The sequence below is a fragment of the Bufo bufo genome, chromosome 2, assembly GCF_905171765.1.
Source record: "Bufo bufo chromosome 2, aBufBuf1.1, whole genome shotgun sequence".
Lineage (NCBI taxonomy): Eukaryota > Metazoa > Chordata > Amphibia > Anura > Bufonidae > Bufo > Bufo bufo.
This window is the reverse complement of record NC_053390.1, coordinates 400,550,749-400,622,837: the sequence shown is the minus strand read 5'-3', so window position 1 is coordinate 400,622,837 and position 72,089 is coordinate 400,550,749. Positions and strand designations below refer to the sequence as shown.

At 44.9% G+C, this 72,089-nt stretch overlaps 2 protein-coding genes across 2 annotated transcripts in view; both read left to right on the top strand.

The window, feature by feature from the left end:
- Nucleotides 1-34,640: 34,640 nt before the first annotated feature.
- NDUFB6 (NADH:ubiquinone oxidoreductase subunit B6) lies at nucleotides 34,641-45,755 on the top strand. Its single transcript, XM_040417254.1, has 4 exons — nucleotides 34,641-34,924; nucleotides 36,951-37,043; nucleotides 42,342-42,386; nucleotides 45,620-45,755. The coding sequence occupies exons 1-4, from the start codon at nucleotides 34,745-34,747 to the stop codon at nucleotides 45,689-45,691; spliced, it is 390 nt and encodes a 129-aa protein (XP_040273188.1). The 5' UTR covers nucleotides 34,641-34,744; the 3' UTR covers nucleotides 45,692-45,755.
- A 22,683-nt stretch (nucleotides 45,756-68,438) lies between these two features.
- TOPORS (TOP1 binding arginine/serine rich protein, E3 ubiquitin ligase) overlaps nucleotides 68,439-72,089 on the top strand; it is a 9,647-nt gene continuing 5,996 nt past the window's right edge. Inside the window, exon 1 of the mRNA XM_040417253.1 lies at nucleotides 68,439-68,632. Coding sequence (XP_040273187.1) covers nucleotides 68,573-68,632 — 60 coding nt within the window. The 5' untranslated portion in view covers nucleotides 68,439-68,572. The remainder of the gene's footprint in view (nucleotides 68,633-72,089) is intronic.

Genomic DNA, 72,089 nt, shown 5'->3' with positions numbered 1-72,089 from the left:
GCTTAGTCTTTTCAACATGAAACATCTTTCAAGTGCAACTCTTTAAGTGCACACACTGAATTATACCAGAATGTAATATTATGGATATGGAATTCACTTTTTCCCCACTGCCTACTGACCATCACCAAATTCTCTCCTCTCCAGGTATGTCTGCATTGAATCTCCTTGGGCCTGTCCTCTGCCTTTGACACTGTCGACCACTCCCTTCTGTTACAAACTCTCTCATTTCTTGGCATCACTGATCTGGCCCTCTCCTGGATCACATCACAACTCACAGAATGGACATTTAGCGTCTCCCACTCTCACAACACCTCCTCGTCTCATTCCCTCTCTGTTGGTGTCACGCAAGGCTCTGTCCTAGTGTAAGACCGTGAACCGGGGAGGGACCCCCAGGATACAGCGAAGCCACAGACGAGAAAAGAAACACCCACACCAGCATTTGTGCAAAAACAGAAACTTTACTGAACAGTAGGATTAAACACAATCTCAAATGTAATAAAAATGTCCTTACATACGCTCGGCTTGGAAGCCGAGACCCCTGTGCTGCACAGCACGAAACCCCAAGATGGGCACAACTATCACTGCCTGGCTTTACCTATTATTACCCTGGAGGACGGGAATAATTGTGTGGGATGCAAGATACAGGTGAACAGCGGTGCAGCACAAGAGCTCACAATTTTAAAGGTATATCTCTAAGATTGTGATCTTAATACTCCCAGCCTAGACGCTGGAGTAGCTGAAGCTGTTCCTAAACTACACTGTTGCACGTGTCCTTAATACTCCCAGCCTCTGTCCAAACATGTCTGCTCAGTTCACCATTTCCTGCTTCTTCACAGCAGCAGCATGAGTCATTAGCTCCACCTCTTATGCATATTCAATCACTTAGCAAAACTTAACTGTGTGGAGGAACAGCGGCCTCTAGTGGTTAAAACTGCACAATGACAACTCTAACAAGTAAAAAATCCACATCAACAGAATTAGAAGCTGTATTTAAGCAATGGTGGACGTTTCACCCTCTTACACTAGGACACCTGCTCTTCTCTATCTACACTTTTGGCCCGGGACAGCTCATAGAGTCCCATGGCTTTCAGTATTACTTTTATGCTGACGACAAACCAATCTACCTCTCTGGCCCTGACGTCACCCTCCTACTATCCAGAATCCCACAATGCCTATCTTCCATATCCTTTTTCTTCTCCTCTAGCTTTCTAAAACTTAATATGGACAAAACAGAATTCATCATCTTTCCCCCATCCTGCTCAACCCCTCCAACAGACCTATTTATTACGATCAATGGCTGCACACTCTCCCCAGTCAACCAAGTCCGCTGCCTTGGAGTAAATGGTGGTGAATAGGATAGAGAAAGGCGCTCATAGGGTAAGTATGTTCGGTAAAATTATAAGAGATGGTTTGCTCACCTATTGCGGTTGCACCAATTGGGCGCAACCACAATGAAGGCCAAAAGAAGAGAATTGCAACAGTTGGTGCAGCCTAGATTCGTCCGATCGCCTTGGGCAGGAGCCACCCTGTTGCTCAGGTAACTGTAGAAGAGAAGAAACGCAGAATTTTACGTCGAGCGCGTGGACCTTAGAGGGCGCACTAACACAACCGGTCATAAGCAATATTTAGGTTTCAGCAACTTTCCATTTTATTCATAGACAACGCGTTTTGGGGTACTGGAAACCTCTTTATCAAGTCTTTCCTGTCTAATCACTGTAGAAGCTTCAGGTGATTAGACCGGAAAGACTTGATAAAGGGGTTTCCAGTACCCCGAAACGCGTTGTCTATGAATAAAATGGAAAATTGCTGAAACCTAAATATTGCTTATGACCGGTTGTGTTAGTGCGCACTCTAAGGTCCACACGCTCGACGTAAAGTTCAACGTTTCTTCTCTGCTGCCTTGGAGTGACCTTGGATTCTGCCCTCTCCTTCAGACCACACATCCAAGCCCTTTCCACCACCTGCCGTCTCCAAATCAAAAACATCTCCCGCATCCGCGCCTTCCTCAACTTTGAGTCTGCAAAACTAATTGTACATGCCCATCATCTCCTGTCTAGACTACTGCAACATTCTGCTCTGTGGCCTTTCATCTAGCACTCTCATACCCCTCCAATCTATCCTCAACTCTGCTGCACGACTGATCCACCTCTCACCCTGTTACTCCTCTGCCTGGGACCCCCAGACGAAGGTACACCGAAACGCGCGTTGGGGTTGGCGCCATCCTGGAGGAGACGCAGCATGGGTAATTGTCCGATGTCCTTTTGATTACAGATGATTTGTTTGCACTTGCACTTTATCTTCCTATGTATTGCATTGATGGACTGATGTATGGACATGTATCCGCTGTATGTTTCCTCCAGTGATGTCGTCTCTCCTTTTATCTCCTGCACCATATTTTCTTTTAATCATGTTTGTAAATTTATGTGATTTTACAATAAAGTATTAATACATTATAAGCGGCCTGGCATTTTTTGTAGGTTTTGTATTGTGGTAGTTTGCCATAGGCTTATGCCAGTTAATTACTTCTTTAAGTAATCATTCCCTGGTTGGGGTATATATTGGTTTCCGTGACAAATAAAACTATCCTACAAATTGCTACTATCTTTATCTCTGATTTCATTTTTAACACTTTTTATTTATTTTTTTATTTTATTTTTTCATTGTTATTTATATGTATTTTTTATAATAAAGATATTTATTTGAATTAAAATACGTATCTGCAGGGCTTTTTTTCTCAGAGAAAAGGTGGTGGAACTCACCCCCCTCCCCTGGCCACGCCCTACCCAACCCTAGGACCGCCCCCCCTACCCACCCCTAAGACCGCCCCCTACCCACCCCTAGGACCGCCCCCTCTACCCAACCCTAGGACCGCAAGTAAAATTTGGGGGGGGGGGGGTATAAGAGTCCAGCCCAGCAAAGAAACCCCCCAGATGGGGATGGCACTGTTAATGGGGGATCTGGGGATGGCACTGTTAATCTGTTAATGGGGGGATCTGAGGATGGCACTGTTATGGGGTGGAGGATCTGGGGATGGCATCCACAGATCCCCCATCCTATAACAGTGCCATCCACAGACCCCCCCCATCCTATAACAGTGCCATCCACAGACCCCCCCTCCTTAACAGTGCCATCCACAGACCCCCCCCCCTCACCCCATAACAGTGCCATCCACAGACCCCCCACCCCATAACAGTGCCATCCACAGACCCCCCACCCCATAACAGTGCCATCCACAGACCCCCCTTAACAGTGCCATCCACAGACCCCCCCACCCCATAACAGTGCCATCCACAGACCCCCCCCACCCCATAACAGTGCCATCCACAGACCCCCCCACCCCATAACAGTGCCATCCACAGACCCCCCCACCCCATAACAGTGTCATCCACAGACCCCCCATTGCCGCTCCAGTAGAGACTTATAAAATGTGTAATTAAATGAATAATGATTCCTGCTGCCCCTCAGTAAGATAACTTTCAATATATTGTACTCACAGCCGGCTACTGTTATCGTAATGCAGGCGGCCGGGCAGACGAGCGGCAGCGTCACTGACTGACGTCACGTGCGTGCGCCGCCTACTTTATGAATGAAGCAGGCGGCCCAGGCAGGTGAACGCTCCGGCCCCCAGCTCCTCCTCCCAGTCCCTCCCCGCTGATACATCGCAGGCTGCGATGTCAAAAGGTGGCGGAACGCCGTTCCGGTGCGTTCCGCCAGAAAAAAAGCCCTGCGTATCTGAATATTCTGTGCAACACCAGATAGCAGAGTGCCCTCCAATATATATATATTCTATAATACCTAGAGTCCTATCAAGCCCTATAGGACCCTGGTACTAATGGCAGGGACGAGACTACCTGTTGCTCCAAAAGGAAGGACGAATAGGAGTCTCCTTCAGGCCTAATAAAAACAATAGGGAAATGCAACACACAGAAACCAAACAAAATACAAAAGGGATAGGAAAGACTTAACTTCAAAGAAGCAATGGAAGCACCAGATACACAGCCGAGATACAACCACAATCTATCCAAAGGTCCAAACAGAAGCTATAAAACGCACAGCATTGTGGGAGAAGCAACTATAAATATAGAAGGTTAAATTACCCTAATAGCCACACCTGGGGAAAGAAGCTGTGGCAAGCACCAGAAACATAACAGACGTCATTTGATCCAAACAGAAAACATGTGTTGCCAGTCTCACCAATCTCCTTCCCTTCCGCGGGAATGTCCGTGACAGAATCTTTTCCCATTGACTATATATAATGCATTTGAACAGTGTTCAGACCTTCTTACTTTTTTCACATTTTGTTATGTTGCAGCCTTTGTGCTAAAATAAAAAAAAATCTAATTTCCTGCCAACAATCTGAACTCAAAACCCTATAACGACAAAGTGAAAACAGAATTTTATCAATTTTTGCTAATTTATAATAAAAAAAGGAAAAACTTAAATTTTGCAGGGACATAAGTATTCAGACCCTATGACACTTGAAATTTAGCTCTGGAGGTCTTCCTTTTTTCTTGATCATCTTTGAAATGTTTCTACACCTTGACTGAAGTCCACCTGTGGTAAATTAAATTAATTGGACACAATTTGGAAAGTTACACCCCTGTCTATATAACGTCTTACAGCTAAAAACCAAGCCATAAGGTGGAAAGAATTGCTTGTTGAGCCCGCAGACATGATTTTGTGGAGGCACATATCTGTAGAAAAGTACCCAAAAATTTCTGCTGCACTGAAAGTTCCCAAGACCACAGTGGTCTCCATAATTCTTAAATAGAAGAAGTCTGGAACCACCAGGACTCTTTCTAGAGCTGGCTGCCTCACCAAACTAAGTAATCGGAGGAGAAGGGCCTTGGTAAGAAAGGTGACCAAGAATCTAGTGGTCACTCTCCAAAGATTCTTTGTGCAGATGGGAGAAACTTCCAGCAGGTCAATCATTACTGCAGCTTTCCATGAATCTGGGCTTTATAGCAGAGTGGCCAGTAACAAACCTTTCCTCAGTAAAAGACCCATGAAAGCCCATCTGAAGTACCTAGAAGACTCTCAGACTGTGAGACACAATCAATATTCTATGGTCTGATGAAACGAAGATTGTACTTTGTGGCAACAATTCTAAGCATCATGTCTGGTGCACAAAGTACAAAGATATTCTTAATGAAAACCTGATCCACAGTGCTATGGGGTATTAAGTGCAGAATAATGGGGAACTTGTTTTTTTCTTTTTCTTTTTTAGAACAAGGCCGCAGTATAACAGAAAGTGAAAAAACTGCAATGGTCTGAAGACTTTACAAATGCAATGTGTTAATCTGCTCAGCTTCAGCTGCTCTACAACATGAAGCTGGCAGATTACATTGCACACTCATGGTGACATGTTACCGTTAAGAAATAATACTATTATCGCCAGTTGATGCCATGGTCAGCCAAACATTTTACTTAAAGCAACTGCTCCAGGGGATATATTGTATTAAAGGTCAGAATGTAAAGGGGTCGAACTGGGACGAAAAGTGAAAATATCTCTTTGTCAGCAACTTTACCACTTCTATGACATCCATAAATCTATATACAGGGAGTGCAGAATTATTAGGCAAATGAGTATTTTGACCACATCATCCTCTTTATGCATGTTGTCTTACTCCAAGCTGTATAGGCTCGAAAGCCTACTACCAATTAAGCATATTAGGTGATGTGCATCTCTGTAATGAGAAGGGGTGTGGTCTAATGACATCAACACCCTATATTAGGTGTGCATAATTATTAGGCAACTTCCTTTCCTTTGGCAAAATGGGTCAAAAGAAGGACTTGACAGGCTCAGAAAAGTCAAAAATAGTGAGATATCTTGCAGAGGGATGCAGCACTCTTAAAATTGCAAAGCTTCTGAAGCGTGATCATCGAACAATCAAGCGTTTCATTCAAAATAGTCAACAGGGTCGCAAGAAGCGTGTGGAAAAACCAAGGCGCAAAATAACTGCCCATGAACTGAGAAAAGTCAAGCGTGCAGCTGCCAAGATGCCACTTGCCACCAGTTTGGCCATATTTCAGAGCTGCAACATCACTGGAGTGCCCAAAAGCACAAGGTGTGCAATACTCAGAGACATGGCCAAGGTAAGAAAGGCTGAAAGACGACCACCACTGAACAAGACACACAAGCTGAAACGTCAAGACTGGGCCAAGAAATATCTCAAGACCGATTTTTCTAAGGTTTTATGGACTGATGAAATGAGAGTGAGTCTTGATGGGCCAGATGGATGGGCCCGTGGCTGGATTGGTAAAGGGCAGAGAGCTCCAGTCCGACTCAGACGCCAGCAAGGTGGAGGTGGAGTACTGGTTTGGGCTGGTATCATCAAAGATGAGCTTGTAGGGCCTTTTCAGGGTTGAGGATGGAGTCAAGCTCAACTCCCAGTCCTACTGCCAGTTTCTGGAAGACACCTTCTTCAAGCAGTGGTACAGGAAGAAGTCTGCATCCTTCAAGAAAAACATGATTTTCATGCAGGACAATGCTCCATCACATGCGTCCAAGTACTCCACACCGTGGCTGGCAAGAAAGGGTATAAAAGAAGAAAATCTAATGACATGGCCTCCTTGTTCACCTGATCTGAACCCCATTGAGAACCTGTGGTCCATCATCAAATGTGAGATTTACAAGGAGGGGAAACAGTACACTTTCTGAACAGTGTCTGGGAGGCTGTGGTTGCTGCTGCACGCAATGTTGATGGTGAACAGATCAAAACACTGACAGAATCCATGGATGGCAGGCTTTTTAGTGTCCTTGCAAAGAAAGGTGGCTATATTGGTCACTGATTTGTTTTTCTTTTGTTTTTGAATGTCAGAAATGTATATTTGTGAATGTTGAGATGTTATATTGGTTTCACTGGTAAAAATAAATAATTGAAATGGGTATATATTAGTTTTTTGTTAAGTTGCCTAATAATTATGCACAGTAATAGTCCCCTGCACACACAGATATCCCCCTAAAATAGCTAAAACTAAAAACAAACTAAAAACTACTTCCAAAAATATTCAGCTTTGATATTAATGAGTTTTTTGGGTTCATTGAGAACATGGTTGTTGTTCAATAATAAAATTAATCCTCAAAAATACAACTTGCCTAATAATTCTGCACTCCCTGTAAAGAGAGGTGTTATCTTGGTAACAAATTCAGGCTACAGTACTTTATGGCTACATTCACACGACCATAAGTGTTTTGTGGTCCGCAAGTTGTGGATCCACAAAACACAGATGCCGGCCGTGTGCGTTCCGCATTTTGCGGACTGCACATAGCCGGCGCTATATAGAAAATGCCTATTCTTGTCTGTGATTGCGGACAAGAATAGGACATGCTCTATATTTTTACAGGGCCGCGTTGAAATGAATGAGTCGCACCTGTTTTGCAAAATTGCGGTACAGATGCGGACCCAGAATTGCGGTTGTGTGAATGCACCTTTAACATGAATCATGCAAAGAAAATTTGGCACACCTAACTTCTTGTGACTTCAACACGTTCCAGTGAAGCACCATAACAGTATGGAGCTGGCAGTAATATGCTCCTGCTCAGTGCTGTACTATTACAGTACTGTCTTCAGGTGTCTACAGCTGTGCCTACAGGAGCAGAAGTGAGCTGTCAGTCATGGCCACACTCCTCCTGTTATGGTACAGATTGTAGAAATCTTATTAAAATATATTTTCTGCTGTGAGATACACTTTAGGGTACAAATACACGTTTTATATTATGAGAAATCATTGATCCCATAGTTAATATTTCACAGATCAACCTGTGATGGCCAGTGATAGACCGCAATAGAAGGCCACCCGTGAGGTAAGTTTTGATAAGCTAATTCAGATCCCATCTCCATATCCACAAATGAACTTTCAGGAGAAATGTATAAGTGCATCATACCGCTTGCCTCAGATGCTCAGCCAACCCTCAGAGGATCGCTTAGCTAGTATCCAGTAATGTATAATTACTTTACAGCAGTGATTACAGAGCCACTAGAGAAAAGGAGAAATCTGCTTAGTTCCAAATTTGTGCTGAATGGCACATGGCCACTATATACACTGCTCAAAAAAATTAAGGGAACACTTAAACAACACAATGTAACTCCAAGTCAATCACACTTCTGTGAAATCAAACTGTCCACTTAGGAAGCAACACTGAGTGACAATCAATTTCACATGCTGTTGTGCAAATGGGATAGACAACAGGTGGAAATTATAGGCAATTAGCAAGACACCCCCAATAAAGGAGTGGTTCTGCAGGTGGTGACCACAGACCACTTCTCAGTTCCTATGCTTCCTGGCTGATGTTTTGGTCACTTTTGAATGCTGGCGGTGCTTTCACTCTAGTGGTAGCATGAGACGGAGTCTACAACCCACACAAGTGGCTCAGGTAGTGCAGCTTATCCAGGATGGCACATCAATGCGAGCTGTGGCAAGAAGGTTTGCTGTGTCTGTCAGCATAGTGTCCAGAGCATGGAGGCGCTACCAGGAGACAGGCCAGTACATCAGGAGACGTGGAGGAGGCCATAGGATGGCAACAACCCAGCAGCAGGACCGCTACCTCCGCCTTTGTGCAAGGAGGAATAGGAGGAGCACTGCCAGAGCCCTGCAAAATGAACTCTAGCAGGCCACAAATGTGCATGTGTCTGCTCAAATGGTCAGAAACAGACTCCATGAGGTTGATATGAGGTCCCGACGTCCACAGGTGGGGGTTGGGCTTACAGCCCAACACCGTGCAGGACGTTTGGCATTTGCCAGAGAACACCAAGATTGGCAAATTCGCCACTGGCGCCCTGTGCTCTTCACAGATGAAAGCAGGTTCACACTGAGCATATGTGACAGACGTGACAGAGTCTTGAGATGCCGTGGAGAACGTTCTGCTGCCTGCAACATCCCCCAGCATGACCGGTTTGGCATTGGTTCAGTAATGGTGTGGGGTGGCATTTCTTTGGAGGGCCGCACAGCCCTCCATGTGCTCGCCAGAGGTAGCCTGACTGCCATTAGGTACCGAGATGAGATCCTCAGACCCCTTGTGAGACCATATGCTGGTGCGGTTGGCTCTGGGTTCCTCCTAATGCAAGACAATGCTAGACCTCATGTGGCTGGAGTGTGTCACCAGTTCCTGCAAGACGAAGGCATTGATGCTATGGACTGGCCCGCCCGTTCCCCAGACCTGAATCCAATTGAGCACATCTGGGACATCATGTCTCGCTCTATCCACCAACGTCACGTTGCACCACAGACTGTCCAGGAGTTGGCAGATGCTTTAGTCCAGGTCTGGGAGGAGATCCCTCAGGAGACCGTCCGCCACCTCATCAGGAGCATGCACAGGCGTTGTAGGGAGGTCATACAGGCACGTGGAGGCCACACACACTACTGAGCCTCATTTTGACTTGTTTTAAGGACATTACATCAAAGTTGGATCAGCCTGTAGTGTGTTTTTCCACTTTAATTTTGAGTGTGCCTCCAAATCCAGACCTCCATGGGTTTAAAAATTTGATTTCCATTTTTTATTTTTTGTGTGATTTTGTTGTCAGCACATTCAACTATGTAAAGAACAAAGTATTTCAGAAGAATATTTAATTAATTCAGATCTAGGATGTGTTATTTTTGTGTTCCCTTTGTTTTTTTGAGCAGTGTATATATATATATATATATATATATATAAATATTTCTTCTTCTTTTTTCATTTATTTACTACAGACCTGTGGACTGACAAGACAAAAGTGGAACTTTTTGGATGGTGTGCGCCCCATTACATCTGGCATAAAAATAAGGCTACTTTCACACTGGCATTTTGGCTTTCCGTTTGTGAGATCCGTTCAGGGCTCTCATAAGCGGTCCAAAACGGATCAGTTTGGCCCTAATGGATTCTGAATGGAAAAGGATCCGCTCAGGATGCCTCAGTTTGCCTCCGTTCCGTCTCCATTCCGCTTTGGAGACGGACACCAAAACACTGCCTGCAGCGTTTTGGTGTCTATCTGACGAAACTGAGCCAAATGGATCCGTTCTGACACACAATGCAAGGGTACTTTCACACTTGCGTTGTTGGATTCCGGCAGGCAGTTCCATCGCCATAATTGCCTGCCGGATCCAGAAATCCGTATGCAAACGGATAGCATTTGTAGACGGATCCGGATGCGGATCCGTCTCACAAATGCATTGCAATACCGGATCCGTCTCTCTGGTGTCATCCGGAAAAACGGATCCAGTATTTATTTTTTTCACATTTTTAAAGGTCTGCACATGAGCAGACCAGGAAACCGGATCTGTTTTTCCAGAACACTTGGTGCTGGATTTTGGTGCCGGCATTAATTCATTTTAATGGAAAATAATGCCAGATCCAGCAAGTGTTCCGGAATTTTGAACGGAGAAAATACTGCAGCAGGCTGTGGTATTTTCTCCGGCCAAATACCGTCAGAGTGACTGAACTGAAGACATCCTGATGCAAACTGAACGGATTTCTCTCTATTCAGAACGCATTATGATAAAACTGATCAGTTTTTTTCTGGTATTGAGCTTCTAGGACGGAACTCAATGCCGGAAAAGAATAACGCTAGTGTGAAAGTATCCTAAGTCAATGGGGACGGATCTGTTTTCTATGACACAATCTATCACAATAGAAAATGGATCTGTCCTCCATTGACTTTCAATGGTGTTCAAGACGGATCCGTCTTGGATATGTTAAGTGTTAAGGCCGATTAATTGGCCTGTATTTGTGGGAGGGGCGCCCTGCCCTATATCTGGCACGCACCTTTCTCCAGAGGGGACGGACGGCAGCAGTGTTCCTGTTACAGCCGGCGGCGTCAGCATCTCCTAGGCGACAGAGCGTCACTTCCGGTTTCGCGCTTCCTCCTGCACTCCGGCGTCCTGTTCCTCCTCGTGCGGCGCGTGAGTAGCTGCTGCCTCAGCGCAGTGTCGGCTCCTTAGTCCGGTCGGTGGGTCGGTCCCTCTAAGGTATGAGAGGGACATCCCCACACCGGAACGGCAGTCTGGCAGCACGCCCCGCTCCCACGTGACTTGCACGCAGGTAGCAGGAGTCAGCGGGACTCCGTTCGTATATTTGCTGGGGCTACTCGCATTAGGCTCTATCTTTCTGCATTGGGGGAGGCTTGTAAGGGAGTAAGGACGGGGGGACGGGGGGAATGTCAATGAGAAGGCTAGTCTTTGAGGGCGGAGTTTCAATCTGCCTGATTAATCACAGCCTAGCTGTTTTTAACTTTTCTGTCAAGACGAATTTTGTATAATCACCATGACTGTTATATGGGGGGCAAAGTCTGGCACGGGCCGCCGTGCTGTCAGTTAGGTAAGGGGTTAATGCCATACAGCGTGATGGTGATGAGTTGTTGGGGGTAGTACCCCCAGTAACAGGCGCCCCTAGACGTAGGCCAGCAGGGGCACACCAGACCTTTCACATTGTATGGCATTTTATTTCATTGTTCTGTTTCAGATGGGCAGGTTTCTCATTTGCCTGTCTTCATACACTTGTCGCAATTTGCTTGCTACATAGATAGCTGTGTTTTTATTTTTGGCATATGCACGTCAGCCGTTCAGCTAACTCCGTGAGAACCCCAGCAATCTGACAATCGTGTCTCGTCACCCAGCTTCGGGCCACCTGAACGCAAGGCGCAAGCGTTGTTAAAAAAATAAATAAAAATACTTATTCTGCTTAATTCATGCGGATAGGTCTATTTCCACGGTTGGTTCCTTGTGTTCTTCTCATATCAGCATCGTGTCCTGTTTCCGGTAAGGTCCTCCTTCTTTGTCTCCAATTTATTTTCCACTGTCACACGTCTCCTCTTTCTCCGTACCTCAGCTGTCAGGTGGTCACCAGGGTCAGTTACCTTTGCATGATGGTTTCTGCAGTGGCGGTGGTGGTGTCTAGGCACGGGTGGTAGTCAAATTGTTGCTAAACAGTGGTAGTGACGGTCCGTCTTTTTGCTTGCTTTACAGTCACAGAGAGCATGTCAGCTAGGTTGCCGGAAGACAAGTTGGTTAGGGTCCGCGCAGTCATTCACAGTTTCGTCACTGATAGGGTCACCACCAAGGTGGAGCTGCAGTCGTTGTTAGGCATGTAAATTTTGCGATGCGCGTCATTCCTCAGGGTAGGTTTTCGTAGCCAGATTGTTACCACTCCCACTGTCATAGCTATCATCCAGCCGTGTCTCAGTTATTCCCACTGCCATATCTATCATCCAGCCATGTCTCAGTTATTCCCACTGTCATAGCTATCATCCAGCCATGTCTCAGTTATTCCCACTATCATAGCTATCATCCAGCCGTGTCTCAGTTATCCCCACTGTCATAGCCATCATCCAGCTGTGTCTCAGTTATTCCCACTGTCATAGCTATCATCCAGCCGTGTCTCAGTTATTCCCACTATATCATAGCTATCATCCAGCCGTGTCTCAGTTATTCCCACTATGTCATAGCTATCATACAGCCGTGTCTCAGTTATTCCCACTGCCATAGCTATCATCCAGCCGTGTCTCAGTTATTCCCACAGTCATAGTTATCACCCAGCCATGTCTCAGTTATTCCCACTGCCATAGCTATCATCCAGCCATGTCTCAGTTATTCCCACTGTCATAGCTATCATCCAGCCGTGTCTCAGTTATTCCCACTGTCATAGCTATCATCCAGCCGTGTCTCAGTTATCCCCACTGTCATAGCTATCATCCAGCCATGTCTCAGTTATTCCCACTATGTCATAGCTATCATCCAGCCGTGTCTCAGTTATCCCCACTGTCATAGCTATCATCCAGCCGTGTCTCAGTTATTCCCACTGTCATAGCTATCATCCAGCCGTGTCTCAGTTATTCCCACTGTCATAGCTATCATCCAGCCATGTCTCAGTTATTCCCACTATGTCATAGTTATCACCCAGCCATGTCTCAGTTATCCCCACTGTCATAGCTATCATCCAGCCATGTCTCAGTTATTCCCACTGTCATAGCTATCATCCAGCCGTGTCTCAGTTATTCCCACTGTCATAGCTATCATCCAGCCGTGTCTCAGTTATCCCCACTGTCATAGCTATCATCCAGCCGTGTCTCAGTTATTCCCACTATGTCATAGCTATCATACAGCCGTGTCTCAGTTATTCCCACTGTCATAGCTATCATCCAGCCGTGTCTCAGTTATTCCCACTGTCATAGCTATCATCCAGCCGTGTCTCAGTTATTCCCATTGTCATAGCTATCATCCAGCCGTGTCTCAGTTATTCCCACTGTCATAGCTATCATCCAGCCGTGTCTCAGTTATTCCCACTGTCATAGCTATCATCCAGCCGTGTCTTAGTTATCCCCACTGTCATAGCTATCATCCAGCCGTGTCTCAGTTATCCCCACTGTCATAGCTATCATCCAGCCGTGTCTCAGTTATTCCCACTGTCATAGCTATCATCCAGCCGTGTCTCAGTTATTCCCACTATCATAGCTATCATCCAGCCGTGTCTCAGTTATCCCCACTGTCATAGCCATCATCCAGCTGTGTCTCAGTTATTCCCACTGTCATAGCTATCATCCAGCCGTGTCTCAGTTATTCCCACTATATCATAGCTATCATCCAGCCGTGTCTCAGTTATTCCCACTATGTCATAGCTATCATACAGCCGTGTCTCAGTTATTCCCACTGTCATAGCTATCATACAGCCGTGTCTCAGTTATTCCCACTGTCATAGCTATCATCCAGCCGTGTCTCAGTTATTCCTACTGTCATAGCTATCATCCAGCCATGTTTCCGTTATTCCCACTGTCATAGCTATCATCCAGCCATGTCTCAGTTATTCCCCCTGTCATAGCTATCATCCAGCCATGTCTCAGTTATTCCCTGTCAGGATAGTCCAGTGTTCCTGGACAGTCAAGCGCAAGCGGATTTGAGCATGTGGGACCACTTCTTGAGTCATTGGAATGGCGTGTCCATGTTTGTCCCGGCGGTCTCCCACAACTCCCCCGTCATATTCTCCAACAGCGGGGTCAGCACTGGTTTCGCTGCTATTTTTGGCCCCCATTGGCTGAATGGGGCGTGGCCGGAGGAGTTTTGCGAGGCCACGGGAATTTCCAGTCAACGGAGGCTAGGGACCTGTATCCCGTGGTGGCAGCAGCGCATGTTTAGGGTAACCATTGGACAGGCCGTACTGTGGTCTAAATGACCAAGACCTCCCAGTCAGGTCCCCCTACCCAGGTCAAATTCTTCCCCCACGTCTCACAAATGGGGTCCGGTCCACGTCATGCAGGGATTGTCAAGGGCACTGGCCGGTCGCGGCACTAACACCCCACTGTTACCCTTCGGGACAGCAGCGTTGTCCACCTCCCAATTCATAGCGCATGCGCGTATACTGGCGGTCAATCTAGGTTTTGACCCCCTCACGGTGTCAGGGCATTCGTTCAGGATTGGGGCAGCCTCGGCCGCTTCAGGAATCAGGTGCCAGCACACATTATCCGTAAGTTGGGCCGGTGGCGCTCGTCTTGTTACAGCCGTTATGTTCCGAACCCCGTTAGTGAGATTTCTTGTGCCTTTCAGAATTTGGCGTTGTAATACGTCAATGAACATGCTTTGTATTTTCATGCTGGGTTTTTGGCCTCTTTCAGGTGTACTCTCAACGGAAGCGGTTATGGCACAACTCAAGCCGCTAGTTCTGTTGGGGCGTACATTAGGGGGTAGGTTCTTTCACACATAGCCCCGACCACAAGTGTTAAGGCCGATTAATTGGCCTGTATTTGTGGGAGGGGCGCTCTGCCCTATATCTGGCACGCACCTTTCTCCAGAGGGGACGGACGGCAGCAGTGTTCCCCTCCCAGCCCGCCCTTTTCCTTTCACTCTCCTACAGGGTATGCCCTCTTTCAGGTGTACTCTCGACGGAAGCGGTTATGGCACAACTCAAGCCGCTAGTTCTGTTGGGGCGTACATTAGGGGGTAGGTTCTTTCACACATAGCCCCGACCACAAAGATAATACAAACGTATCCGTTCTGAACGGATCCGTCTGTGCAGATCCATGACGGATCTGCACCAAACGCGAGTGTGAAAGTAGCCTAACTCAGCATTTCAGAAAAAGGACACCATACTGACAGTCAAACATGGTGGTGGTAGTGTGATAGTCGGGGGCTGCTTTGCTGCTTCAGCACCTGGACGACTTGCTGTAATTGATGGAATCGTGAATTGTGCTCTCTACCAAAAAATCCTGAAGGAGAATGTCCAGCCATCAGTTTGTGAACTTAAGTTGAAGTGTACTTGGGTTCTGCAGCAGGAGAATGATCTGAAGTGCACCACCAAGTCCACTTCTGAATGGCTGGAAAAAAATATATATTTAGGTTTTGAAGTGGACTAGTCAAAGTCTAGATTTAAATCCGATTGAAATGCTGTGGCATGACCTTAAACGGGCCGTTCATGCGCAAAAACCTTCCAATGTGGCTGAATTAAAACAATTCTGCAAAGAAGAGTAGGCCAAAATTCCTCCACAGAGATGTGAAAGACTCATTGGCAGTTATCGCAAACATTTGACTACAGCTATTGCCCCCAAGTGGGGAACAAACAGCGATTACGTTTAGGGGCAGTTGCTTTTCAACATAGGGCCAGGTTGTTTAGGATATCTTTTTTCCCTTAATAAATGAAATCATATATCAAATAATATAATTTATTAATAAAATATATGCCTAAATTAGGACTACTTCAGAAGCAGATTGCGGCGCAATGGTTAATTGCGCCACAATCTGCGACTTCTTCCCGCTCACACCAGGTCTAAAATGGTGTGCGTGGCCTGGGCGGGGAAGGAGACGGGCCGGCAGGCTTAGAAAAAGATCTAACTGTAAGACAGCTTGGAAACTGTCTTACATTTAGAACTGGTGGAGGACCCGCTGAAGTTACAGTATGAAGGGGCCTGTGCCTCTTCAGAACTCCGGTGGATCCACCACCAGTTTAGGGGTTTATTAAGACCTGCATCTAAAACGCCGGTCTTAACCACTTGCCATCTGGGCCCTTTGCCCCCTTCCTGACCAGGCCTAATTTTGTAAAACTGACATATCTCACTTTATGTGGTAATAACTTTGGAACGCCTTTACTTATCCAAGTCATTCAGAGATTGTTTTCTCATGACACATTGTACTTCATGATAGTCATAAATTTGAGTCAAAATATTTCACCTTTATTTATGAAAAAATCCCAAATTTACCAAAAATTTTGAAAAATTTGCAGTTTTCTAAATTTCAATTTCTCTGCTTTTAAATCAGAAAGTGATACCTCATAAAATATTTATTACTTAACATTCCCCATATGTCTACTTTATGTTGGCATCATTTTGGAAATGTCATTTTATTTTTTTAGGACGTTAGAAGGCTTATAATTTTAGAAGCAATTCTTAAAATTTTTAAGAAAATTGCCAAAACCCACTTTTTAAGGACCAGTTCAGGTCTGAAGTCACTTTGTGGGGCCTACATAGTGGATACCCCCATAAATGACCCCATTGTAGAAACTACACCCCTCAAGGTATTCAAAACCGCAAGAATTAAAGGAAAATGGAGATCAAATTTAAAAATTTCACTTTTTGGGCAGATTTTCCATTTTAATCAATTTTTTTCTTTAACACATCGATGGTTAACAGCCAAACCAAACTCAATATTTATTACCCGGATTCTTCGGTTTACAGAAACACCCCACATGTGGTCATAAACTGCTGTATGGGCACACGGCAGGGCACAGAAGAAAAGGAACTCCACATGGTTTTTAGATGCCATGTCCCATTTGAAGCCCCCTGATGCACCCTTACAGTAGAAACTCCCAAGAAGTGATCCCATTTTGGAAACTAGGGGATAAGGTGCCAGTTTAATTGCTACTATTTTTGGGTACATATGATTTTTTGATCATTCATTATAACACTTTATGGGGCAAGGTGACCAAAAAATTGGTTGTTTTAGCACAGTTTCTATTTATTTATTTTTACAGTGTTCACCTGAGGGGTTCAGTCAAGTGACATTTTTATAGAGCAGATTGTTACGGACGTGGCGATACCTAATATGTATACTTCTTCTTATTTATTAAAGTTTTACAGAATAATAGCATTTTTGAAACAAAAAAATTATGTTTTAATGTGTCCATGTTCTGAGAGCTATAGTTTTTTTATTTTTTGAGAGATTTTCTTATGTAGGGGCTCATTTTTTGCGGGATGAGGTGACTGTTTTATTGGTACAATTTTGTGTGACATACGCGTTTTTGATCACTTGGTGTTGCACCTTTTGTGATGTAAGGTGACAAAAATTGCTTGTTTTGACACCGTTTTTTTTTTTTTTTTTACGGTGTTCACCCGAGGGGTTAGGTCATGTGATATTTTTATAAAGCTGGTTTTTCCGAACGCGGCAATACCAAATATGTCTATTTTATTTAATTTTTTCTATTTTAAAAAAATATATATATATTTCTTACTTGGGGAATTTTCTTTTTTACATGTGAAACCTTTTTTCTATTTTATTTTTTCCACCCTTTATTTTTATTTTTTTTATTTTACACTTTTCGTCCCCATAAGGTCATACAAGACCTCTGGGGGACATTTACTTCACTTTTTCTTTTTTTTTTCACTGTTGATTTCTCCTGTAACTGGGGCTGACATAGTAGCCCCAGTTACAGAAGAAATGCACACCCCAGAGAGGCTGTACAGCAGCAATCCAGCGCTGTACAGCCTCAGAGCAGGGCTGATCGAGGTCTGTGAAAGACCTCACACAGCCCCTGCACACTCCGGTCACGGCGGTCACATGACCGCCGGGCCGGAACAGGAGGCGCATAGCGCTTCCTGATCTGTATACACAGCGCTCGGTGAGCGCAGTGTACGCAGCGATCCAGAAGGCAGGGACACCTGGGCACTGTCCCTGCCTTCTCTCTGGGTTGCCCTGCTATCACTGACAGCGGGCAACCCGATCAGCAGCTGCACGATTAGTGTGCAGCTGCTATTTCTGAACGGACATTTTAAAACGTCCGTTCAGAAATAGAGATCCACCCATAGGACGTTAATAGTCTATGGGCGGACGGGAGGTGGTTAATAAATCTTTGTCTGATTTGTCTGATATTGAAATTTGTTTAATGATCTGAAACATATGAGTGTACAAAAGCAAAAGAAATTTGTAAGGGGGCAAATACTTTTTCACAGCACTGTATATGTATATCCAATACATTACACATTCAGGAGCTTTTATGACTTTTCATTCTAAATCCATAGTCATAACATGGAGTTGGTCGTCCTTGCAGCTAAAGTAGCTTCCACTCTTCCGAGAAGGCTTTATTAAAGGTTTTGGAGTGTATGTTTGGGAATCTTTGCCCATTCAGCATTTATTAGATCAGAGATTGATGCTGGACTAGAGGGCTAGCTCTCAATCTCCATTAAGCTCCATCCCAAAGATGTTCGATGAGGATGAGTTCAGGGCTGTGAGGGCCAGTCATGTTCTTCCACACCAAAGTCTCCCACCCATGTTTTAACTGCCCTTACTTTGTGTACTGGGGTACAGTCATGCTGGAACAAAAAAATGACTTCCCCAAACTGTTCCCACGCATGACTAGGTGCTAGATTTTATACACCTGTAGCAAAGGGACTAAAGTTAACACCTGAATTCAATGATTAAGAGGTGTATCCCAATACTTTCTCCATATACTGTATCTTGTACCTTGCTGGGTGTAGCCCTTGCTGCTGACCCAGGGGGTTTTGCCATCTGCCCTTCTGTTTGGTGTCGCCTGGTAAAGTGTTGTTGTTGTTGCATCATTGTCCATGTCTTGCCCGATCTTCTGTATCTGTTCTGTGTTTTGATCCTGTCTGTTCTATGTATACCCTGGCAGTGCTCAACTGCTTCTGATCCAGTCTTTTGCATGTATAGCCTGGCAGTGCTCAACTGCTTCTGATCCTGTCTTTTGCATGTATACCCTGGCAGTGCTCAACTGCTTCTGATCCTGTCTGTTCTATGTATAGCCTGGCAGTGCTCAACTGCTTCTGATCCTGTCTGTTCTATGTATACCCTGGCAGTGCTCAACTGCTTCTGATTCTGTCTATTCCATGTATAGCCTGGCAGTGCTCAACTGCTTCTGATTCTGTCTATTCCATGTATAGCCTGGCAGTGCTCAACTGCTTCTGATCCAGTCTGTTCTATGTATAGCCTGGCAGTGCTCAACTGCTTCTGATCCAGTCTGTTCCATGTATAGCCTGGCAGTGCTCAACTGCTTCTGATCCAGTCTGTTCTATGTATAGCCTGGCAGTGCTCAACTGCTTCTGATCCAGTCTGTTCTATGTATAGCCTGGCAGTGCTCAACTGCTTCTGATCCTGTCTGTTCCATGTATAGCCTGGCAGTGCTCAACTGCTTCTGATCCTGTCTGTTCTATGTATACCCTGGCAGTGCTCAACTGCTTCTGATCCAGTCTTTTGCATGTATAGCCTGGCAGTGCTCAACTGCTTCTGATCCTGTCTTTTGCATGTATACCCTGGCAGTGCTCAACTGCTTCTGATCCTGTCTGTTCTATGTATACCCTGGCAGTGCTCAACTGCTTCTGATTCTGTCTATTCCATGTATAGCCTGGCAGTGCTCAACTGCTTCTGATTCTGTCTATTCCATGTATAGCCTGGCAGTGCTCAACTGCTTCTGATCCAGTCTGTTCTATGTATAGCCTGGCAGTGCTCAACTGCTTCTGATCCAGTCTGTTCTATGTATAGCCTGGCAGTGCTCAACTGCTTCTGATCCTGTCTGTTCCATGTATAGCCTGGCAGTGCTCAACTGCTTCTGATCCAGTCTGTTCTATGTATAGCCTGGCAGTGCTCAACTGCTTCTGATCCAGTCTGTTCCATGTATAGCCTGGCAGTGCTCAACTGCTTCTGATCCAGTCTGTTCTATGTATAGCCTGGCAGTGCTCAACTGCTTCTGATCCTGTCTGTTCCATGTATAGCCTGGCAGTGCTCAACTGCTTCTGATCCAGTCTGTTCTATGTATAGCCTGGCAGTGCTCCACTGATTCTGTTCCTGTCCTGTGTTTGTCCTGCCTTCGTGAGAGGGGTCCTGGGTTCTCCGGAGGGGGGATATCTAGTCTGTGTGCCGCTCTATCTGTGACCATCATGCTTCGGTTCCGCATGGGGTCTAGGCATCTGCTTGTGTGCTGGTTCCCATTTGTCTTGTCTGATCCATGTCCTGAGCTTGTTTGGGTTCCAGTCCTTCTGTCGTTGTCTTTTCCGCTGGTGCTTGCATCAGCGTGGTTCTCTGCAGGTAGCGGGCAAGTGTACTGGGACCTTCCTGGAGGTGCGACCAGGTTGTTTTTCAGCCCCTCTTTACAGTACAGCGCGGTATTACATGCTCTGTACTACCCATTATCAGTGCCTGGATGAACTGCCTTTTGCAAATCAAGTGAGGAAAGCTCCATTTTATTTTTCTTGTACACTGTGTGCTATACAGGACCCTCATCACAGACCTGTTATATTTATATTCCTGATTGTTATATTTAAGGACTCTTAGTTATCTGTTTATTTTTTTTAAAACCTTCATTTTTTTTTCTCTTATTTTGGGATGATATTTCTGGTAAACCAATTACCAGTTTTCCATAGAGTTATGGACTCAAGTTACAATGGTTTCAACTTACAATGGTCATCCCAGAACAAATTAATATTGTACTGTAACTTGAGGGACCACTGTATTCTGAAGTACAGAGAATACCGTTTGCCGCCTTTGCTTTAGAGATAAATAAACAATTTATGCTTTTATCTCTTTGTAATGTGGCTCCTTTTACATGTCATTAGCATATTACAGAAGGTTTCATTTAATGATATGATTATTTAATGCAGCTGTGCAAACAAGAACAAACAGCTACCTCCTTTGAATACCCTCATGAAGATAGCTGGAAACCCTTGATCTCAGACATGTTTCCATAGATACACGGATTTAATAGCAGTCATTAAAATATGAAAGGTTATTACACTGATACCAGGTGTTTAGATGATGACGGTATTTAGATTACTCTATACCAGTGATGGCGAACTTATGGCACGGGTGCCAGAGGCGGCACTCAGAGCCCTCTCTGTGGGCAACCGTGCCTTGGAAAAAGTCTGTGGTGTACCAATATGCTTCCTGCCATTCATCAGCACAGGACGCACTATGAACAGCACAGGCAGCGCACTGAATGTAGGCTATTAAGCTATTATAGCTATATGATAAAGTACATGGAAGATATACTATATTGGTATTTAGGTTAAATTGCCGTGTTGGCACTTTGCGATAAATAAGTGGGTATTTGGTTGCAGTTTGGGCACTCGGTCTCTAAAAGGTTCACCATCACTGCTCTATACCAACAACATATAGGTTAAACCTAAGATGTAAGGAGAAAGTTTCCTGTGAACTAAAAGTTTAGGTCACAAAAACCATGGTGTGGCCTATGTTTGCATTGTCAGCCCAGTACGATTACCTGGTTACTTGGATTTTAAGAAAGGAAGCCATTAATGCCAAAAGACAAAAAGAGGGCAACAGAGAAATGATTTGCCAAATGGAAGACTTTTCTCACTTCCTACTACTCCAAAGGGGAAATTGAGAAAGTTCTCAAAGCCCTCCAACATTCCTCTTAGTATATCACAGCCTAAATGCCTGCCTAGGAGTGTTAAAAATACTCTACCTGAAAATGAGTCATCTAGACGTAGATCTTGATCCTCAGGATGTGGGGCTCAGTTCTAGACATCACTGGCATACACTGTATGTATATTATCATGTTCTGTATACCCTAACTAGAAGAACTGCCTTCGCTTTTCCAGTCCTTTTCTATTATTCCTCTTGCTCATCGCCATATGCCCATCCTCTCCGGCCTTTTACAGTTTTTGTATGTTGCTCTACATTGTACAGAGGAAGTTGCACCCTTTTGAGATTAAAAAAAAAGAGTAAAAATATATTTAAAAAAAAGGTGTAGCAATAGAGGGTGCAGAAGTAACACTGGCACTGGAACCTGAAGCCTGAGGGGGCCCAAAGTCCATTGTACACAAAAACGACAAAAGGAGGCATTAGTATTTTAAATGGCACATGGTAAGGGGTGGCTCTAGTTTGCATTTGGGGTCCAGAGTACATGTTATTTCTCTGGTGAACAGAGCCTCACACTATATTTTTGAACTTTTTGCAATCCATTACCCATATTTCACCTTATGTCATAAATTTAATCACATTTTTATCCATGCTTTAGTGACAACAGAGACCTTCATTAGCAAAAAGTATAGTGTAATTATAATGAAAGGATAAAAGGTTTCTGTCTACAACTGAGAAGACATTAGATTACATTGGCAATGTCAAAAAGAAATGCAACACTGTTGTTTTTGGTGATGTTGTTGCATTAGGATCCTAATAAAGGTTATGATAATGCATCATGGTAGTCAATCAATCATAAATTAAGACAGGTCATAGAGTTCTTCTAGCTTAGAAAGGGGTCTATAATTACAGATGAAGCATTTTGTCTTCCTGATCTTACTAGTCTATAAAGAATGTAGCCTCATCTGAAAGCATGATTTATAATGGAGGACAGTTATAAGAACTCAAAAATGCACTTAAGCAGTTATTCTTTGCGGAAACATAACTCACCCAGGTACATCACATCCGAATGAGCATCTTTTCCTGCACCACAAATTTATTTCCCATCACTGTCTATTGTTTTTGTTTTATTTCATGAGATCATTTTGTATAACATGGTACAGGTCTGTAGATAAATCTCTGGTCTCTTAGAAAATGCATCTGATAGAAAGTAAAATCTAGCACAAAAAGGTCATCCTCAATACCAGAAATTACAAGAAATAAAATCTCATTCTCTTAGGCCCCGTTCACAGTTGCATTAGGAATCCAGTAGCCTGATCGAGCTGAGGATCAAGGCTACCTGAGCTAACCATTTATGGTATTGCTGGATACAACCGTGGACCTCTGGATAACCATTGACTATAATGTGATCCGATGTAGAAAGCGACTGGACCTATTATAGTCAATGGGGATCCAGCGGTACACAGTGAGCTCAGATAGCCTGATCCTCAGCTGGATCAGGCTACCAGATTCCAAACGCAACTGTGCCTAAGCAAGTCCTAATCTGCTTAAAAAAATAGGGCATTGAACAGAGATTTTACAATTTGATTGATAATTAGCATTCCAATTACTAGGATTTGATAAATATGATTCATTATAGCCAATTATTTTGGAACATTCCTTTATTTCTTTATACATGTATATGTAAAGTCCTTGGCTTTACTCCCCCATATGTGCTGTAACCAACACATAAGATAACTTAGTATTATACTCTTATGAGATGATCTGTTCTGATGTCTAACGTTTTATTGTGTTACTTACTTTACTTCCATGGGTCACTTTCACATGATCAGTATACTGATTTAGCATAAATGTACATTAATAAACTTACTAAACAATATGTCTGTTCCCTATCTGTAAATTACATGTCAACTAATATATATTTTTCATTATTTGGGCAAATTTGGACCTTATAATGTCTATATTAGATGGTGTTTGTGCTATTTAGGAGTATTTCAGCACAGGGGCTGCACATACTGTATAAAAAAATAAAATAAATAGCAGAACATACCCACTTTACCAATATTCTGGTGCTGCAGGTATGACAGTGATGGGTCCCTGATGCACTCCACTTCTTGCTACCGTGTCGGGTTGGCAGGAAATGGCTGTGAATGCTGGTCAGCCAATCACTTGCTGCGGCCATGACCCACCTCAGCCAGTGATTGGATCTTTCACACTGAGCTTGGCTAAAAAGTTGGGTGGTATGCATCTATCAGCGGCCTCCATTGATGGAAACTAGCACATGTGCAATGTTAGTCAATGGAGGCTACTGATGGATGGGTCTTTTCACATGATCCTCCATCAGTGGAAAGTTCAATTAAATAGTCGGCAAAGCCTTGACACAAAAGAGAGGTTCAAAATTAAAGGGGTTCTCCAGGAATTAAAAAAATTAAAATAAATATTATTTTATAATAAATATATTCACAAATACTTTTCATTACTTAGAATGGTTTGTTTTGTTTAGGGAGCAATCATTAGGAGAAATAAAATGGCCGCCTTCCTATCAGTACACGCAAAACCTGTACTAATCACACAGGAGGACAATTAGCCATACCACAGCAACACATTACCACAGCCTGTCCTGTCCATCCTCTCTGTACTTCATGTCTCCTCATGAACTAAATTCCACAGAGATTCAGCTAAAGTTCTTATCATCTGTATACAGGATCATAATCCCTGACAAGTAGAGAGGAGGAGGAGGTAGCTCTTCACCTCAGTGTTGTAAAGTAACTTGTCCTCATGTGTGATCAGGACAGGTTTTGTGTGAACTAATGGGACAGCGACCATTTTGTTTGCCCTGATGATTGCACCCCAGACAAATAGAGCCGTTATAAATAATATAAGGTATTTGAGAATATATTTATAATAAAGTAATATTTAAGTATTTTCATTTTCTTAATTCCCGGAGAACCCCTTTAAAGACGGAAACCCCTCTACACTAGGGTATCAAACACTTATAATTGGCAATAAAACCGGGCTCCTTGAGTATGCCCTAGCTTCAAAGTGATGCAGCCAGCAAATACACAGCTCAGCATTTCTGCCCTGCAACAGTTCCATCCAAGTGAATCAGGCTGTGTTACAGTTTCCCCTGCAGGGAAAATCTGTGAGGAGCAGCAGTCCTTAACTAGCACTGCGGCCTCTTACTTGTATGGATCAATGGAGATCCCAGCAGTCAGACCTCAGCAATAAGGAAGTTATGGCTTATCCTGGCATTATGCTATGACTTACTACTGTGGAAAATCCACCATAGATACAAAATAGCAGAAATGCTATATGTTAGATAGTATTACCTGATTACATTTTGATGATCATAACCTTTATGTGTACAAAAACATGCTGCACTTCCATCAAGGGATGTCTTTCTCCTATAATCCTATTGCTTTACTGTGCTGTAATTAAGGATGCAAATGATATGTGTAGTTACACGAGGCAGAACAATGACCGCACGCCGTTCATATCATTAGCTGTATCTAAATTTGCAATGCTAGCACCCAGCTGTAGATTAAACAAATGCTGAGGAAGAAAGGAGGATACCTACCTAAGGACACAGAGAATATCAACATAAAAAAGATACAGCTCTCGAAATAGTATAGGACCAAAGCAAGATCTGATGCATCGAGATTACTGCTGGGAAACAGATACTGGTCCACTTCAACCAGTATGAAAATAAACCAGGGGACAGATGAACGCAAAATGACAATCTTAATGAGCCTCTGTGTCTCATAAAAGTTGTGCGGCAGGGGGAGGGGGCCCGCTGCGCTCACATGTAACGGGGCCCAGCACTGTCACTGTACTTCATGCTGGGCCCCGTCAGAGCGCTCAAATCAACTGCACCATATGCGCTCCAGGCCGCCAGCATCAGGCCCCGACGCAGCCCTACTAGAATTAGTCACAAATTAAGCAGGTGGGCGGAGCATAATCAATGTTAGTCAGACTCCACCCAACCATTTAATTTGTGACTAATTCTAGTAGGGCAGCGCCGAGGCCTCATGCTGGAGTCCTGGAGCGCATATGATGCAGGTGAGTTGAGCACTCTGACGGGGCCCGTTACATGTGAGTGAAGATTGGGGGCAGTGGGGGACACTACTAGGGGCAGTGGGGGACATTACTCAGGGTGACACTACCTGCTGGGTCAGTGGGGGACACTACTGGGGGCAGTAGGGAACATCACTGGGGCAGTGGGGGACACTACCTGCTGGGTCAGTGGGGGACACTACTGGTGGCAGTAGGGAACATCACTTGGGGAGTGGGGGACACTACCTGCTGGGTCAGTGGGGGGCATTACTGAGGGCATTGGGGGACATTACTGGGACAGTGGGGAACACTACTAAGGGGCAGTGGGGAAAATTATTGGGGGCAGTGGGGAACATTACTGCGGGCAGTGAGAGAAATTACCAAGGGCATTACTGGGGGATCAGGGACCAGGGGTGTAACGAGGGTAGCGGGGGGAGGACCGATCCAAAGTTTGTCCTGGGGCCCATAGCACTCTAGTTACACCACTGTGCAAGGCTGGACATTTTTAGCTAACTTTGTACCACCTACTGGTTGTCTTAGTTTGAAACTGAATTTTACATCAGAAATGTGGCATAATTGTAAATGGTGCATATTAGGCCACACCCCATGTCAGGCTTGGCGCTGAAAATTTCTCTTAAAGGGGTTGTCCCATGAAAAATAGTCTGCAGTTTTTAAACCAGCACCTGGATCTGAATACTTTTGTAATTGCATGCAATAAAATATTTAGTATAGCCAATGAGCTATTCAATAAAATGTATCTGCATAACGCCATTTGCTGTTTGTTCATTTTCTTATTTCTTTGTCCTGCTCACTGAGAAGCCCGCACATGCTCAGTTTCTTCTTTCAGCTGCCTCCTGAGCTGTGATAGGGAGAGCTGAGACACGCCCCCTTAGCTGCAGCAGAAAAGGCACTCCCCTTGGGCTGTCAGCTTATGTAAATCTAACAGAGCAACGAATCTGGAGATCTCTGGATCCACGTGAGGTACAGGGCTGGTTCTAACTTTTTTAGAAAGAGATTGATTGTCTATATGATGTCTAATTTTCTTTTTTTACATTAGTCATGGGATAACCCCTTTAACCTAGATGCGTCACATTGTACTAAATTTTGGGGTCGTTAATGCCAGAATTTAGGTGTACCCACATGAGCAAATTTTATGTGACAGTGTGTCCTATCTAGAAGCTTTAGCTGATATTTTGTTCTAGATCTCATGCATATGGCTGTATTCGGGACTTGTCTAACACAGATCCCTAGACTATTCCAAAAGAAATTGTCACGGCTGTATGTGAGCAACAATAGTAATACACAGTACAGAGCTACTGACTGGACCCAGAACTAGGGAGGATAAAGGGTGACCCCTGTCCGACCCTCAACGCTCTCCCTATTCTGCTACAGCACATGCCCGGATCCAAATGGCGGAACGAGGCATGCCCACGTGCCTAAGACTAATGACCACTGTAACCCCTACAATAGTGGAAGGGGCACGGCCACCAGTGCCCTACTCAGTATATGGAGGGAACCGTGGCCACCTCAGATCCAGTCAGAAAACAAACAGGAACACAACAATGTCTGCACACTTAGCTGAGGGTGTTGCAGCCGCAGAGAAGACTGATCCAAGGACAGGCTGGCAATATCCGGAGTGCTAGCTGCAGCAGAACACAGGTCCAGTGAACTGATAGCTACAAGTGAAGAAACTAAAGCAAGAGCCACAACTGAAGTGAGAACTATAATCCACATCCTATCATAGGAGGAGGGGTGATATAAAGAGAGGGAAATCAAACACATGAAGAACAGCTGTGGTGAAAGAAACCAAAAGTAAACAGAGTAGTGAGAACTCCTCCCAGCTCTAGTAGTGACATCATCACAGGGGTGGAGAAACAGAGCTGTGAGAACGTCCCAAAGCTCTGGTAGTGACAGAAATCTGTGGGTCCATATTGTACATAGAGATTTTCATGATAAATTCAGTGAATAAAAAAGGGACATGCCCCACCACATGCAATACTACAGATATGACTCTCTCAAGGAGACCATAGGTCTTAGGGAGTTTCTCAACTTGAGACAACTACATGTGGCTATGATATGTCAAAACATGGCTAGATCAATGTCAAACATGATTTTCAGTACCAATTATCATACAGTCCTTTCAAGGACTAGGAGATAGGGAATCTTAGTAGTATGGAGACTAGATGCCTGAATATTCTGAGTTTTTTTTTTTACAAACAGTAAGCTAGCGTTTTAGATAGAGATGATTATTTATCTATTTGAAGCTTGCTTACAGGAGAAATATAAGAAATCCTGGGTTCTCATTGGAATGCGAAATACATTTGATCAAAAGAAAAAAGTCTGGCACTGTGTTAGCCAATAGACTACTAGTTTATTGCTCTCATTAAAGGGGTTGTCCGGGCTATTTCTATTGATGACCTATCCACAGAGGGTTGGAAATCAGAATTGTACCTTTTAGGGTACCTTGTAAAAATACGAGTGTCATAATTGTCACTATGTTCTTGCTCTTATTTGCGCTATTATGGACCGGCATACTGGATAACCAGTCTAACATCTATTGCTGACAACAGACACTCGCTGTTTAAAAGATCAAACATCATGCCCATATCCCCCAACATGTTTCACTGCACAAAGCAGCGTCATCAAGGGATGTGGAACAAACATGTACAGGATGGCTGTGTCGTTGGCTCCCTCTATTGGCTTAGCACATCTAGACACTGGGATTTTTGGGCATTCCTCCAGACAAAACTGATCCAACTCCTTTCACTCCTTAGATGGGTTGCAGTGGATTGTCTTTAAGTCATGGCGCAGATTCTTGATTGGATAGAGGTCTGGCGTATTACTAGGCCATCCCAAGACATTTCAATGTTTCCCCTGAAACCACTCCTGTGTAACTTTACCAGTATGTTTAGGGTCAGTGTCCTCCTAGAATGTGAACTTCCACCCCCGTCTCACATCTCTGGCAGGTTTCTGCTCTGTATTTACTGCCATCCATCTTTCCTTCAGTCCTAACTAGTTTTCCAAAAAAGCCATCTCTGTGGCATTACACTGTGATCACAATGCTTCCCTTGGGGAATGATATTCTTGGGGTGATGGAAAGTGTCGGGTTTGAATCAGGACTCTCCTGCATAAGGGAAACGGGACGGATCCGTTTGGCAGCCCATAGACTTCTATTACGATGGAATGAATAACGGAATGCCTATAAAGGCATTCCGTCATAGAATTGCGTTATGCTCCATGGTAACGGAATCCATAACGCAATTCACCTTTTACCACCAAACGAAATATGAAATTTGCTCATCTCTAGTCATAATGTAACAAAAACAGGGAAAACAACAAGTGGGCAAATACTTTTGTAAGGCACAAAGTCAAGCCCTTTAAATCAGTACAAAACATTATCTGTGTCCTAAACAAAAGTATTCTATTGCTAGTATTTTCTTGTGCATTATCAAGAATGTATATTGATACCAAATCTATCATGCAGAATGGTAAACGCATTGAGCTATATATTTCATATATCTATTATGCCATTACTTTGTGCTATGATTAATGTTAAGGAACTACTGCCCTCTAGTGGTATAACAGGTATATCAATGTCAGTTGCTAGATGTAACAACAAAATGGAAATACATACTGAAGCATCTATACCAGGGGTCATTTACATATGTTATGATTTTTACATGGGATATCAAAATAATTTAGCCACGAAAATATATATAAGACCCTTAAAACTATAATTTTTTTATATGTCAATCTAAAACCTATTGCCCAAACTATGATTGGAAAAGAATGCCAATCAATAACCCTGGTACTACAAAAATAACACAAATTAAATAATGAAACAGATGTATAAAGAGGAACAGGCCGTGGTCCCAGAGGAGGGTAACACACTGACCCGGGATGACCCTGTTGTACCCCTCAGCCCAGAGATGAATCACGATGGTGGAGACTCTATGTCCTCGTTCTTAAGCTAGATTACCCTAAATTACCCTAAGGCCTCATGCACACGACCGTTGTGTGCATCCGTGGCCGTTGTTCCGTTTTCCGTGATTCTCTGCGGACCCATTGACTTTCAATGGGTCCGTTGAAATCTCGGAAAATGCACCGTTGTTCATCCGCGGCCGTGATCCGTGTTTCCTGTCCGTCAAAAAAATTATGACCTGTCCTATTTTTTGGACGGACAACGGTTCACGGACCTATTCAAGTCAATGGGTCCGTGAAAAAACACGGATGCACACAAGATTGGCATCCGCGTCCGTGGTCCGTGGCCGTAGGCTACTTTCACACAGACGGATCCGCAGATCCGTCTGCATAAAACCTTTTTTAGAGCTGAGTTTTCACTCAGATCCGACAGTCTATTCTAACACAGAGGCGTTTGACGTTGACACACAAGTGTCAATGCAAGTCAATTGGGACAGATCTGTTTGACGTTGACACAATATGGGGCAATTGCAAACTGATCCGTCCCCCATTGACTTTCATGTAAAGTCAGGAGTCCCTATTAATATACCATCGGATCGGAGTTTTCTCCAATCCGATGGTATATTTTAACTTGAAGCGTCCCCATCACCATGGGAACGCCTCTATGTTAGAATATACCATCGGATTTGATTTAGATCGTGAAAACTCATATCCGACAGTATATTCTAACACAGAGGCGTTCCCATAGTGATGGGGACGCTTCAAGTTAGAATATACTACGAACTGTGTACATGACTGCCCCCTGCTGCCTGGCAGCACCCGATCTCTTACAGGGGGCTGTGATCCGCACAATTAACCCCTCAGGTGCCGTACCTGAGGGGTTAATTGTGCGTATCATAGCCCCCTGTAAGAGATCAGGTGCTGCCAGGCAGGAGGGGGCACACCCCCCTCCCTCCCCAGTTTTAAATTCATTGGTGGCCAGTGCGGCCCCCCCCTCCCTCCCCTGTATTACATTCATTGGTGGCCAGTGCGGCCCCCCCGCCCTCCCCAGTATTACTGTACATTCATTGGTGGCCAGTGGGCCCCCCCCCAGTGCCCCCTCCCCCTCGCTCCCGCAGCTGAATCCTCTTTAGGAGACGATTCTGGCGCTTGCTGGACTTTCTTGGACGCCCTGAAGCCTTCTTAACAAGAATTGAACCTCTTTCCTTGAAGTTCTTGATGATCTTATAAATTGTTGATTGAGGTGCAATCTTAGTAGCCACAATATCCTTGCCTGTGAAGCCATTTTTATGCAACGCAATGATGGCTGCACGCGTTTCTTTGCAGGTCACCATGGTTAACAATGGAAGAACAATTATTTCAAGCATCACCCTCCTTTTAACATGTCAAGTCTGCAATTTTAACCCAATCAGCCTGACATAATGATCTCCAGCCTTGTGCTCGTCAACATTCTCACCTGAGTTAACAAGACAATTACTGAAATGATCTCAGCAGGTCCTTTAATGACAGCAATGAAATGCAGTGGAAAGGTTTTTTTGGGATTAAGTTAATTTTCATGGCAAAGAAGGACTATGCAATTCATCTGATCACTCTTCATAACATTCTGGAGTATATGCAAATTGCTATTATAAAAACTTAAGCAGCAACTTTTTCAATTTCCAATATTTATGTAATTCTCAAAACTTTTGGCCACGACTGTATATCTAACCTATCTTTAGTCTGTGTATTGTCATGAGTAAGGATCGCTATTGTCTCTGATCCGAAACGCGTAGACTGGACTGTAACTGGCTCTTAACCGCACTGAAAAATAAAGGTAATATTTTAAACCAAGCTGGACCTTTTTCTTCCTATTTTCAAGCAACGCTGTGGTTCTCGGCGTGGTCCGGGCTTGGTGTGGCGGGGTTGAGCACACCTATTCTCCATTTCTGCTTATATTGACAGAGAGGTGCAGCCCGAAAGGCATATACTGCAGGCAGGCATTGACATCGGCACCCCGCAATATCATTCGCCTGATGACGATGGAAGACAGAGGGAGCTCTCTGCCTCTAAACCAGGCATCCTCAAACTGCGGCCCTCCAGCTGTTGCAAAACTACAACTCCCAGCATGCCCGAACAGCCTACAGCTATCAGCCTACAGCAAGGCATTGTTGGAGTTGGAGTTTTACAACAGCTGGAGGGTCGCAGTTTGAGGATGCCTGCTCTAAACCACTTAGATGCTGAGAGCAGAGCTCCTGTTCTCGGCTGCATGTGTCTTAGGCTACATGCACACAAACATTCAGTTTTTTGCGGGCCACAAAAATCGGAAGCCGCCCTTGTGCCTTCCGCAATTTGCGGAACGGAACGGGCGGCCCATTGTAGAGATGCCTATTCTTGTCCGCTAGACGGACAAGAATAGGACATGTTATTTTTTGCGGGGCTACGGAACGGAGCAACAGATTCGGACAGCACACGGAGTGCTGTCCCCATCTTTTGCGGCCCCATTGAAGTGAATGGGTCCGCATTTTTGCAGCTCAGATGCAGACCAAAACAACGGTCGTGTGCATGAGGCCTTAGGGTACTTTCCCACTAGCGTTTTTCTTTTCCGGCATATAGTTCCATCCTAGGGGCTCTATACTGGAAAAGAACTGATCAGGTATGTCCCCATGCATTCTGAATGGAGAGTAATCCGTTCAGGATGCATCAGGATGTCTTCAGTTCAGTCGTTTTGACTGATCAGGCAAAAGAGAAAACCGAAGCATGCTACGGTTTTATCTCCGGCGAAAAAAACTGAAGACTTGCCTGAATGTCGGATCCGGCATTTTTTCCCATAGGAATGTATTAGTACCAGATCCGGCATTCAGAATACCCGAATGCCGGATCCGTCCTTCCGGTATGCGCATGCGCAGACTGAAAAAAAGGTGAAAAAAATAAATGCCGGATCCGTTTTGCCGGATGACACCGGAAAGACGGATCCGGCATTTCAATGCATTTTTTCGACTGATCAGGCATTTTTAAGACTGATAAGGATCCTGATCAGTCTTACTAATGCCATCAGTTAGCATACATTTTGCCTGATCCGGCAGGCAGTTCCGGCGACGGAACTGCTTGCCGGATCTCTCTGCCGCAAGTGTGAAAGTACCCTTAGACTAAACTGCCATAAAAAGGCCTACGGCTTGATAGTGACCACTGTATAAAGGCATATTGGCGGTCACTTACGGTTTAAAGGGGTTTTCTGAGGTACAATATTGATGACTTATCCTCAGGACATCTATATCTGATCAGTGGGGGTCCGACTCCACCACCACTCAGCTGGTGTCAGGTGAACACTGCAGCCTCCTGACAGCATTCCAAGCACAGTGCTGGACATTGTATCGTGGCTGTGTTTTGTACGGCAGCCCAGGCCCATCCCGTGAATGGGATCAAGTTACACATAGGCCAGATGCCCGATGAACATGACGCGCTTGCTTGAAAAGGTTGCAGTGCTCACCGGAGTGTTGTGGCTTTCTCAAACAGCTGAGCGGCAGTGGTGCTAGAAGTCAGTGCACCAGAGAAAATGCAAGGGACACAAAGTATTGCAAAAAGTTCTGTACTCAGATTCATTAAAATACAACGTAGATACATCAATATGCATCATGCCAGTCCTTATGAGATGAATCATGTTGTATCTAGTCTCAGTAGTTGGCTCACAAGGAATGTGGCCTAGTTCACCAATGAGGAGTCTGCCTCCACGGTGAACTACACCGTGCTCTTTGTGAACCAACTACCGAGAATATAAAGTGATTTATCTCATAAGGATTGGCATGATGCATATTGATGTATCTACGTTGTATTTTAATGAATCTGAGTACAGAACTTTTTGCAATACTTTGTGTCCCTTGCATTTTCTCAGTATTGGGCCGTATTCTCTTCAATATACTGTATTTATTAATGATCTTGTAGAAGGCTTGCACAGTAATATATCAATTTTCGCAGATGTAAAGTAATTAACACTGAAGAGGACAGTATACTACTACAGAGGGATCTGGATAGATTGGAGGCTTGGGCAGATAAGTGGCAGATGAGGTTTAACACTGACAAATGTAAGGTTATGCACATGGGAAGGAATAATGCAAGTCACCCGTACATACTAAATGGTAAAACACTGGGTAAGGGCTCATGCACACAATGTATTTTCTTTCCGTGTCCGTTAGTTGTTTTTTTTTGCGGACTGTATACGGAACCATTCATTTCAATGGGTCTGCAAAAATAAAACGGAAGTTACTCCATGTGCATTCCGTTTCCGTATGTCTGTATTTCCGTTCTGCAAAAAAATAGAACATGTCCTATTATTGTCCGCATAACAGACAAGGATAGTACTGTTCTATTAGGACGGAATGCACACGGACGTCATCCGTATTTTTTGCAGATCCGTTTTTTGCGGACCACAAAATACATACGGTCCTGTGCATGAGCCCTAACACTGACATGGAAAAGTATCTAGGAATTTTAATAAACAGCAAACTAAGCTGTACAAACCAGTGTCAGGCAGCTGCTGCCAAGGCCAATAAGATAATGGGTTGCATCAAAAGGGGCATAGATGCCCGTGATAAGAACATAGTCCTACCACTTTACAAATCGCTAGTCAGACCACACATGGAGTACTGTGTACAGTTCTGGGCTCCTGTGAACAAGGCAGACATAGCAGAGCTGGAGAGGGTCCAGAGGAGGGCAACTGAAGTAATAACTGGAATGGGGCATAGATGTCTGTGATGAGAACATAGTCCTGCCACTTTACAAATCACTAGTCAGACCACACATGGAGTACTGTGTACAGTTCCTTGCATACGTCAGATGCGGATCAAGTGAATGGGTCTGCACCTCATACGGCAGCCACATGATCGGCGTGTGCACGAGGCCTAACTGGGAGCAGGGTTTGCGCCTGTTTCAGAATGGGAGGCATTTATCAGGAAGACCTAGGGCTCCACATGGAGACCACTGTTACTGACACTTATGAGAGCAGCATTTTTCTCCCAAACAAAATTATTTATTATCTTTTGAACAACTATAGATTCTCGTCTGGGGCCTGTCTTTTGTTAGCCCTCTTATCAGCCCGACACTGTACCATAGTATCACAGTACATCTCGCTGAGCTGAGGTAATACCGACTAACGAACAGCAGAGGGAGCCATCGCACAGCTCGTATGCGCGTGACGTCATTGGTGCGCGCCGGAGCCGCGGAGTGCCCTCTGGAAGGCACCGAAGTGTCACAGCAATAAGAGGGCACTGGATTTGGGGTGTCAGGGCGGGCAGACATGTCGGTCAATCCAGTAGACTCGCAGCTCCGGCAGCAACAGCTGAGAGTGCTCCGCAGGAAATGGCTGAAGGATCAGGAGCTGAGCCCTCGGGAGCCCGTCCTGCCCGAGAAGAAGCTGAATGCGGTGGACAGGTTCTGGGCCAGCTTTCTGCAGAAGAACTCTGTGTGGAGGAGATACGTACGTGAGACTGGGGGCGGGCGGGTGTCCTGCTGCATCTGATGGGGGTGATCCTTCTGGAATACATGTCATTCCTCCCAACCTTCAGTGAAACCGAGCAGAGAAAGAAAATGTGTAAAGCCATGCCCATAACCCTGCCCTATCTGTCTCCATTGTGCCCCATACACATTGATAGTGCCCTGTGTGTGTGGCATGCTGTAGTGGTGCCCCTCTGAGTGATACCACCTCCTACAGCACGTTAGTTATGCCCCTTTAGTGCCCACATGCAGTAGTTATGACCCCCCCCCCTTTAGTGCCCACTCACAATAGTGATGCTGATTGTCCTGTCAAAACTAGATGCTCCCTTAGTGCCCCCCCCCTCACAATAGTGATGCTCAGTATCCTGTCATAGTAGAGATGTTCCCATAGTGCCCCCCTCACAATAGAGATGTCCCCATAGTGCCCCCCCTCACAATAGTGATTCTGAGTGTTCCCTCACAATAGAGATGCCCCCTTAGTGCCCCACTCACAATAGTGATGCCAAATGACCTGCCAAAACTAGATGCTCCCTTAGTGCCCCACTCACAATAGTGATGCTGAGTGTCATGTCACAATAGAGATGTCCCCTTAGTGCCCCCTCACAATAGAGATGCCACCTTAGTGCCCCCTCACATTAGTGATGCTCAGTGTCCTGTCACAGTAGAGATGTTCCCATAGTGCCCCCCTCACAATAGAGATGTTCCCATAGTGCCCCCCTCACAATAGTGATTCTGAGTGTTCCCTCACAATAGAGATGCCCCCTTAGTGCCCCACTCACAATAGTGATGCCAAATGACCTGTCAAAACTAGATGCTCCCTTAGTGGCCCCCCCCCCCCTCACAATAGTGATGCTGAGTGTCATGTCACAATAGAGATGTCCCCTTAGTGCCCCCTCATAATAGAGATGCCACCTTAGTGCCCCCTCACAATAGAGATGCCACCTTAGTGCCCCCTCACATTAGTGATGCTGAGTGTCATGTCACAATAGAGATGTCCCCTTAGTGCCCCCTCACAATAGAGATGCCACCTTAGTGCCCCCTCACATTAGTGATGCTGAGTGTCATGTCACAATAGAGATGTCCCCTTAGTGCCCCCTCACAATAGAGATGTCCCCTTAGTGCCCCCTCACAATAGAGATGCCACCTTAGTGCCCCCTCACAATAGAGATGTCCCCTTAGTGCCCCCTCACAATAGAGATGTCCCCTTAGTGCCCCCTCACAATAGAGATGTCCCCTTAGTGCCCCCTCACAATAGAGATGTCCCCTTAGTGCCCCCTCACAATAGAGATGTCCCCTTAGTGCCCCCTCACAATAGAGATGTCCCCTTAGTGCCCCCTCACATTAGTGATGCGGAGTGTCATGTCACAATAGAGATGCCCCCTTAGTGCCCCCTCACAATAGAGATGTCCCCTTAGTGCCCCCTCACAATAGAGATGTCCCCTTAGTGCCCCCTCACATTAGTGATGCGGAGTATCATGTCACAATAGAGATGCCCCCTTAGTGCCCCCTCACAATAGAGATGTCCCCTTAGTGCCCCCTCACAATAGAGATGTCCCCTTAGTGCCCCCTCACATTAGTGATGCGGAGTGTCATGTCACAATAGAGATGCCCCCTTAGTGCCACCTCACATTAGTGATGCTGCTGTAGCTTTAATAAAATAAAAGTTCACACTAATTAATGAATTCCCCGGCTTGTGCCCTCTCCTGTTCAGCTCAGCAGGTGTGATGACATCACTGCATAATGTCTGCCTGCGGGTGAGAGCACAGGTCGGTGAATGGGCGAGCAGGGATCTCCATGATTCACCATTGTATTTGGCTGTATCCATGTCCTGAGGAAGCACATGCTACAGCCCTCCTGGTACCTTTTGACAGTCCTGCTGGAGCTGGAATAGTTGGGAGGCATACCTGTGTTCCAGGTGCCATATTTATCATGGCATACTAAGTGGGCATGGTTTTCTGTTGCGGTTTCCCGGTGCCCCCGGCTAATTGTTGCTTTTATTTTGTTCATAGACCTTCAGGACGTATAATCTTGGTGTCCAAGCAGTGACCAGAGTTCTGATCCCAGCCTGGATCATTCATTACTTTGTGAAGTACCACATGGAGGTAATGTGCTGCTCATCATTCACAGGATCAGGAGCCGGATATAGCGCCAGTGTTACTCACAGTATGCTGTGCAGCCTGCTCCATTATGTATTCTCAGTGGAGACTGAATAAAAACGGCATATATTATGTCTGTGTATGTTCCCACACTGCAGATTTTCTGAATAAAGTAGTAGTATAGGTAGGAGTAGTATAGTAAGTAGGAGTAGTATAGAAGTATGGAACTTTACTGTATAGAGTTGCCTCCAGTGATTTCAGTGTAACCAGTACCATCTCGGCCCATCCATCCCAGTTACAAATGGCACCCCTTCTCCCCCTCTTTACAATATTCAGATTGGGTTCAGCAGGTATGAGCCATAAAAGATACATGATGGAGCAGCAGATCCAGTATGCACCCTGTCGCTTCATTCACTCTCTATGGGACCTCTGGAAATAGGTGAGCGCTGTATTCTGACAGTCCCATAAAGAAGGAATGCAGCGGGTGCATGCCATCAGATCGGCAGATTGGTGGGAGTCCCACCGGTAGGACTCTCACCGATCAGTTAGTTATTCCCTATCCTGTGGATAGGGGATAACTTGAAAACTTGGCACAGGCCCTTGAAGGCTATGTACACCTTTTTAGAGTCATTTTTTTAAATATATTTGCATATATCTTATATTTGGCTAAAAATCATATTTCCAATTGGGGTTTATTACAAATATTGAGCTGTTCAGTTACAAAGGGTTAAGGCCCCTTTCACACGAGCGAGTTTTCCGCGCGGGCTCAATGCGTGACGTGAACGCATAGCACCCGCACTGAATCCTGACCCATTCATTTCAATGGGTCTGTGTACATGAGCGGTTTTTTTTTTCCACACATCAGTTCTGCGTTGTGTGAAAATCGCAGCATGTTCTATGTTCTGCGTTTTTCACGCAGCCCTGGCCCCATAGAAGTGAATGGGGCTTCAGTGAAAAACGCATTGCATCCAGAAACAAGCCTGGATGCAATGCGATTTTCACTGATGGTTGCTAAGAGATGTTGTTTGTAATATTTCAGTTTTTAATTGCGCGCGTGAAAAACGCCACAAAACGCATTGCACCCGCGCAGGAAAAACTGAACGCAATCGCAGACAAAACTGACTGAACTTGCTTGCAAAACGATGCGAGTTTCGCAGAACGCACCCTGAACGCATCCGGACCTCATCCGTCACGCTTGTGCGAAAGAGGCCTAACTGTTTTTCTAAGGCTACATGCACACGACCGTTGTGTGTTTTGCAGTCCGCAAATCACGGATGGCGTCCGTGTGTGTTCCGCAATTTGCGGAACGGCACGGACAGCCTTTAATATAACTGCCTATTCTTGTCCGCAAAGCGCGGACAAGAATAGGACAGGTTATATTTTTTTTGGCGGACCACGGAATGGAGCAACGATGCGGACAGCACACGGAGGGCTGTCCGCATCTTTTGCGGCCCCATTAAAGTGAATGGGTCCGCATCCGAGCCGCCAAAACTGCAGCTCGGATGCGGACCAAAACAACGGTCGTGTACATGAGGCCTAACTGTGTGACTGGTACTTTCACTTTGTGCTGGTCATCTAATAAGCCTTATCTCTAAACTACTGAGAGGTCATAAACACTTATTTAAGCCACATTCTTATCAGTAGGGCAAGGAATGAGCTATAATGAGTGTTTATAATGGCAGAGAGCAGAGATAAGGAGTCCGTCTGCTCCTCAGGTGACGGAAATGACAAAACATCATCAGGCAGCTAGTAGAGTATGTCAGCTCTGTACAGAAAAAAGGATTCCATATTGTTAATAAAGACCAATTGTGATTTTTAGGTCAAAAACAGTATAATGCAATAATAAAAAATAAATTGCCCCCAAAGGTGTACATAGCCTTTAAAGCTCTTCTTTCAAACCATATATATTTATTTTTTTTATAAGGGGTTGTACACATACTGGGGAAATATAATATGAAGAGACTTTAAGCCAGGGCTTGACAAATTTCCTTGGAATCTAGGAGCCAGCTAAAAAAGTTAGGAGCCAGGCGGAGCCGCGTCATAAAGCCCCCAGTAGGTGCCCCCATAGCGCTCCCCCCCCCCACTTTTCCATAGAGCCCCCCAATAATGCTGTATACCATGTTACATATACCGCCGCTCCGTTCCCGGACCCTATTGACTATAATGGGGACGGGGGTTGAGCTCCGGCGCAGCATGGCAGTTCGCGGTGAAAGGCCGCCGGACTAAAAAGTTGGACATGCAGTACTTTTAGTCCGGCGGCCTTTCACCATGCACTGCCGTGCTGCGCCAGAGCTCTGCCCCCATTATAGTCAATGGGGACAGAGCTGCGGTCCGGCGAAACAGCGGAAGGACGGATTCGACAGGGTGAACAGCCGTATCCGTCCTGCCGCAAGTGTGAAAGTAGCCTTAGTTATATAGCTACTGAATGAGACAGAAGGGATGCCTTTAACATATAGATCTCCTTGAGAAGCCAATTTGATCCTAAAGGGTTAATTCAAACTAATCTAAACTCTGTCCTGTCACTTCTCTCATCTCTCTGCTCCTGTCCCTTAAAGGGTTTCTGTCACCCCACAAAACTCATTTTTTTTTTTTTTGGATAGTTAGATTCCTCATAGCGCGATATAGGAGAATATAATAGTCTTACTTACTTTCATGCGGCCGATTCTTTATAAAACGAAGTTTTATAATATGCAAATCAGGGCTCTACCAGCAAGTAGGGCGTCTACTTGCTGGTAGCCGCAGCAGAAAACCGCCCCCTCGCCGTGTTGATTGACAGGGCCAGCCGTGATCTCCTCCTCCGGCCGGCCCTGTCAGTATTTCAAAAATCGCGCGCCTCGCGTCATTCGGCGCAGGCGCTCTGAGATGAGGAGGCTCGTCTCCTCAGCACTCCCTCAGTGCGCCTGCGCCGATGACGTCTTCTCTTTCGGTGATGTCATCGGCGCAGGCGCACTGAGGAGACGAGCCTCCTCATCTCAGAGCGCCTGCGCCGAATGACCAGAGGCGCGCGATTTTTGAAATACTGACAGGGCCGGCCGGAGGAGGAGATCACGGCTGGCCCTGTCAATCAACACGGCGAGGGGGCGGATTGCTGCTGCGGCTACCAGCAAGTAGACGCCCTACTTGCTGATAGAGCCCTGATTTACATATTATAAAACTTCGTTTTCTAAAGAATCGGCCGCATGAAAGTAAGTAAGACTATTATGTTCTCCTATATCGCCCTATAAGGAATCTAACTATCCAAAAAAAAAAATATGAGTTTTGTGGGGTGACAGAAACCCTTTAATCTTATCACTGCTGCAACAAAAGCATCAGTTCTAGAGTCTGACTGACGGTTCTTTTAACTCAAAAAGAATCGAATGAGTCACTAAGGATCTTTAGATTCTTAACCTGTGACTCATTCGATTCTTTCTCCCTGTACTTGTGTCAGTGACTCAGAGCTGCTAGTGCTTGCCTTGCCTCAGCTCTGATTGGTTGGTGGGCGGGGAGGGGAGGGGCTGGCAGAAGCAGCTTCCACTCTAGGATCAGATTACACTCCTCCCGAGCCCCTCCCCTCCCTGCTGCCAGCGTCTCTGCTATTGTGTGCTGTGACGGAGCTGTTTCAAACGGTGCTGCCTCCGGACAGAACGGCAGCTCCGCACGGGCACCTTTGGAAAACGGGCTGACAAATACCCAAGCGCCAGGACTAAATTCCTGGTCGCCATGGCGACCTGGCGCCTGGGATTTGTCGAGCCCTGCTTTAAGCCCTCTTTCACACCATGGGCCAGATTTATCATTACTATGACAGCTCACTCCACTTTCACATATGGCTAAAGTCAGTTTTAGCCAAGTCAGATATATGATCGGCCCTTTAAGACTGTAATAAATGTGGTTTGACGGTAGCAGTTTATCCGTCAGTAAGCAGCTTTACAAAGGTCGCACATCTTTACGAAAAAGTCGCACGTTTTTATGAAAAAGTCGCATGTTCTATTAAAAAGTCTCATAAGATAAGCATGGTCCTCACTGGAGTGAAATTGCGACTTTTTAAATAATCCCAATAGTAAATCTGTCTAGAGATTAATTTACATAAGAAAAAATGCCCACTTTCAGAAAACTGGCGAGCATAGTGCAGAGCAGAAAAAAGTCGCAAATTTGTGCGCAGTTTTAGCGTTTGGGACTTTTTTTGGGACTTTTTCACTCCATTATTCTGACCTGAGCTAATGATAAATCTGGCCCCATGTGTTTTGTTTCAATTAATTATTATTTAATTTTTTAACCAGCTGTGGATTCACAAATGAGGAGAAGTTTTGTGAATCCACACCTGGGTTTGGCTTTCAAAACTGCATCCAAAAAGCTGATCAAAACCCGAACGCAGCCTTGGGGTATGTTCACACGACAGATTTGTGGCGTGGATTCTGCTCCAAAAATGCATGCGGATCTTCCCCATTGACTTCAGTGGGGAATCTGTCTGTTAATTTTGAGTGCACTTTTTTTTCCGCTTGCAGTTTTCTAAACCACACCGCTATAAAAAAAAGTGTTCTGTCCGTTCTTGATGTGGATTATACGTCCAGAATTCCCATAAAAAATGGGTAGGGGTGAAAATCCATGCCAAAACCACATCCAAAAGCATGTTAAAAAAAAAAAGTGTCAGGGAAAAGAAATTAGTAAAAAAAAAACTTGCCTCCACTGAAAATCTTCTGCCTTATTTGACACCCAGTAGGTGAGAGGTGCTGTGGGGCAATCGCAGTGACAGGAATGGCGGTGGTAGTTGTGATCGTTGGCCCAGTGATCATGTGAGCCAGAACAGCACAAGGCTGCAGAAGGTCTGTGGTCTGTTCCATTCTTGGAGACGTGACCACTGAGGTCAGTCATTGGCTGCAGCAGTTAAATGAGTGGGACCAGAACAACATCACTTGCAGTCCTGCAGTACCTGGAGCTGCTGTGGTGCGTCAAATGAGTTTTTCATTTTGGCCTTTAAACTATTCCTGGCCTTTGCATGCAGAGGTGAGACGGACAGTTTGGACACAGTGATCACGCAGTAAACCCTACCGCCATACAAGCTCCTGTCTAGCAGTGTATGTTACTATATGGGTTGGGGAAGCCTCACATATTCCCATTTCAAGGTATAATAAAATAAAATAAATGTGCACTGTGTGTGCCCAGCCCTGTGTATGTATCGTTACTGGCTCCTAGTTTTTTGGATCTGGCTTCTTCACCTGGAGAAGTCTGGTTAAAGGTTCTGTCAGCCATGTTGTCATGAACTCATGTGACCATAGTGTGTGTGTATACTGACTATTACTCTAATTCATGTCTATTGATTTCTTTCAGACCTCTCCATACAGCGTCGTTTATCAAAAACCTCGGCTGTACCCTGTGAGTATTCTCAGATGTTCATTGTTTTAACCCCTTCAGGCCTGGCCAGTTTTCTTTTCCTTTCCTTTCCTTTTTTTTTTTCCTTTTTTTGTGGGACAAGTTGTATTTTTTAGCGGGACCATTTAATTTTCCATCATGTATTGATAAACCAGAATAAATTCTTTGTGGGGAGAAATTTAAAAAAAAACAACAGCAGTTCCAGAACTTCCACAGTTGTTTTCACTGTGCTCTAAAAATGACATGATGACCATGTTCTGCCGGTCAGTACGATTACGCCAATGTCATATTTAGACGTTTTTCTTATGTTTTACTACTTAAAAATACATGCTAGGATATGCCAGCAATGTCAGATAGTACCAGGTCCCACCTCTGAGACCTGGTACTATCTCTAGAATGGAGCCTCCAATGGAGAGCGCACCATGCATGCACAGCCACCTCTCCATTCACCTATGGGACTCATGAAATAGCCAAACCGTTGCTTGGTTGTTTTCTGAACTCTCATAGAAGGGAATGGAGGGCGGCTTTGCTTGCGTGATGAGCTCTCTTTCACTTTTGGGGGCTTGTTCTAGAGATAGGTGGGACGCGCACCTATCTGACATGGACATATTGTGATATGCCACCAATGTCTCAGGTGAGACCCTCCCTTTAACTTTTTTTATGTTTTCGTCTACAGAGCAGTGTGAGGGCTTGTTTTTTGCAGGGCTAGTTTTTATTGCTGCCATTTTGAAATACATATGACTTTTTACTTAAATATTTTCCATGATAGTGTTCACAGTGCAGGTGTTTGTTGCAGATTGTGTTGGTGAATTACGTTGTGGATTTCTGTGCAGATTACATCTCCGTGGAAAGGGATGGTGACATTAAGTTGCAGAAAATCCACAACAAAGCACTTTTTGCCATTCTGTTCCGCTGCGGCAGTTTTTTGAGTCAAAGACAAATATATGTTCAAAAGGAATGAGAAGTATAAATGGAGAGCTTCTGTTTCTCCTTCCTGCTGGATCTACTTTTGACTTTGGCTCAAAAAACTGCTTACAAACTGCAGTGGTGGTGTTGTTTTTTTAATTTTTTTTAAAAGACCTTTTAGGCCTCTTTCACACGAGCCAGTTTTCTGGCTCGTGTGAAATTGAACGCATTCATTTCTTTGGGTTTATGTTCATGAGTATTAATTTTCATGCATCATCTCTGCGTTCCGCGAAAATTGCAGCATGTTTTATATTCTGCGTTTTTCATGGAGCCCTGGTCCCACAGAAGATAATGCGGCTTCCGTGAGAAATGCATTGCATCCGGATGCAAAATGTTTTTCACTGATGGTTGCTAGGAGATGTAGATTGTTATTTTTCAGTTTTTTTTTTTCGCGTGCGTGAAAAACACATCGAAACAATCCGTATCGTTCGTGTGAAAGGAGCCTTCCTGGCACAATAGCCATCCATTCAGGTCATATGTTTGACTGTTAGTATAGTAGTCGTCTCACATTGTACAAGCTCTGTCTGCACTGGCACTTTATATTGAATCATGTTTACCATTGGATATCACATTATATATACATTTTTCTTAAGACTTGCATGTAATCATGGTATAATTATGGATTTTTGTGTAGTTGCCTTTATTATACTTTTGGTTATTTGTTATATATGGGATATTACTGAGTCTTCTCAGAACGTATTGTTATTTGTGCTGCGAGGGGAAGATTTCCCATTACTCAGGGACCTCCTGGCTCCCTTTTTAAGGGCTCATGCACACAACTGTATTTATTTTGCAGTCCAAATACGGATGACGTCCGTGTGCATTCTGTATTTTGCAGAACGGAACAGCTGGCCCCTAATAGAACAGTACTAGCCTTGTCCGTAATGCGGACAATAATAGGAGATGTTCTATTTTTTTTGCTGAATGGACATACGGAAACGGAATGCACACGGAGTAACTTCCATTTTTTTGGCGGACCCATTGAAATGAATGGTTCCCCATACGGTCAGCAAAAGAAACGAAACGGACACGAAAAGAAAATACTTTGGGTGCATGATCCCTAATGGTGTGCGTCTCCGGTATTGCATGTACTGCTCTTCTTTTCTTGTTTATTTATCCCCTTTTCATGCGGACAGCACCCGTGTTGTATCTATTGCCAGTTATATTGGTGGTGCCCGTCCCACATTTATGGGTTCAGGCATTTGTGTTAATGAGCTGAGCTGCCTGGGCCTGAAGGAAAATTATAGCCATACCAAGAGGGGAAGAATCCTACTCTTTAAGAAAACACTCTAACCACAGCACACTGAGTCGACTCACATGGCAGTACAAAAATCTTTTAAATCTATAGTATTTTGGATGGGGGGGGGGGGGGGGTTACATCTCTGTCAGGGTATATGGGTATAATTGATGTGCTGTACATTGACGGCCCATTGATTTCAGTTCTCCAGCTCCCTACTCAGGGGTCTATCTGAGGAACCAGAAACAACATTGTCCGTGGATTTTTAACAATGATGGGGGCAGCTAAAACCTCTTATAAGAGCTTAAAAGATTATCCCCATCTGGAACTGTATGACATATCTGAAGGATATGCCATATATGTGCAGACAAGGCCCTGTTCTTGAAAGAGGTTACCCCCCCCCCCCCCCAAACCTGTCAGACATTTATGTCAAAGATGTGCACATGGGTATACCCCTTTAATAGCCAAAAGGCTATAGATGATGATTCATAAAAAGAAGCGGTAACTGATGTGTGACATAACGTATAGCAGATATCATAGGTAAGGCTTTTTCACACTTGCGGCAGTGTGATCCAGCAAGCAGTTCCGTTGTCGGAACTGCCCGCCTGATCCGCCGATCTGGATGTGACTGAAAGCATTTGTGAGACGCATCCGGATGCGGATCCGTCTCACAAATGCATTGCAAGAACGGATCCGTCTCTCCGCTTGTCATGCGGAGAGACATGTCTTGTATCTTTTTTCAAATTTTTACCGGTCGGAGATAAAACCGTAGCATGCTACGGTTTTATCTTTTGCCTGATCAGTCAAAACGACTGAACTGAAGACATCCTGATGCATCCTGAACGGATTACTCTCCATTCAGAAGGCATGGGGATATAACTGATCATTTCTTTTCCGGTATAGAGCCCCTAGGACGGAACTCGGTGCCGGAAAAGAAAAACGCTAGTGTGAAAGTACCCTAACCCTCATTTATTTTGTTTGATAGGTTTAGTGTGCCTACAGTAACATCATGTCTGTTTCTTTTTTCTTTTAGGGTGATGTCATCCAAGAGACGGGACAAGTTATCCCACCCCTTCAGGAACCAAGCAGGGGTCATCACCACTAAACAGGCGCTTGTAATAATCTCAATTCAAAAATATCATAAAATAAACTATTCCAGTCGTACTCTAGAGGTATATTGCATTCTTTTCTTTTCCTGTGTCAAAAACGGATCAAGATAAAACATGCTGCAATTTTTCCTGAATGAGCACATTGAGATAAATAAGTTAGGTGTCTGTCAGAATTCTGTCCATTTGCAAAACGGAGCGCATCTAGACAGAAAACTCAATTGAAATTAGCCTACGCGTGTCAGCCCCACAGACAAATGCCACCAGTAGTTTGTACCATAGTATTATCTCACTGTGCTGGACAGAAAAAAAAGGGCTAATATGGTGACTGAAAAATGATTTCCCATGAATGGGAGCAGCGCTATAGTGGATGGAGCTGTGTGGTTCTGGTGCCGGAGCTACTGCAGAAAAGGTGAATGGTGCTGGGACTCAGACCCCTGCCCATCTGATATTGATGACGTGTCCTAAGGATATAAAAGTTCCAGGCTGCAGACTCCTGATTCCACCTTTTAGGCTTGAGCAAATCGAGCTTTGGATCATAGATCTAAGATCGATTTGTTCAATAACTTTGTTATTAATGCTGTTTCCATACAGCATTAAAATGTATTGGCTTCGTGGAGCCAAACTTCGTCCCGCGAGACTTCGGTGAATTACTACTGTATTCTTAGCTGCGTTTTTAAAAATATTTTAAAATGGGAATTCAAAGTGGGCTTTGGTAGCGAGATACCAGCCAGTACCAAAGCCCACTTCGGATTCCTATTTTAAAATGTTTTTAAAGACGCAGATAAGAATACAGTAGTAATTCATCGAAGTCTCGTGAGACTAAGTTTGGCTCCACAGAGCCAATACATTTTAATTCTGTAGAGAAACAGCATTAAAAACAAAGTTATTGAACCAATCGATTTTGGATCTATGATCCAAAGCTTGCTTCGCTCAAGCCTACTTTACCAAGCATGCAGCTATGTGAACACTGTATTTTGCGTCTTTAACCAACTAAATGGGATTCCTCCTTGCGTAGAGTCATTACAAAATTTGTACAGAGCTTTCTTGCCGGGCCCTGATGATAGAATCACATCCACTGGCCTTATACGATAAGGCTATACCCATTATGGGTACATCTTCAATTCTTAAGTCTCTACAATACACCTATAAAACATTGCCTTCAGCCAGATACCTGGACGTGACTTTACGAATATTTCCTAGATCCTACATATCCCCACACACGGGTTTCCCCACACTTTGGGTATATATCCCATGGTCATGTGTCCAAAGGGTGTATTATCAGGGGCTCATTTTCTGGCATAACTTATAGTAAATCTGGTGGGGCACGAGGCTCCGTGTCCATCAACTAGGCCCCACCCTTTCTCATCACTTTAGAAAAGTGGTGAGAAACTCATAAAGTCACAAAGGTGTGCACCATAATTTGTGACTTTTTAATGCTACAAATGTGATGTTAAAACATTACACGAAATTTTAACAAATCTCCCCCAGGGTGTTATTTGACACCAGTGGTTTGTTCATTCCTTGAATTTTGTGGTGGCATTGTTGTTTGTGTATAAAAAAAAAAAAACTGCAGCCAAAAATGATGGAAACGCCTCATGTGTGAACATGCAGTAGTGAATAAGCTCTTACAGAAAAATACATCCCCTATGTCTACTTCAGCGCTGCCCGCTGTGCCATGCAGCCCTATACAGGAGCCAGGCTTATCAGAGTTCACCATAATGGTTTTTCTGTAAAACTAATTGAAAATGGCCCTTTACAGGACAACAAGCGAAAATTGTCTTTTTCCCCGGCGCCTCCCCCAGCGGCAATGACAGGAGGGTGCTCCCTGCCCCCAGGACAGGAAACAACACGGAAGCTCGCACTTTAAAAGAATCAGTGTTGTTTCCTGTCCCAAATAGCGTGGAAGCTCCTCCTGTGTGGATTTCGCAGCAGTATTCAGCGCACGGCCTGATCTCTTCCCCCTACCTGGGGAGGGCCGTTGCAGGGAACAGGGGCTCTGGGGACGCGTGGCCTCCCTTCCCTGTTCCTTGGCTTAAGTTCTGTGGTAAGGCAGCCCCGGGCTCTATCCTGAATGCTCTGCTGGGAGCGCAGGATATTCTTGCGGCTGTTTTGTGGGCAGAGATTCCCGAGGGAAAGGAGTCTCTAGAGAGTCGCACGGACGTCACAGACGTATCTCGGAAATCCGTGAAATTTGTATGGAGGCCGGATCCAGGGAACATCGACACGCGCTGTTCCTTTGCCTACAATGTCGACTCCTTCTGACCCGGATTCAGTCCGCAAGCCTTTGGATGTGGCCGCAAGCTCCATTAGCCCGGTAAGCCTCCTCTCCTGACTTGTGCAGATTTTGGTTATGGGTTAGGTAATGCTAAATTTATGCACCTTGGGTGTCGGGTGGTGGTGTCTTTCCATAGTCTGAACCCTATCCATTTAAAAAAAAATTGTTTACATTTTGTAGGGTAGAGACACCTCCACCTCCAAGGTACCGGGGTCTGAATCTAGTCGCAAAAAATCTGCAAAAAGTCATTTCTATCAAAAGCCAAAAAAACACTTTGCCCCAGATGTGCTGAAAAAGTGGTGGCTGAAGAATCTCCTTCCTTCTTATACTCCATGCGGAGTATGATTTGTGAAGAAGTTAATGCGGCAGTGGAGTCTAGGTTACCTCCCTCGTCACCGCAGGCATTTACGTCTCAAAAATCCCAGGGGTCTTAGTTATTCGGGTTGGATTTAGATGAAGGGGAGATTGCTTCTGACATAGACTCGGATTCACCTGACGATGTCGGGAGACCATTGTTTCTCCTGGAAGATACTGATAGCCTCTTAAAAACAATAAGAGCTACTATGCACCTGGAGGAGTCTCAAGAAAGTCGCTCCATCCAGGATCAGATTTTTCAAGGTCTAGGAGTAAGAAAGAGACGTGTCTTTCCAATCCATAATAATGTCAAGGCCTTAATCTCGAAGAAATGGAAAGATCCTGAAAAGAGAGCCCTGATTACTAACACTTTCAAGAGGAAGTATCCGTTTTCAGACTCTGACTCAAATCTTTGGGATAAAACCCCAAAGATTGATGCTCCAGTGGCGCGGATATCCAAAAAATCCTTTCTCCCCTTTGAGGACATGGGGTTAGTCCGTGATCCAATGGATAAGAAATGTGAGAACCTGTTAAAGAAGGCTTGGGAAGTTAATACAGCCATGTTCATACCAAGCATTGCATCAACCTGTACCGCCAGATCCCTATTGGTATGGCTTAAACAACTAGAGGATCATCTTGCTGCAGGTACCCCAAGGGAAATTTTTTTGGCCTCACTGCCCATGTTTAAACAAGCCTCAAATTTTCTGGCTGACGCCTTGGCAGATTTAGTCAGGTTGTCAGCAAGATCAGCTGCTATTTGTAACGCCACCCGCAGAGCCGTATGGCTCCGCTCTTGGTCAGGTAATGCTGGTTCGAAGAACTGCTTATGTTCCATCCCTTGTGAAGGGGATAGTCTATTTGGATCAGTATTGGATGATGTTTTAGAACAAGCCTCCGATAAGAAGAAAGGGTTTCCTACTGACTCAAAATATTTTCATGTCCTATGGTAGTCAAAGAAAGCCTAAACCCAAACAGAAGAAGAGAGAATACTCAGGAAGGTGGCAATGGGCAAGAGGAAGAAACAAGGGATTCCTCTTCAATCCTGATAACTCATCAAAGACCACTCAATGACGCCAGAGGCCTGGTTGGAGCAAGATTAAAAATGTTTGTTCCACAGTGGAGAAAAATAGGAGCCTCCCCTTGGGTACCAGCCGCTATTCAAGGGGGTGTCAGGCTAGAATTCACTACCTACCCACAAGACCAATTTGTCATCAACAGAAAAAAGGAGGAACAGTCATCCCTGGACACAGAGATAACTAGCTTGATTTAGAAAGAAGTCCTGCTACCAGTTCCAGAAAGCCAGCAAAAGCGAGGGTTTTATTCTCCAGTCTTCCTCATAAAAAAAACAGGGGGATCCTTCAGGCTTCTTATAAATCTAAGGAGTCTGAACAAATACCTATCTTACAAAAGTTTCAAGATAGAGACCATCAAATCGACAATAAATCTACTTCCCCAATATTGTTACATGGCAACAATAGATTTGCAGGATGCATACTACCATGTTCTCATTCTCAGAGATCATCAAAAATATCTCAGGATAGCAGTTTTTATGGGAGGTCGTCTCTGTCACTTTCAATTTCAGGCGCTCCCCTTTGGCTTGTCATCAGCTCCCAGGATTTTCACGAAGGTAGTGGCAGAAATAACCAGTTATCTTTATCTACAGGGCATTCTTGTCGTGTCGTACTTAGAGGACTTCCTGTTAGCAGCGGAATCAGAAGATCAGCTTCGGGTACATCTAGACTTTGTCCAGAAGACCTTCACGGATCTGGGATGGATCATAAATGTCAAGAAATCCAATCTCGTCCCAGCTCAGCAAAAAGTCTTTTTAGGGGTTCTTCTCGACTCTTGCTTACGGATGTCCTTCCTTCCGGAAGAGAAACAGCTGTCCCTTCAACTAAAAGTAAATCCGTTTTGCAGTCTAAGATCCACTACCATCAGAAACATCATGACAATCATGGGGATTCTGGCATCCTCTATCCCTGACGTCAGATGGGCACAAAGCCACACCAGAATCCTGCAAGCCTTTCTTCTAGCATCCTAGGATGGCAGCAGAATTTCTCTGGACAAGAAAGTTATAATTCCACTGTCCGAAAAATGTTCCCTGGTTTGGTGGAGAATAAGAAAGAATCTGCAGAGAGGTGTCAAGAGAATCTTCTAGTGGTGTCTACAGATGCCAGCAGTCGAGGCTGGGGAGGCCAGGCAGGGAACCTGGTGGTTCAAAGAGTCTGGGATGACTCCATGTTAAAGGGAACCTGTCACCTGGATTTTGGGTATAGAGTTGAGGACATGGTTTTCTAGATGGCCGCTAGCACATCCGCAATACCCAGTCCCCATAGCTCTGTGTGCTTTTATTGTGTAAAAAAAAACGATTGGATACATATGCAAATTAACCTGAGATGAGTCCTGTCCCTGACTCATCTCACATACAGGACTCATCTCAGGTTAATTTGCATATGCATCAAATAGTTTTTTTTACACAATAAAAGCACACAGAGCTATGGGGACTGGGTATTGCGGATGTGCTAGCGGCCATCTAGCAACCTATGCCCTCAGCTCTATACCCAAAATCCCGGTGACAGGTTCCCTTTAAATGTAATCATCAAACCTAATAGAGCTCAGAGCAGTCTATGAAGTTCTTTTAGCCCTTCACTCAAGAACCACTCTCGAGCATATAAAGGTCCTGTCGGACAATATGACAACAGTTGCTTATTTAAACCGGCAAGAAGGTACCTGAAGCAGATCTCTGGCAGCAACGTCATGGGATATTTTTCTTTTTGCAGAAAAAAATCTATCCTCCCTAACGGCCGTGCATTTAAAAGGAAGCAACAATCTGGTGGCCGACTTCCTCAGCCGTCAAACTCTAAAAGAGGGAGAATGGAGGGAGTTTTTCTGGTTGCAGATCTTTCTGATCATCCTCTAATCAGACGGTTAATCAAGGGGGTAGACCGTTCCACCTTGGGACTTGAACTTAGTCCTCACAGCACTGATGGACTCTCCGTTTGAACCTATTGACGGTATTTCTCTAAGACTCCTGACTAGGGTTGTTGCGGGTATCGAAATTTCGATACCCAATCGATACTTTTGTCCTGGGATTTCAATTTTTTTCGATACTGGCCTGCGCTGCTGCGCAGTCTAGTATCTCTGAACATGAGCGCGTTGCTGTCGGCGCGCTCATGTTCCCTCAGCAGCACAGGGGAGAAGGAGTCACTCTCTCCCTCCCCCTGTGCTGCTGCTGCCGCTGCCACCAGTTAGGAGAGAGGGGCGGGCGCACTGCGCCACCAATGATAGGAGGACCTTTTTTTATGGGTTCGGACGTTGTTAAGTTGCCAGGCTACATAGAGCGGCGCCCAGGGATCTCCCTGCACCTATTAATATTCCTGGGCGCCGCTCCTTTCGCCCGCTGTAGCCCAGTTAGTCTCCTGCTCCGTATGCCAATTACTACTATCGGAGCAATGGGGAGGAGACATCGGCTTCTCTAGTGGGCGTTCCTTCTCCCTGGCTGTAGTGCTGTCCAATCGCAGCGCAGCTCAGGGAGAAGGAACGCCCACTAGAGAAGCTGATGTCTCCTCCCCATCGCTCCGATAGTAGTAGTGCGGCACCTGAGGGGTTAACTGCCTCTGATTTGCTGCCAGTACCCGCCTCCTGTATTAAAGGTTAATTATCATTGGTGGCACAGTGTGCCCCCCCCAGTATTAGAATAATTGGTGGCGCAGTGCCCCCTCAACCCCCCCAGTATTAAAATCATTGGTGGCAGTGGCCACAGAGTCCCCTCACCTCTTCATTGGTGGTGCAGTGGCAGCTTCTGATCGGAGCCCCAGCAGTGTAATCCTGGGGCTCCGATCGGTTGCCATGGCAGCCAGGACGCTACCATAGTAGTCTCCCTGCTGCTGTGTGCCCAAAGCACACAGCAGCAGGGAGAGTGTAAAGTCTTATTGACCCTGATAGAGATCTATCAGGGTGAACAGGACAAGGGATAAAAAAAATCCCAGGTTCTAGCCCCTAAGGGGGGAAATAGTTGTTAAATAAAAAGTTAAAAAAAACAAAACACCAAAATATTAAGTATATATAAAAAATAAATAAATAAACATATTGCCACGTCCGAAAAGTCCAAACTATTAAAATAGAAAAAAATAGAAAAAAAATCTATGCGGTGAACGCCGGAACAGAAAAAAAGAAAAATGTGCGATTCGCCATTTTAAAAAAATGAGGAATGCACGTGGCTTTTTTGGTTTATTCGCGTGGTATCGAATGGTATTGAGTATTGCAATACTTTTTTATGGTATCGAAATCAAATAAAATGTGGTATCGCAACAACTCTACTCCTGACCTTAACCCCTTAAGGACTGGGTCATTTTTCACCTTAAGGACCAGACTGATTTTTGCAAATCTGACATGTCACTTTATGTGGTTATAACTTTAAAACGCTTTTACTTATCCAGGCCATTCTGAGATTATTTTCAAGTCACATATTGTACTTCATGACAGTGGTAAATTTGAATCAAAATATTATTTTATAAAAAAAATACCAAATTTACCAAAAATTTTGAATAATCCGCAACTTTCCAAATTTCTATTTCTCTGCTTTTAAAACAGATCGTGATACCTCATATAATAGTTATTACTTTACATATGTCTACTTCATGTTTCGATCATTTTGTGAATGCCATTTTATTTTTTTGGGGACGTTAGAAGGCTTATAAGTTTAGAAGCAAATCTGGAAATTTTTCTGAATTTCCAAAACCCACTTTTTAAGGACCAGTTCAGGTCTGAAGTCACTTTGTGAGGCTTACATAATAGAAACCTCCCAAAAATGACCCCATTTTAGAAACTACACCCCTCAAGGTATTAAAAACTGATTTTACAAACGTTGTTAACCATTTAGGTGTTCCACAAGAATTAATGGAAAATGGAGATGAAATTTCAGAATTTCACTTTTTTGGGCAGATTTTTTAATTTTTATATTTTTTTTCCACTAACAAAGCAAAGGTTAACAGCCAAACAAAACGTAATATTTATGGCCCTGATTCCGTACGTGTAGTTTACAGAAACACCCCATATGTGGTCATAAACTGCTGTATGGCCACATGGCAGGGCGCAAAAGGAAAGGTTGGGTTGGCACCGTTTCTTGTGGCTTTTCTTCTTTTTCTGTTATTGTCATTACACAGCGCAGAGCTCATCTTCCCACTAATTTTCTGGTAGATTTTAAAACAAGGCCAGGATGATAGAATTCCGGTCAGGCGTGAGAGCTGCAGGCTTATCCAGCTCTCACTGGGACAAGTTTCTAATGGCTGTGGACGAGGCCTATGAATTCCTCATCCCCCATCATTCACAAGTAATATCCGTGTGTTGCACAGTTTTTTTTTTTTGTAAACTTCTCTTTATTGAAAAGTACAGGTCAATACAATGTTCAAGTAAAAGAGAAACAACTCTCGATATACATTTATAATAACATGCATAGTTTTTACAGTACATAGTTCCTTAATCTGATGGTATAAGTATACATGATAAAGACACTTCTGTTCTTTCCTTTTCCTTTTTATTTTATAACCTCATAACATATTCCCTCTCCCTCCACCCCCCCTTCATCTCAGATACTCACTTATTTGCAAGAGTTCCGTTAAACATGTACCCGTTGCCATGTACATATCGGATTACAGCACAAGTGACCCAACCAAAACTAACTTCTTACTTTCTACAGTTGTGAGACATGCTTCGTATGAATTTGGTACCAATTATCTGATGTTCCTAATTTCAAGTAGCACTCTGTATAAATGAACGGCCCAATGTGAATGACAATATCTTGGTTTAGTAAGAATGCTTCCATATATTGTCTCCATTTTTTAAAGAATGGTTCCGTAAGTTTTGTTTTCTTTTGTTCAGCTTCTATCCTTTCTAAAGTCAGACAATTATTAGTCTGCTGAATTACCTCTCCTATACTCGGCACCTTTGGGACCAACCAATGGCTTAACAAGCATCTCTTAGAAGCTAAAAGTAGAATATGAAAAGCTGGTGGGATCTTTGGAAATAACTCATCTCTCCCAACATGAAACAGTAGAATTTCTGGATTCATAGTTAGTTTCAAGTCACCCTTCGCGTTTAGCTCATCTAAGAGGGCCTTCCAGAAGATTTGTATCGAAGGACACTCCCACAGCCCATGTGTGACATCGGTATTTGGTGTATTACATTTTAGACAATGTGTCAACTTTTCTGTCGACATTTGGGAGATTGATTTTGTTAAATGAAAACCATATATTGCCCTATGCATAAGTTTGAAATATGTTTCCCTCCACACCTCACTCCCTATCACTTTCCTAATAAGATTCCAGCCATCCAGAAGCTGATCCGGTAGTATCATATCTGGGAAGAACTTGAGCCAGAATTTAAAAAGTGAGCCATCTCCCAACTTAGAATCAAAATCTCTCAAAAGGCCATAAATGGTTGACAGATCCTTCTTCGGTCCTGCAGAAATCAAGAGAGAGTCAAAAGCATTGGTCGAAAACTCACTGGACAAATCTCTGACTCTAGATGACATAAATGACATCAACTGCCGGTATGCCAAGAATTGAGATGTCTCCAATTGGAATTTCAACCCCAAATCTTGAAAAGTATAGTATGTACCCCTTTCTCGATTCCAAATATGATCTACTATGGTTATCCCTTTGTCTTTCCATTTAACAAATTGAGCATTAATGCTAAAAGCTTTAAATTCTGGATGATCCCAGAGGGGCATAATCTTAGATACCTGAAAAGGGAGATTGAACATTTTTCTTACCGCTTTCCACGCTGCTATTGTGTCTCTAAATAATACGCTATGTTTAATGTTGCTGGGTAATTGTGCATATTTGGTGTGAAGGAGGGCAGCGAGACTCCAGGGACGCGCCATTTCCCTCTCAACCTGTATGACCGAGTAGTGTGATGTATTATGTATCCAATCCACTCCATGTCTCAGTAGGCTAGCCAAATTGTATCTCCGGATGTCTGGAAATCCTACCCCTCCTCTATCTTTTTGCCTACATAATGTCCTCATCGCTATCCTACTCCTTTTAGATTTCCATATAAATTCCCTAAATACTTTCTGTAGATTTTGGATGTCTTTGTGCTTCAAAAGAATAGGCAGCGTCTGCATAGGGTATAATAGTTTGCTGAAACTCATCATTTTAACTAAAGAACACCTACCTAACATTGAAATGGGTAACTTCGACCAGTTATGAAGTTCCGTAGTAATTTTTTTAAATAAATGGGGATAATTAAGTGAGTACAGAGTATCAGGTGTCCTACCAATCTTTATGCCCAAATATTTAATATACTGATCCGCTATTTTAACTGGAACATTGTTCAGCATCACCGATGTCCTGCCGCAAGAGGGGGACAGACTCGGCAACTCACATTTGGATTTATTAATTTTAAACCCTGACAGATAACCAAAGTCCTCGAGCAGTTTGAACACAGCAGGGAGTTCGGACTGCGGTTGTGACAGAAATACCAAGAGATCATCCGCAAATAATGCGTGTTTGAGAGGCTGGGATCTGATACTGTGTTGCACTGTTTTAAATGTGAAGTAATATACAAAAAGGCTTATGTGAATAAGTGGTTTATACATTTGTTATCTAGCCCAAAAACATTGATCTAGACAATGCTGATTTTACAATTTAAATTTAAAAAATATTTATTAGAAAATGCAATTTTTTCTGTGCTTATTAGAAAAACATTATTGGTTAAAATATCACAATAATTCACACTAAAACAGGAAAATGAATACCGCTTCCATGTCAGCAGTCTGATGTAATGTAAGCATCGTCAGTCTGTGACTACCATGGTAAGAGTCTAACTACAGACTATGAAATTCTCTTCTTTTCCGTCTTATGTGACCTACATGTGCTGGCATTCAAGTGCAAAGTAATCGTGAGACCAGTGGAGAGGGGGGTCCATTGGTGGAGTCAGAATAAAACTTGATTTGGGTATTTCTGCTGCAACTGCCATAGTGCTGCCAGTCTTGCTGCGTACAGCACATAGCCCCATGAGATGACCACAATACAGAGGAAAATCTGAAAGAAAGCAAGACTGCTGTCAGAATTGTTCACATTTTGTGTTAGTGTATTAAACATTTTTCAATAACAAAATAACAAATTTTGCTTTTCAGCAGTTATCTCATCATTACAGACTAGATTACAATGGTAGATAACTCATCAATTACAGAGGTAATAACACAGCATCAACCACTGACCATATGTAATAGGGACAGATTATCTCCTCCACTCACAGTGTCATCTGCACGTGCCACAGGACATGCACGCAGAGGCTTAACAAAAGACTAAGGCCCCTTTCACACTTGCGTTGTTCTTTTCTTCCGGCATAGAGTTCCGTCGTCGGGGCTCTATGCCGGAAAAATCCTGATCAGGATTATCCCAATGCATTCTGAATGGAGAGAAATCCGTTCAGGATGCATCAGGATGTCTTCAGTTCAGGACCGGAACGTTTTTTGGCCGGAGAAAATACCGCAGCATGCTGCGCTTTTTGCTCCGGCCAAAAATCCTGAACACTTGCCGAAGGCCGGATCTGGAATTAATGCCCATTGAAAGGCATTAATCCGGACTTAAGCTAAACGTCGTTTCGGCGCATTACCGGATCCGACGTTTAGCTTTTTCTGAATGGTTACCATGGCTGCCAGGATGCTAAAGTCCTGTTTGCCATGGTAAAGTGTAGTGGGGAGCAGTATACTTACTGTCCGTGCGGCTCCCGGGGCGCTTCAGAGTGACGTCAGGGCGCCCCACGCGCATGGATCATGTGATCACATGGATCACGTCATCCATGCGCATGGGGCGCTCTGACGTCATTCTGGAGTGCCCCGGGAGCTGCACGGGCGGTAAGTATACTGCTCCCCTGCTCCCCACTACTACTATGGCAACCAGAAATTTAATAGCGTCCTGGCTGCCATAGTAACACTGAACGCATTTTGAAGACGGATCCGTCTTCAAATCCTTTCAGTTCACTTGCGGTGTTACGGATCCGGCGGGCACTTCCGGCAAATGGAGTACACGACGGATCCGGACAACGCAAGTGTGAAAGAGCCCTAAAATAGACCTCCCAGGGTGGCTGACCTGCAGTGGTCATCATACTTACCTGTTCCCCACCACTGGGTTCGGTCTGTTAGGCTCCTGGGTGGCTCTTCTCCCTGCAGCGCTGAAATCAACATCCATTGAAGGAACACGGGACCACTTCATCCAATCACAGGCCGCAGGGTGACCAGCAACCCTTGAGTCATGACAACTGATCAAGTGACACAAGGGGAGTGGGTCACCCCTCTGTAGCTTGTGATTGGCTGCAGGGGTCACGTCATCCCCTCGACGAATGTTGATTTCTGCTCTGCAGGGGAGCCTAACAGAGCGAAACTAGTGGCGAGGACCAGGTAAGTATGATCACCACCTCAGGTCAGCCACTCTGGGAGGTCTTTATTAGTCTTGGATAACCTCTTTAATGGGAATCTGTCAAATTCTGACCATGCTGAACTGCTGACAGCAATAGCTAATGGCTGAGGACAGCAGGACAAACATAACTTTGGTGGTGCTTTTCCCATCAGAAGTAGTGTGAATATGAAGTTTTAGTCTGTCTGATTCTGCTACAGCAAGTGCACAGGAGGAGGAGCTTCACTGTGAAAGTGCTCTCTACATTTTTTTAGTCTGGTAGAATAACATTTAATACTTATTCTCACTACTCCTGATGAAAAAAGCTCTGCAAAACACCCCCAACTGGTGACACCTACCTGTACCTTTACCACAAGCTGCTGGCAATTCATTTATTACTTCTAGTAGAAATACAGGAACGGGCACATCATGGAGTCATAAGAATAGATGTTACAGAATGTTTATTACAAGTGGAGTGCAAGTAGTCACGGATCCGTTACAATAATACAACTGCATGCATCAGTCTTGAACGGATCCGTTTGTATTATCTGCAACATAGCCAAGACGGATCCATCATGAACTCCATTGAAATTCAACGGGAGACTGATCCGTTTTCTATTGTGCCAGATTGGGCTGGGGAAAACGGATCGGTCCCCATTGATTTACATTGTGTCAGAACGGATCCATTTACCTCTGCATTGTCAGGCGGACACCAAAACGTCTATGGGGCTATTCACATGGCCGTTTTTTAAAGGCCAGTGAATAGCGGTTGTCAAAAAAATAGGACATGTTGTATTTTTGGCCGTTTTCACAGTCAGATGGATCCCACTGAAATCTATGGGACCGTTTTTAACGGCTATTAAACAGGAGTGCAACCGGTCGAAAAAAATGGGTAAACTAGTGAGAAGTGGCCTCATCCACTTACACACGCTGAGGCAGTCGCTCCTCTTGATGCTGAAGGACCTGTGCAGGGAGCGCATAGTGACATCACGCCTGAGCGCAGGTCCTTCAGCCTCAAGAGAGGGGTGACTGCCTCGGTGTGTGCGCAAGTGGATGAGGTGAGTGATTTATTTATTTATTTTTTGGGGCATGAAAAAATTAAACACTTTATTACAGCTGAGGACCACTATGAAGGGCATATTAATGCAAGGGGCCACTGCATGCAAGGGTTGGGAATAGAGATGAGCGAATTTTTAAAAAATTTGATTCGCCGAATTTTTCGGGAAAAATTTGGTTTGATCAGAATTTATTTGCGGCGAATTACGTTAAAAAACAGCTATTTCCGGGCTGCAGAGAGCCTCTATAGTGGTGTAGAACACTGTGCCTTGCAGTAACACGCATAGGGAGTCTGCTTTGGTGGTGAAATTATACTGTGAGTCCGTATGACATGCAGATGACAGGTGTCGCTCTTAGAATCACTGCACACTTCACTTATTTGGGCAGTCACGGGGCCAAAACTGACCAAATAACTCAAGTATGAACTCAGCCTTACAGGTCGATGTTAGCGCCAAGAAGAAGCGCACTCCTTTTACACCGTCGTCAGCTGATTCCACATAGATGTCTACAGAACCTGTTCTATTAAACTCTTATACAAGTAGAGACTCCCGACAGAGTGGAGAGGGTGTCAGCAGTAAGTTTGTGTTGACGTCACTGATTAATTTGCCCTTCCTCTGATCCGTCAGAACAATAACCAACAAAAAACGGATCCTGTCTGTGGAGCATACGCCTTAACTCGGTCAGCATTTGGTCAGTAATCTATCAGTATTGCTAATGCCAAAAAACAGGAATGGATGTAAAACAGAGATGACACATGCAAATATTCCATTAATGTCTTCTGTGTTTTGTACCTACTCCTGCTTTTGGCTACCAAATCATAAGTCAATTCTGATGGGACCATACAGGTCTTAAAGCTGCTACACAGACAGGATCCGTTGTGCGTCTAATTTTTCCTTCCTTCTGACAGATCAGAGGAAGGGTCAAATAAAAGATGATGTCAGCCAGGCCGAAAGCCAAAATAGTGGCCCACTCATGAAGTGAGTAGGGTGGGAACAGCATGAGAAGTCCACAGAGTGGCCCAGTGACAGAGTGGTGAGGTGGGGGCAGCATGAGAAGGCCACAGAGCGGCAAAGTGACATACTGTAGAGTGGAGGAAAGAGACCCGATCATTATTATTTTCCCTTATAACATGGTTATAAGGGAAAATAATAGCATTCTTAATACAAAATGCATAGTACAATAGGGCTGGAGGGGTTAAAAAAAAAATATTTAACTCACCTTAATCCACTTGATCGCGCAGCCGGCATCTCTTCTGTCTTCATCTTTGCTGTGCACAGGAAAAGGACCTGTGATGACGTCACTGCGCTCATCACATGGTCCGTCACATGATCCATCACCATGGTAAAAGATCATGTGATGACCGGAGTGACGTCATCAAAGTTCCTATTCCTCAAAGAAGAAGACAGAAGAGATGTCGGCTGCGCGATCAAGTGGATTAAGGCGAGTTAATTTTTTTTTTTTTTTTTTTAACCCCTCCAGCCCTATTGTACTATACATTCTGTATTAAGAATGTATTATTTTCCCTTATAACATGGTTATAAGGGAAAATAATAGCAATCTACAGAACACCTAACCCAAACCCGAACTTCTGTGAAGAAGTTCGGGTTTGGGTACCAAACATGCAGATTTTTCTCACGCGCGTGCAAAATGCATTACAATGTTTTGCACTTGCGCTGAAAAATTGCGCATTTTCCCGCAACGCACCGCATCTTATCCGGGCAAAAAACATGACGCCCGTGTGAAAGAGGCTTAATTCTTGCTGGTATAACTTATAATATGCAAGTAGATGAAGATTTTTAGAATAACTTTTCATATTAGTTTGATTAGGTTGATTCTGCATTCATAGGTTTGCAGAAGTTAGGATTAAAGGGTTTCTACCACCAGAAATACCGTTATGTAGCTGACTGATATAGCGATGCGCTAATGTCAGCACTACATAACAGTATGTTTCTAACGTTACTCCCTGCAGACATTTTTGTTAAAAAAAGCACTTTTTTTATATGCTAATGAGCCTCTAGGTGCTATGTGGGCGTAAAATCAGCACCTAGAGGCACCGTCCACTCACCCATTATCCTGCCCAGGTCCTGAGTTCTGCCCGCCCAGCTCCTCTTGATTGATGGCACGGTCCGCCGCATCGCTGCCGAAATCCCGCACCTGCGCCGTTCACTTCTGTCTTCGGCGCAGTGAGTGAAGGCCGCTCTCCTGATGCCGGCTTCCTCACTGTGACGTAGTCGGCGCAGTGAGGAATCCGGCACCAGGAGCGCATCATTCACTCACTGCGCCGAAGACAGAAGTGAACGGCGCAGGCGCAGGATTTCGGCAGCGATGCAGTGGACCGTGCCATCAATCAAGAGGAGCTGGGCGGGCAGAACTCTGGACCTGGGCGGGATAATGGGTGAGTGGACGGAGCCTCTAGGTGCTGATTTTACGCCCACATAGCACCTAGAGGCTCATTAGCATATACTAAAAGTGCTTTTTTAACAAAAACGGCTGCAGGGACTAACGTTAGAAACATACTGTTATGTAGTGCTGACATTAGCGCATCGCTAATGTCAGTCAGCTACATAACAGTATTTCTGGTGGTAGAAACCCTTTAAGGTCTTTTTCTCAACTCTGTTCATGTTATAACATTTTTGCTGTGAAGAAGAGGCATGTGATCTCTGCTGAGTCAAATTCAGTTTTGAGAACTGCAAAAGTAAACCAAGCATCTGTGATAATATCTTGTAGGCAGAGAAACTGCCCAATAATCTTACAAAAACCTCTGGAAGAGCATGACATTGTGGATGGATTAATGGAATTTATTTACCTAAAAAATTAAACATATACAGCCTTATTCTACATAATTAAAAAACGAATCTTTATTTCATGATGTAATAACCTTTGGATGGTAATCTATTTTCCTCAAAAAGCATTTTATATTAAAAAAAAATCTGATTTAAATCAAACAAATCCGATTTATTTTTATATATTTTTTAAAATCATTGAATTTTATCCACCGTGCTTACTATTAATGTGAGGCACATGGGATCCAGTCCAAAAGCATGTGCCCAGGCTGACATTAAAAATAAATGACCCCTATCATGTTTAAAACACGGCAGTGGCAAGATTGGGGTTAATGAGTCACATTAACCCCAGTCAGGCTGGCTGCCTGATACATGTTTTTTGCCTGCCTTTATTTTGAGGCAGGCTAATCACTCTTGCACTGTATGAGTGTGGGGTACCTTCTATGCTGGCTGCTCAGTGCACACCAACTCTGGGGCTGGGGCTCACGCTGAGGACAGGACACTCAGGAGCAGGCTGCCGCTGTTCGCCGTGCTCACTAGCTCAGATGGCGCAGACGTTTTTTACCTCCCCCCGTCCCTTCTCCTGCTTTAATTAGCCGCACATTCATTGGTGGCAGTGGTGCGGGCAGCTTCAGAGCCCGCTCTTTTCACAGCTTTCAGTTGTGGCCGCGTCATAGGAGGGAGGGACTCCCTCCCTCCCGCCTTCGTCTAGAAGGCCGAGAGCGGCACACGCCATGTTCTCTTGAAATACTAGGTTGCGCAGCCTAGTATCGCAATAACACAAATCCCGACCGGACCCGTCCCCTACGAGCCGCAAATGAAGTTGCAAGGAGACGCTTGCGTCTTGCGAACCGCGGGTTGGCCACCCCTGCACTATGCGGATGAAGAAAGCTGCTCATCAGCGACTCTAGACTCAGGCTACTGCTGATGGAGCTGGTACTGCTCCTGCCACCCCACCCCAGCAGCCATGGCAGTGGAACGTGAGCGCAGCGGGCCCCCCGGTCAGACCTGCGAAAGGATGGACGATGTCTCTATAGTAGTTCAGTTGGTCTTCCCTCTCAGCGGATGTAAAAAAAGGCCCCCCATTTTGGACCGGTAGCGAGGGTCCAACAAGGTGGAGAGCCAGAAGTCATCCCTCTGCCGAATGGTGACAATTCGGCTGTCACTACGCAAGCAAGTGAGCATGCAGCGGGCCATTTGCGCAAGTGACTCGGAGGGACTCTCTGCCTCCATCTCCACTGCATACTGCCACGGTGTGTCTGGGTCCCCTGCCTCATCTTCCTCATCGCCCTGTAGCTCCTCTGGCTGCTCCTGCTCCTCCTCTCCTGTCACCTGTGTATAAAAACGACCCATTTCCTCCTCCTCCAGTTCAGCCCCCACAGGGCTCATGTGGCCATGAGATGTAGGCGCCACATCTCCAATCCCCTGACCAGTCAGATTTACCAGCATCTTACCAGGACATGAAGCAGTGGAATGACGTTGTTCATCCCGTAGTCCTGGTGACTGACAAATAATGTGGCCTCCTTAAAGGGCCTGAGCAAACGTCAGGTGTCACGCATGAGCTGCCACTGGCTGACATCGAAGTTACACAGGTGAGTACTCCTGTCCGCTTGGATCATCAGGAAATCGTTTATGGCCTTTCTCTGTTCATACAGTCGGTCCAACATATGGGGGGTGGAATTCCAATGGGTGGAAACGTCGCATATCAGCCTATGTTGGGGGGATGCCCTTCTGCCACTGTAGCCCAAGGAGGGTGTGCTTTGCGGTGTAAGAGTGGCTGAAGTGCATGCAAAGTTTCCTGGCCATTTATAGGATGTCTTGCAGATGGGGTGAAGACTTCAGGAACCGCTTGACAACCAGATTGAACACGTGTGCCATGCAGGGCGCATGGCTCAGCCCTCCTTGACGCAGCGCCGACACAATGTTATTCCCGTTGTCGGTCACCATGGTTCCGATTTTGAGTTGTCGTATCCGAATTCTTGCTGAAGGACATGGAGCAGTTCCTCCCCTGTGTGACTCCGTTTGCCCAGGCAAACGAGGTGCAGAACAGCATGACATTGCCGTGCCCTGCACATGTGGTATGCTGGAGGGGCACTGTGAATTGTCCCTGCAGTGGAGGCTGAGGCGGACATTGTCGCTGGACCAACGGAGTGGTAACGTGGAGGCGGCGTCACCTGGCCAAGTTGCTGGTGTGGCTGTGCAGGAACCACATTCACCCAGTAGGCCGTATAGGACATGCACTGTCCCTGACCATAGTTACAGCTCCACACGTCGGCGCTGCCGTGCACTTTGGCAGACACTGACAGGCTCAAGGACTGGCCCACCTTCTGTTCTACATATTTGTGCAGGGCTGGTACTGCCTTTTTGGCAAAGAAATGACAGCTTGGGACTCTCGACCTCGGCTCGGCACAAGCCATCAGTTCTCTGAAGGGTGCAGAGTCCACCACTTGGAAAGGTAGGGACTGCAGCACCAGCAACTTGGCCAGGAGCACGTTCAGCTTCTGCGCCGTTGGATGCATGCACGCATACTGTTGTCTCTTGGCAATCGCTTCGGTGATCAATTGCTGACGGAATGCGTGACAAGGAGGAGGAGGAGCATCAGGACCTTGCAGATAATGGGAAGGACAGACAGCTTCCTTTGGCTGAGGTGGTGGAGCCTTGACTGCCTGAAACCGGGTGTGTGCCAGTGGGTGATGAAGCGGTTGCTGCGGCAGGCTGGACCACCACATCGGAGCCACAGTTCTCCCAGGCCACTTTATGGCAACGCTGCATATGCTGACGCAGGGCCGTAGTGCCAACATTGGCACCCTGGCCACGCTTCAACCTCTGCCCACAGATTCTACATATGGCCACGTTCATCTCCTCCGGCGGCTTAAAAAAAACTGCCACACCGCCGAGTAGGCGGCTTCCAAGTGCGATCAGCTACATCATCGAGTACTGTCTGCACGTCACTGATGTCCTCCTCATCCGTCTTTGGGTCAAGAGCCTGACCGCTCTCAACACCAGCTCCCACGCCACTCTCCTCATCACTACTTGCCCGCCTAGCGGAGGAAGCGGCGGATGTCTCCTCCACATCTTGGCTGGGCATTAGCTGTTGACTGTCCTCTAGTAGCTCTTCTTCTCTGAAAAGTGGAGCATATAATACTTCTCTGGCTGAGGGAACAGAAAAGTACAGAGGCAGGTTGAGGACAGGTGAGGGCACAGGGCCTGCTCCCGGGCCATGCCAACTAAGGGTTGTGACTGACGAACCCACGACTTTTGGCTGGGGGTGTCTGAAGATCGACTCAACATTTCTAGAACCACTGGGTTGCTGGTCACGACTTGATCGCTAGCTGACACTGGGAGCTTCGGCCTCTCGAAGTGACCCCTGCTACCACAGCCCCTTACTCTGCCTGCGCCAGAAACATTTAGCCTTCTGCCAATCCCCTGTGCAGGGCCTGGCACTTCTCTGTTTGACATACTGTTAGATCAAATAACCAAATGTTAGATCAAATGTTTTTTATTTCACCACTAATACACGGCAAACTGGGCTTTAGAGTATATCACTGCACCGCACAAGGGCAAATAAGACATAGAAATATTTCCTTGTAATAAACCCTGTTAATGGCTGTATCAAACAGCACTTGCACCCTAATAAGAATGGTTTGCTGGAATTACAGAGCTGTATAATGGCAATTTGGATCCGCAGACACTGCACCAAGGTGTAATAAGATTGTTCCTATTACCCAGGCTGTAACCTCCCCTAATGAACCCTGTTAAACATAAACGCTGTGGAATGATTTCTCCCTATCCTTTCCCTACACCTTGAATAATCTTTCCCTGAACCTGTAAATCGTTTTTTCTGGCACAATAAAGTCTTTCGTAGCACTGTCCCTAGCGCCTGCTGACGTCTCTCCCTGCACTAAGTACAGTCGTGGCCAAAAGTTTTGAGAATTACATAAATATTGGAAATTGGAAAAGTTGCTGCTTAAGTTTTTATAATAGCAATTTGCATATACTCCAGAATGTTATGAAGAGTGATCAGATGAATTGCATAGTCCTTCTTTGCCATGAAAATTAATTTAATCCCAAAAAAAACATTCCACTGCATTTCATTGCTGTCATTAAAGGACCTGCTGAGATAATTTCAGTAATCGTCTTGTTAACTCAGGTGAGAATGTTGACGAGCACAAGGCTGGAGATCATTATGTCAGACTGATTGGGTTAAAATGGCAGACATGTTAAAAGGAGGGTGATGCTTGAAATCATTGTTCTTCCATTGTTAACCATGGTGACCTGCAAAGAAACGCATGCAGCCATCATTGCGTTGCATAAAAATGGCTTCACAGGCAAGGATATTGTGGCTACTAAGATTGCACCTCAATCAACAATTTATAGGATCATCAAGAACTTCAAGGAAAGAGGTTCAATTCTTGTTAAGAAGGCTTCAGGGCGTCCATGAAAGTCCAGCAAGCGCCAGGATCGTCTCCTAAAGAGGATTCAGCTGCGGGATCGGAGTGCCACCAGTGCAGAGCTTGCTCAGGAATGGCAGCAGGCAGGTGTGAGCGCATCTGCACGCACAGTGAGGTGAAGACTTTTGGAAGATGGCCTGGTGTCAAGAAGGGCAGCAAAGAAGCCACTTCTCTCCAGAAAAAAACATCAGGGACAGATTGATCTTCTGCAGAAAGTATGGTGAATGGACTGCTGAGGACTGGGGCAAAGTCATATTCTCCGATGAAGCCTCTTTCCGATTGTTTGGGGCATCTGGAAAAAGGCTTGACCGGAGAAGAAAAGGTGAGCGCTACCATCAGTCCTGTGTCATGCCAACAGTAAAGCATCCTGAGACCATTCATGTGTGGGGTTGCTTCTCATCCAAGGGAGTGGGCTCACTCACAATTTTGCCCAAAAACACAGCCATGAATAAAGAATGGTACCAAAACACCCTCCAACAGCAACTTCATCCAACAATCCAACAACAGTTTGGTGAAGAACAATGCATTTTCCAGCACGATGGAGCACCGTGCCATAAGTGATAACTAAGTGGCTCGGGGACCAAAACGTTGACATTTTGGGTCCATGGCCTGGAAACTCCCCAGATCTTAATCCCATTGAGAACTTGTGGTCAATCCTCAAGAGGCGGGTGGACAAACAAAAACCCACTAATTCTGACAAACTCCAAGAAGTTATTATGAAAGAATGGGTTGCTATCAGTCAGGAATTGGCCCAGAAGTTGATTGAGAGCATGCCCAGTCGAATTGCAGAGGTCCTGAAAAAGAAGGGCCAACACTGCAAATACTGACTCTTTGCATAAATGTCATGTAATTGTCGATAAAAGCCTTTGAAACGTATGAAGTGCGTGTAATTATATTTCACTACATCACAGAAACAACTGAAACAAAGATCTAAAAGCAGTTTAGCAGCAAACTTTGTGAAAACTAATATTTGTGTCATTCTCAAAACTTTTGGCCATGACTGTACACTGGAAAATGTCAGAATCCAAGATGGCTGAGGCTATTTATAGGGCTGTGACATCACAGGGCTGGCTGGCTGCTGATTGGCTGCATGAATGGCATTGTAGGTGATCCCTTGTTTCTTGCTCCATGTCCTAACATGTGCAGCAGCCATTTTAGGAAAAAATGCGATTCGTTACCACAATCGAATTTTTCCTGAAATTCGGAACGAATTCCACTTTGTCAGCTTCGATTCGCTCATCTCTAGTTGGGAAGCCAATGAAAATCATCCATTTCATTAAAGGGAACCTGTCACTGGGATTTTGTGTATAGAGCTGAGGACATGGGTTGCTAGATCGCCGCTAGCACCTCCGCAATACCCAGTCCCCATAGCTCTGTGTGCTTTTATTGTGTAAAAAAAAGATTTGATACATATGCAAATTAACCGGAGATGAGTCCTGTCCCTGAGATGAGTCCAGCATGAAGGAGCTCAGCACCGCCGAATTTCCTCCTTGCTCCCCGATGTCAAAAAGCTAGAGCAACGTAATCTCGCAATGCACGAGCTAGCGCATGCGCAGTGTCGGCATAGTGTTCCTTCCCTGTGCTGGTATCAGCCTCAGGGAAGGAACTGCACGTGTAATCTCGCGCATCGCAAGATTACGGCGCTCTGGCTTTCTGACATAGGGGAGCAAGGAGGAGATTCTGAGGATGCGGGCGGTGCTGGGCTCCTTCACGCTGGACTCATCTCACATACAGGACTCATCTCAGGTAATTTGCATATGTATGAAATCGGTTTTTTTACACAATAAAAGCACACAGAGCTATGGGGACTGGGTATTGCGGATGTGCTAGCGGCCATCTAGCAACCTATGTCCTCAGCTCTATACACAGAATCCCGGTGACAGGTTCCCTTTAAACATGGCGAGATGGCCAGAAAATGGATGCAAAACTGGGCAAGAAAAACTGACAGTGTGAATGTAGCCTAATGTTTCCCTTTTTTTTTTTTTTTTTTACATTTTCAGGGGTATAAAAAAAATAAGCATAGAAAGGGTACAATAAAAATGACATAATAAAGCCTTATGTATCACTGACAAAAGGCACAACAATGATTTACATTACCAAACGGAAAAAAAAGTCATGGCTTTCAAAGTCACACTCTGGTCCGGTCTTGAACTGGTTAACAAAAGCTGCCCAAATCAGATTCCAGCTTTTCTTTTTCTAAGGAGTTTTAGAAAATAGAAGCAGCAACCTGATTGGCTGCTCCTTACCAGTGAGTAGAGCCCCTGCAGGACTCTGCGGCTGACGAGAAGCATGGGCCCGGCGAGCTGCTCGGCGATGCGTCGCCTCCGTGTAACGTTCCTTCACTATGGCAACGCAGCCCGGAACAGGCAGCGGCCGCGCATGACGTCACTGCACTGAACCCAGGAAGAGGCCACCTTAAAGACCTCCCTCCTGCAGGGGGCAGTCGGCGCTCAGAGCAGTGTCTCCGCGCTCCATTCCCGGGGCTCCCGGTGTGTTTCCTGGAGAGGCGGGTTGTGTAATAGATATGTGACGGGCCGTCATACGGAACAGCTTCAGGATGAGGGAGAAGAGGAGCAAGCGCTTGAGAGCGGGACGGAGAGAGACGGCGCCGGCCCCGGTAGGTAGTCCAGGGTGTACTTACAGCTGGGAGCTCTGCGGTGGCCATTACTGGTCCCAGTGTGTACAGATGGAGATCCGTCACGTCTGGGGCTTTATACTATGTTCCAGGATCATATCCTCTTCAAGATCTCTGCTGGCTGTCCATGAATGGGGACATGCCCTGCCTACAATGTATCCCTTCAGTCTCTGTTGGAGGCTCCCAGTCACATTGACAATAAAATTACAAACTAGGACCACCTGGGCGGAATCTGAGGGACCCCATAATAAGGCGGTGTGTGCGGCTGACCGCTGTGGCTTCCATTCTAATCTATAGGACCTCATTTAGGCCTCATGCACACTGGATCCGTTTTTGGGTCCGTAAAGCACCCATATTGGCCGTGTGCATTCCGCCCTAAAAATGCCTTTTGTGTACACAATTTGCATTTATCACTATGGGATGGCCCAAAATAGTCTCAGAGTGCCCCGTGCAAGCCTGGCCGCCCTTAGCGGTGACTGGCAGGTGGGCATGCGTCCTGCCTACTCTCTGTTTACCCGGATTCTGGACCTGCTCCTGTCTGACATTGAGACCTAGCCCAGGGCAATCCAGCTGTCGGACTACAACCTCCAGCGTGCAGACACGTTTGGCTTTTCCTTTAACTTCCATAGACGTGAATGAAGCATTTTGGGAGTTGTAGTTCCTGTAAAGCTGGAGTGCCGGAGGTTGCAGTATGCCGCCAATGCCCCCTTTAAGTGTTTTTTTTTACTATTTTTCTACAATCGTAGCATGTCTAATGTAAAAATCACATTATTCTATATTTCACCGATGTAACATCTGAGGGCTTGGTCTTTGTGGGACAAGGTGTGGTGTTCATTGGTGCTTTTTTGGGGTACATAAATAACGTTCCTTATTATACAGTGTACAGTGGCGGAAATAATTATTTGACCCCTCACTGATTTTGTAAGTTTGTCCAATGACAAAGAAATGAAAAGTCTCAGAACAGTATCATTTCAATGGTAGGTTTATTGTAACAGTGGCAGATAGCACATCAAAAGGAAAATCGAAAAAATAACTTTAAATAAAAGATAGCAACTGATTTGCATTTCATTGAGTGAAATAAGTATTTGAACCCTCTAACAAAAAAAGACTTAATACTTGGTGGAAAAACCCTTGTTTGCAAGCACAGAGGTCAAACGTTTCTTGTAATTGATGACCAAGTTTGCGCACATTTTAGGAGGAATGTTGGTCCACTCCTCTTTGCAGATCATCTCTAAATCCCTAAGGTTTCGAGGCTGTCTCTGTGCAACTCTGAGCTTGAGCTCCCTCCATAGGTTTTCGATTGGATTAAGGTCCGGAGACTGACTAGGCCACTCCATGACCTTAATGTGCTTCTTCTTGAGCCACTCCTTTGTTGCCTTTGCTGTATGTTTTGGGTCATTGTCGTGCTGGAACACCCATCCACGACCCATTTTCAGTTTCCTGGCAGAGGGAAGGAGGTTGTCGCTCAGGATTTCACGATACATGGCTCCGTCCATTTTCCCGTTTATGCGAATAAGTTGTCCTGTGCCCTTAGCAGAAAAACACCCCCAAAGCAAAATGTTTCCACCCCCATGCTTGACGGTGGGGACGGTGTTTTGGGGGTCATAGGCAGCATTTTTCTTCCTCCAAACACAGCGAGTTGAGTTAATGCCAAAGAGCTCTATTTTGGTCTCATCAGACCACAGCACCTTCTCCCAGTCACTCTCTGAATCATTCAGGTGTTCATTGGCAAACTTCAGACGGGCCTGCACATGTGCCTTCCTGAGCAGGGGGACCTTGCGAGCCCTGCAGGATTTTAATCCATTGCGGTGTAATGTGTTTCCAATGGTTTTCTTGGTGACTGTGGTCCCTGCTAATTTGAGGTCATTAACTAACTCCTCCCGTGTAGTTCTAGGATGCTTTTTCACCTTTCTCAGAACCATTGACACCCCACGAGGTGAGATCTTGCGTGGAGCCCCAGAGCGAGGTCGATTGATGGTCATTTTGTGCTCCTTCCATTTTCGAACAATCGCACCAACAGTTGTCACCTTCTCTCCCAGCTTCTTGCTAATGGTTTTGTAGCCCATTCCAGCCTTGTGCAGGTCTACAATTTTGTCTCTGACATCCTTGGACAGCTCTTTGGTCTTTCCCATGTTGGAGAGTTTGGAGTCTGCTTGATTGATTGATTCTGTGGACAGGTGTCTTTTATACAGGTGACTAGTTAAGACAGGTGTCCTTAATGAGGGTGACTAATTGAGTAGAAGTGTCTAACCACTCTGTGGGAGCCAGAACTCTTAATGGTTGGTAGGGGTTCAAATACTTATTTCACTCAATGAAATGCAAATCAGTTGCTATCTTTTATTTAAAGTTATTTTTTCGATTTTCCTTTTGATGTGCTATCTGCCACTGTTACAATAAACCTACCATTGAAATGATACTGTTCTGAGACTTTTCATTTCTTTGTCATTGGACAAACTTACAAAATCAGTGAGGGGTCAAATAATTATTTCCGCCACTGTATGTATGTGCCTTTTTTGGGGGGGAAAACATGGTTTTATTTTTGTAATAAAATTTATTAACATTTAATAATACATTTTTTCAGTCTTACTAGGGCCCATGGCTTTTATAATGCCCTGGAGACTCTGTGAGAGCGGCCGGCTGTCTATTAGGCACACAGTCATGGCAGGCCCCTGGCTACATTGGCAATGCATCAACACCCCGCCATTGCATTCGCATGGGGCCGATGGTGACAATTAGGGATGAGCGAATAGACTTCGGGCGTACCACTTGGTACCGAACAGTAGAAATCAATTCGGCTCATCGGAGCCAATACATTCTAATACAGTACAGAGCGCTTGCACCGTACAGTATTAGAACGAAGCTTTATGCGAACCAACTTCAGATGTTTCATCCGAAGCCGATTCGCTCATCCCTAGTGACAATAATTATGCCTTCCTTTGAAGGGGTTATCGGTGGAGGGGTCATGTTACTTGGAGAAACCGCTGCGCTCCTGTGAACGTTGTGGCTTGTAACTTCACGTCATTGTCACATGCTTTTGTTAAGATGAGTTCCATTCAAGTGAATGGAACTAATGGACCCCTTACACGTGACGACGACCGAGCAGATTGTCAGGATGGAAGCGTTCCTTCCCAACCATGTGTTTACACGAGCGTTGTGCTCGTTCATCGGGTAATCGGCGGTGCATTTACACCGCCAGATCATGGTTAACAAGTATTACTAGTAATGCTGGCTAGCGATGATCTGTTCAATTGTCGGCCCGTGTAAAGGGCCCTTAAGCTGCAATACCAAGCATAGCCACTATACTAGCTTGTCCGATTGCTGTGGCCCCTTGAAACAGCTGACCCGCGAGGGCGAGAGTTGGGCTACCATCAATCAGATATTGATGACCTATCCTGAGCATGCGTCATCAATATCTAAAGGAACTTTCTGACTGATAACC

Excerpts from the sequence above, each read along its gene's own strand:
- NDUFB6 (XM_040417254.1), top strand. The coding sequence starts at position 34,745 with ATGTCGGTCAATCCAGTAGACTCGCAGCTCCGGCAGCAACAGCTGAGA. Across the intron at positions 34,925-36,950 it reads ACTCTGTGTGGAGGAGATAC|ACCTTCAGGACGTATAATCT; the intron begins GTACGTGAGACT and ends TTTTGTTCATAG. Across the intron at positions 42,387-45,619 it reads AAAAACCTCGGCTGTACCCT|GGTGATGTCATCCAAGAGAC; the intron begins GTGAGTATTCTC and ends TTTTTCTTTTAG.